The 71385-nt window shown below is 40.3% G+C and overlaps 3 protein-coding genes and 1 long non-coding RNA gene across 7 annotated transcripts; 2 read left to right on the top strand and 2 right to left on the bottom strand.

Annotated features, from left to right (window-relative positions):
* The first annotated feature begins 10241 nt into the window (after window positions 1-10241).
* LOC120721604 lies at window positions 10242-27953 on the top strand. Of its 2 annotated transcripts, XR_005693203.1 has the most exons (6): window positions 10242-10868; window positions 10984-11424; window positions 12182-12310; window positions 12560-12698; window positions 20940-21021; window positions 26414-27953. It is a non-coding gene; the product is annotated as an uncharacterized LOC120721604 (long non-coding RNA). The 2 variants fall into 2 exon arrangements; XR_005693202.1 differs by lacking the exon at window positions 10984-11424.
* A 3179-nt stretch (window positions 27954-31132) lies between these two features.
* dhx38 (DEAH (Asp-Glu-Ala-His) box polypeptide 38) lies at window positions 31133-48804 on the bottom strand. 2 transcript variants are annotated; one of them, XM_040011621.1, is made up of 27 exons: window positions 48525-48804; window positions 47409-47737; window positions 46969-47162; window positions 46553-46714; window positions 46298-46460; window positions 45812-45933; window positions 45658-45734; window positions 45420-45575; window positions 44743-44904; window positions 44516-44623; window positions 43664-43788; window positions 43421-43558; window positions 42987-43173; window positions 42446-42631; window positions 42225-42365; window positions 41926-42036; window positions 41579-41695; window positions 41383-41490; window positions 41173-41285; window positions 39051-39259; window positions 37917-38071; window positions 37144-37299; window positions 36761-36895; window positions 36243-36368; window positions 36059-36154; window positions 34394-34515; window positions 31133-32359 (listed from the first exon to the last, which is right to left on the bottom strand). In XM_040011621.1, the coding sequence occupies exons 2-27, from the start codon at window positions 47732-47734 to the stop codon at window positions 32278-32280; spliced, it is 3777 nt and encodes a 1258-aa protein (XP_039867555.1). In that variant the 5' UTR covers window positions 47735-47737; window positions 48525-48804; the 3' UTR covers window positions 31133-32277. The 2 variants fall into 2 exon arrangements, with proteins under 2 accessions (XP_039867555.1, XP_039867554.1); XM_040011620.1 differs by having other exon boundaries at window positions 46969-47165; window positions 48525-48803.
* A 1446-nt stretch (window positions 48805-50250) lies between these two features.
* Window positions 50251-54932, top strand: LOC120721428 (cytochrome b5). 2 transcript variants are annotated; one of them, XM_040011758.1, is made up of 5 exons: window positions 50251-50721; window positions 51724-51852; window positions 53120-53146; window positions 53247-53278; window positions 53412-54932. In XM_040011758.1, exons 1-5 carry the CDS (start codon window positions 50524-50526, stop codon window positions 53500-53502), a joined length of 477 nt encoding a protein of 158 aa, XP_039867692.1. In that variant the 5' UTR covers window positions 50251-50523; the 3' UTR covers window positions 53503-54932. The 2 variants fall into 2 exon arrangements, with proteins under 2 accessions (XP_039867692.1, XP_039867691.1); XM_040011757.1 differs by having other exon boundaries at window positions 50252-50721; window positions 53409-54932.
* A 5459-nt stretch (window positions 54933-60391) lies between these two features.
* On the bottom strand, window positions 60392-63721 carry zgc:162592 (uncharacterized protein LOC561993 homolog). The gene is made up of 2 exons (XM_040012041.1): window positions 62727-63721; window positions 60392-61703 (listed from the first exon to the last, which is right to left on the bottom strand). Exons 1-2 carry the CDS (start codon window positions 63526-63528, stop codon window positions 61408-61410), a joined length of 1098 nt encoding a protein of 365 aa, XP_039867975.1. The 5' UTR covers window positions 63529-63721; the 3' UTR covers window positions 60392-61407.
* Between the last annotated feature and the right edge of the window lie 7664 nt (window positions 63722-71385).

Consider the following 71385-nt stretch of genomic DNA (forward strand, 5'->3'; position numbering starts at 1 on the left):
AGCGTCAGAAACACAAGAGAAGGAGAACGTTTTTTTCCCAAACGGAGCTTGTTCAGACAGCTGAGGTAATGTAACATACACAGTGATAGGTGAAGAAATCACATTTCATGAACACCCTGACAAGACTCCACAGGTTGGATCCGAGTCTGAGGTTCAGATAGAGAAAGAACATAATAGGCCGTGTTTGCCTTTGGTTGTATTCGTGCCTTCACGCTCTCCTGGCCTCTCAGTATTATTGTGTGCTCACTGTGTTTTCTTTAATTATATGGAGTGGGATTTTGTTCAATTTCACAGTTGCACAAACATGCAGCAATTATTCCTGATAAGTGATAACGAATCACTGAACATTAAATAAGTGTGTTCTTGTGTGCGGGCAAGCAGGCACGCATGTTTGTGCCTTTGCACCACGGACTTGAGCTCCATGTCACAAACTGCTCATGGACATAGAATTCCAATTAGCGTTAAATATAACAAGAGCAACTGTTCTGCATGGGTGTGTCACTGTGCATCCATAATCCCATCCATAATCATATTCACTGATCACTTGTTTGTTTTGGCAGCACTGTGGCCTTGAGTCATTTGTTTGTGTGTTTGGATGGCAGTGCAAACAGTGTAGTAGGAGTTTTGAGTGAACATGTTAATCTTGCAAATGGGAACTGGACAGAAACTGGAGAAGCTCCACCAGGAAAGGTATTGTAGTCTCTTTCTGGTAAAACTTAATATGACCTTCTTGGTCTTTAGTGTAACAGGTGGTTTATATCTTGTTACATTCATTGTAGACTTGGACAGTGATACACCTACCTCCTCCAGACTTGACCTGATACCATATCATGGGTTAACAATGGTGGAAGCAGTGTTATGACATTAACATGTCTGTGTTTGTCATATATTCTTGAAAGCTTGAAAAAAAGAAGGCAACTTTGCTACTTCAGGCTTGTGAAAACATTTCACCTCTAATCCAAGAGGCTTCTTCAGTTCTAAAGAAAATTGTTGGAGAGTCCCAGGTATTTCACCTGTAGTGAAGGTTGTCCCGTTTGGAGTTGGTCCTGAGGGTTGTTGCCTCACTGTTGATCAGTGAGTCATCACATAAGCCCTGGTGTGAAAAAAGGTGTAGGGCTTTACCATCACCGGGGGTTGAGGGTGAAACCACTGTGAGACCTCGCCTCAACCTAGCACGGGACCTATTCAGTCACCTGAGGCAAGGTGTGAGCGGGAGCTGAAGTGCCTGCGAAGGGATCTCAAAGCTCTTCTGTGTTGCGCCGTGTGTTTGCGGAGTGGCTGTTAGGTTTCTCCCATATAGAAATCTGAACACTCCTCACTTCACTTCACTGCATACGCAGTTGTTTGATGGGAAGTGAAACATTTTCACAAACCTAAAGAAGTCGAGTTGCCTTCTTTTTTTCAAGCTCTCAATATTAGAATGTACGGTTGCCTATTGAAGCACATCACTGGTGTTTATTGATGATGTGAGGAATTCTGAAGTGTACAGGGCTATGCTGTCTCCTCTGATTCAGCCAAGTCCCGAAAAAACTGACTATACGGAGCTTTAGCGTGCAAATGGATAATGACACAAAAGCATTTCTCAGCAATAGTGTTTTTTGTTATTAAATATAAAGCGTAGGGCAGAGAAACCCCAAAACCAAGCACGAATTAAAGGCAGCTACAGTAAAGGCCTAGGAGAGCGAAAGAGGAAATGCGCAGTTTGGTGACTTTCATGGGCTCTAGACTTCAGGGAGTTGTTGATTGCCAAAAGATTTCACCCAAAAGCATATTTAAAAATCACGTTACTTTGTGTAATTATTTTTGAACCTCTGAAAATGGAGGACTGTCTAAAAACAGCTGCAAACAGTTAACACAATATTTTGTTAAAACTGAAACTTTTGTGTTAAATCACATCTTGATAGGTTGATTGGAAACTCTACAGCTTGGCAGAGAAGCACAGCATTTGTTGTGACGCAGCATAATTAGAAATACAAAATATTGCATTTTCAGTGTACAGCGTACAACTTTTCCGTTTTCATTTTATTATGGTCAAAGAAAGTCAATACAAGTATGTGGAAAAAAAACTATGGAACTATGGAATTACATTGTCTTTTTCATACTTATTCTCACCGTTTTTGATAGTTTCATACACATTTTTATAACACTTTATTTATTACACTTCAACCATCTGAAAGAAATGCTGATTGTAAAAAATTAAAAGTAAAAAATTGTCCTGTAGAGAAATACATTGAGTTAAAAGATGAGGTGAAATGATCTTAATTGTCTAAATAATTATGTGTGTGTGTATGGACGATTCACCATCTTTGGGTGCACATACACATATGATCCACTGTTAGTGTGAAAAGTATAGCCAGATACTAACAATTGTTTTCAAATGACCAAATGTAGAAAAAAATGTGCCATCTAGCCAAGGCAAGATTTACCATATGGCCTTAGTGTAATGATTAGTGTTAAGGATGCAGAAGGAGTGGACGGCACGAGGCTGGTCGGGTGTGTCACAGTCTTTTCTCCAAGGTGTCAGCAAACTAACTACAACCATGGATTGACAATTTGTATCATTTAATTAGAGCACGCTTCTTTTAGCACAGTTCATTTATTTTAATAATGTTTATACACCTTGATTGTTTCACAATATAGTTTTTTTTTTAATTAGCTCGGATTGATTAAATTGCATTGATTCAGTATCCTTATTAAAATAACCCCCTGCCGCTCTCCTTCCTTGTTTTTCATAATTAATGGTACGACGCGGGGCTTTGACAGCGCTGCATATTTTTATAATCAAGAATTATTTATTGTGGTGGCTGTCAAACACCAGCACTCTGACAGGCATTTTAAGAGTTTGCAGAGGTGTGGCGGTGCCGTGCGTGGTCACAGAAGTAAACAACAGTGACATAAACCGCCAGAGGATGAGGAATTAAGCTCATGACACGTGTTTTCTTTTGTCTGAGCTCAGATTAAACCTACACTCACCACCTCACCTATTCATCTGGCCCTCACCTTGGCTGATAGGCCAGCTGCATGCTAAATACAGGCCTGCACACATGCAGACACACAAGTGCATACGTGTGCCTGCTTGTATGAGATCTCATTCCAAACCCTGGGCTCTTTTTAATTTTGATTGATGACTCTGTTTATCTTTGAACCCCCCCCCCCCCTTCCCTTCACTACCTCGTCAGCAGCCTTACTCCTTCCACATTTTAGACCCTCTACTCATCACACCCCTAGTATGAAAATGATATTAGAAACAAAATGAGATTTGAAATTTTGTGTTAGACAAGCAGCTTGATGAAAGGGTTTCATAGCCGGGCTTAATCCATGGAAATTTTATGCTAATAATACTGCCGGCCAAGCAATCTAGTTGAAAATTAATCAGGGGGCTGGATAGAGGAGAGGAGAGGAGAAGAGGTTGCTCCACATAAACACCCCCTCCTCCTCACCCTCATTCCCTCTCTCCACCTCTGAATCTCATCAGAAATAGCCATGGGGTGTTGTCTTTGTGATGAGGTAGGGAGAGAAATAGGGAGTCAGAAAATTACACTGCAGCTTAGTACTGATTGATGCAGTAATGTTTGCAGTAATGTATGCAGCCATGCAGCGAGCCACCTTATTATGGATTAGACCTCTTCCCTTTTCCAGCAGTCGCGTCCTGCATTACAGAGGACACGCACACAGCTTTAGAAACACCTTCATACACACACACCTCTTTAGCCACATCTGTTCTGCTTTTATTATTCTGTTTATCCTGTTCAGCCCACGGTGGTGACTTTTTTTTTTTGCATGTATCATTTTCTTTGTGTCTAAACGGTGATTCAGCCTCAGTCCGTTTGTTCTTTCTCCTGTCTCGTCGCACTTTCATGAACAAACATACACACATCTTCACTCGTTGCCTCCCTGTATTTATTCCTCTTTCTCGCTAAACCCTAGGAGTCATCATTAGAGTCACTAATGAAGTCATTATCAAATTTCGCCTGTTTAAAACAACACAATTAGTACCAACGCCTTAATGATGTTTGCAAGTTAAATGCAAACTAATCGCTTTTTTCCCTCCATTTCTCTGTCTCATTTCCTCTCTCCTGGCTTGCTGCTCAGTTGGAATAAAGAGAGTAAATGAATCACTGAAGTGTTTCATGGATGTGGGTGTGTTTGTGGGCGCATTTTTTCTCGACCGTGTTACAAGTCTGTGTGATTTATTATTTTTACCCCGAGAGACATCTGTTACACCATTCCTTATTTTTGTAATGCATCATCAGCCAGAGGAAAAACAATATTATCCAGTCTGGGATATTGTACTCTGGAGTCTAATAATCTAATGTACACTAGAGCCGGTGTCATTAAAGTGGCAACGGAGCTGTAGGAAGATGGTAGGTACACATCTGTCTCTCTCTGAAACCCCACTGGTGCTTGCATTCTATCCCACCAGCTGCACCAGTGCAAAACACACACATACAGGAGTACGGCACACACTCACACATGCTGTCCCATAGGCTTTTCTGTTGGAGCTGTGATGATCCTACCAGCAGGAGGCAGAAAGGAGAAACACACAGTGAGCTACAAGCATCTTAGACACATTTCTGCAATAAGAAGCCCATGGTAGCACAGCTCTATTTATGTGTGGCAAGCACAGAGAAGCCCTTTTCCATGGTGTGTTCAAGGTGGGGCAGTTGCACCTACATCTGCTGGTCTGTGTGAAAGGTGAAGAGCTAGAATGGAGCAAAAATGTTGTTTCACTTTGATGCAAGCAGAGCCAACATAGAGATAGATGCTGTGTTACGTCTCGATTCTGGCATGTCAGCGCGCCACCTGAAAGCACACGCTGGAGTGACAATGTGAACAAGCAAAGTCGTCTTAATGGTGGGGTGCGTTATAGTAGCGATCTCTCTGAATGGGACTGCAAAGACTAACCGATAGCTAGGTGACTGTTACAGGCAGATAAACAGACTGCAAGCCTTAAAGTTTCTGTTTGGCACAGAGTAATATGTGGCCCTGACAAACCTAAGGATAGACTTGTCTTTTTTCAGCAGCCTGTAAGCCAGTTAAAGTTGACCTCTGTGCCCCTCTCTCTCTCAGATAGAAAAGCCATATGCGGGCTCTAGAGAAAGACATGAGACACGGATGCTAAACAGTTCCCTGGAGCTCCAAAAGCTCTACAAGTGCCAGTCTTGCATGTGTGAAAGTATCCTTTTGTTCTCAAGGACCCAGTGATACACCATAATACCCAGAGTGCATCTGCAATGTGCCTCCAGGTATGAGATTAGCTTTCCGCTTTCATAAATGGCACATTGAACAATAAAAATAAGGAGTTAAAAATACTACCATTCCCAGTAAGTTACCAGTTGAATTCCTGTCTAAAAACAAAAGGTGGAATTCCAGGTCTTAAAAATTAGTGTTTAGATGTGATCTGGTCATTTCATGAATGCTTGTAATTTTGATAAAAAGGTTACTGCTCATTAATTGGGCTGAAGGGAAGGAACAGTGTGTTTGTAAGCAACAGTATAATGAACAGAAACTGTGTGTAAAGGCAGATGTTTGAGGTGGCATTTGGCACCTTTCTGGAGATGATGCAGTTAGGTCTGTAACCACCTGAACAATTAGAAAATATTTGTAATTTTGCCTCTGCAGTGGATTTTAAATCAAATAATCAAGATGTGATTGAAGTACAGACTTTCAGCTTTATTTCAAAGGATACAACAAAAGCAACAAAAGCATTGCATGAACATTTTGGGAATTACAAACATTTGTAAATGTATTAATCCATTTTCAGGAGCGCAAAAGTAATTGGACAAAAGAATATCAGTTTAATTAAAAGATTCTTTCTTGGATACAAATCATTTGAAGTCAGTGACTTCTCAAAGTCTGTAAGCCATGGACATCACAAAGTGTCCCTTAAAATCCCCTGTCACGCAGCCAACTTTGTTGCAGCCAACTTCAGTTGCTTCTCATTTTTGTAGGTCTGTAGCATACTGACTTCAGAATTCACTTGCTACTTGTTTCAGCACATACATCATCAATAAACTCCATTGACCCAATCATAAATGGCCATGACATGACCTCCAGCAGGTTTGACAGATGTGGTAAGCTTTGGATCAGGGGCAGTTTTTCCCCTCATCCATTCTTTTCATATTGATATGACATCATCACAAAATGTAACTTACAGTACAGTGTTATTGTAATTTTAAGCATTTAGTTATATGCTGAGTATTGCAATAACATATTGAGATATATTCTGATGTCATCAGCTGCAAAGCATATCCCCAAAGGTGAGTTTTGTCTGTCTGTTTTATCCGAAAGGATGAAGTTCTCGGTCAGTTCCTCTCACTTCAGTCATTTTTATTGCTGCTAAAGGTTGCTAAGCAGTCAGTCTGAACAAAGCTGTCATTAAAAGCTGTCATGTATGTTTGTTATGCACCTGACAGACTGATCTGTTTATTTTACGAATGAGTCCATCCTAAATTAACACAAACATGTGGAACACTGTTATGGGTATTTTCAGCAACAGGCAGCAGTCACCAGTCCTCTGAGATAATGAGCTGTTTATAGTCATATGAATCCAAACAGTGTGATGTCCATGCTTTGTGTTACTTCCTTGGCTTAACTTTATCTAACACTGGTGCACAAGATGGGTGTTCATCTTCGTAATATTCCTAGTTTTACTTTGGTACAACACTCCTTGTAAATCCCATGTGTCATATCTGTCTCTGTTGTTCCTTTCTTGGTTAGAAATTCCAAACTAAGTCCACATGTTTGATTTAAACATGGACAGCTTCTTTTTTTTTTTCAAATTTTTTTTTTATCAATTGCCTCTGTCCTGCATGAATTTTATTATTCTACTACTAAAAGATTGGGTGGTTAACACTGTTGCCGCACAGCAAGAAGGTCCTGAGTTCAATTCCGCCATCAGGCATTTGCATGTTCTCCCCATGTTTGCGTGGGTTCCCTCCGGGTACTCCAGCTTCCTCCCACCGTCCAAAGACATGCAGCTTGTGGGGTTAGGTTACTTGATTAATCCAAATTGCCCATAGGTGTGAATGCGCGAGTGAATGTGAGCGTGAATGGTTGTCTGTCTCTGTGTGTTGGCCCTGCGACAGACTGGCGACCTGTCAAGGATGTACCCCGCCTCTCACCCTATGACAGCTGGGATAGGCTCCAGCACCCCCTGCAACCCTGAAAAGGATAAGCGGAAGCGGATGGGTGGATGGATGGATACTACTAAAAGATGTAATTTGCAATTTATGTAAGAAGTTATTTATAATTAGTGTCCCTGTATTGATATAATATTGCCATGCAAAAAGATTGTGATATTACATTGTATCAGCTTTTCTTTCTTCCTCCTGCCTTCCATCCCTATTAGTCAGGTTCTTTTCGATGTTTTCATTGTATCTCTGTAGACCTTGACAATGTGATGCCTACCTCTGCTAGTGTTCTTGACTTGGTTGTGTTGTGACGTTTTCTTAACCATGGAAATAATTCTATGATCAGCCGCTTTAGTTGTCTTCTGTGGTCTTTCATATCTTCATGTAACAGAGGGTATCTTCAGAGTATGGGAGATGCATGTATGGAGATGTATTACAGAAAGGCTTTGAGCTACAAAAAGTTTAAAACAATGTTTTTATAAGTGACAACTTAAACTGCATGCGCTGAAAATATATGAGAGATGGAGACTGAATTTGCAACTGCAGGTTTTCTGTGCATACATTTGTATACATCACTGGCTTTATCTACTGTAGGAGTATCTGCACATACACAAGCCTGTAGCGAGACAACGAGGAGGCATCATCTCAGAGCACGGATGGTCTAAAGTGGAACGTAATGTTGAGGGAGAAAGATGATTGATAAATAATGGGTGTTGGCACCCAGTAGAGACAAGTAGGAGAGAAGGTCGAGGTGGCTATAGGTCTAATCTGGAGCTCACCTCCATCTGTGATTGAAGTGTGGAACTGCAGCTTCTCACATACTTACATTCACAGTCATTTTCTTCTAACCTACAAGCCTAATAAACAGACTCTTCTTGTAAGAAGAGTATCCAGATATCTCCGTCAAATGCAAGACCTTATTAAGAATACTGAAACATTGTTCCTTTGTTTTCATATGAATTACATCCAACACAGTTAAACAGTTGTTAAAATCTTCTTTTATATTTTGTTATCATCACAAGGAGTGCTGGATATACCTAATGTACCTGTTTCAATTGCTTATTAACACAGATACTTATCATATGGCTGCAACTCTGTGCATTTAGGCATGTAGACATGGTCAACACTGAGCATCAGAATGGGAAAGAAAGATGATTTAAGTGATTTTAAACATTTGGTGTGGTTGTTGAAGCCAGACGGGCTGGGTATTACAGAAAGTACTCATCTGCTGGGATTTTCCCACACGACCATCTCTTGAGTTTAATGGTGTGAAAAGAGAAAATAGCGAGTGAGCAGCACTTCTCTGGGGGGAAAATGCCTTGTTGATGTCAGAGATAGGAGGAGAATGGCCAGGCTGCTTCGAGCTGTAGTAGTAACTCAAATAACCACTTGTCACAACTAAGGAATGCAGAAGAGCATCTATGAATGTCAAACCTTTAAATATTGAAGATGGGCTACAGCAGCGGAAGACCACACTGGGTGACACTCTTGTTAACTACAAACAAGAAACTGTGGCTACAATTTGAATGGGCTAACCAAAGTTGGGTAATAGAAGATTGGGTTGATAAGTTTCATTCTCTGCTGTGAGATTCAGGTGCTGGGTGAGACACTGGTGCAAACATGAAAGCATGGATCCATCCTGCCTTGTATCAACAGTTCAAGTTGTTTGTGATCATGTAATGTTGTGGGAGATATTTACTTGGCAAGACTTTAAGTCCTTTAGTACCAACTGAGTATAGTTCAAACCCCACAGCCTATCTGAGTATTGCTGCTGACCGTGTCTGTCCTTTTATTATCATCTACCCATCTTCTAATAGCTGCTTCCAGCAGGATAATGTGCCGTGTCATAAACCTCAAATCATCTCAAACTGATTTCATGAATATAACAATGCGTTCACTGTGCTACATTGCCCTTCATAGTCATCAGATCTCAGTGCAATATACCACCTTCGGTGTCCAATGGGAAATTTGCATCATGGATGCACTAAAGGCTGAGCAATATTTCCAGTACCTAGTTGAATCTGTGCCGTGAGGATTAGGGCATATCTGAAAGCAAAAGTGAGTCCAGCCTGCTACCAGCAAGGTGTAACTAATGAAGTGGCCAGTGACTGTGTTTACCAATCTGACAAAGTTTTTATTATTGCAGTTATTGTCACTGTACCTCCTTTAACATATCCTCTGTACTATAGATGTAATATCTATATTGTGTCTGGTTTCCTTTTGTAGTATTCATGTATTCAGAGTTCTTTTTAACAGTCCAGTTCTTTGTTTCTACTGAAAAGCATTTGAATAACTGGATAATTTTTATCATTTTATTAGTATTACGATAACAAGGACTTAATGCTCTTCTATGCCAAATAAGGGTGGTTTGTGCCCATCACTGGGAAAGGCCCTCAGCATTTTAAGACCATGCCCACAGCAGTGACTAATTGTTTGTTGTGTCAGTGCTCGTCGTGCCCGTTTGCCTTTAATGGAGTGTAGTGTGGTGATCCATCAGGCTGTCGAGCAAGCCCCATGTCAGTTGAAGTGGCTGTGTGTCAGTGGGGCGAGCGTACCGTGCAGATGTGATTTACTGCCCTGCTTGTTGCGCCGCCTTGCACCTCTGCTCATAGCCATGCAGTGCAGCCCATTCCTCTCCTCTTCTTCCCTTTCCTCTCCTCTCACCTCAGATTGATTACCAGCGCAACTGCCTCATGACACTCGCCATCCTCTGGCAACCTTTTAGTGCCATTTTATAGATGGTTAGCACACCTCATTTGGCTATTTATACATCTGTAAGTGGCCATGAAATATAGATTTGTCTTGATGGGTGTCAACATCGGAGCTGTGGAAGCAGAGCTCGGTGACACCTCGTTATTTTAATGGTGTGAGATGAAGGGGCCACACGACAGGAGTAATTTTAATACACGGGCTAAATGACACTGTTTTTATTTTCATTTAATGTTTGCACTCATATTTTACTCTGAGCAAAAAGGCTCTTTTCTTGCAGTATTTAGTTGGTGCTAAGAGGTGTAACGATGATGAGGCTGGGAAGCAACCAAGGATGGAAAGGAGTATATATACACACACACACACACACACACACACACACACACACACACACACACACACACACACACACACACACACACACACGTAAAAAAAAATATACATATATTCTATGTGAATCATGAGGTGGTTAACAGTAACATGATATGTGACCTGTCATACACACACACACGTATTTCAGCCCATTCACAGGCAAGGTCTCATAGGTAATTAGGTGCTGGCACCCACTCAGTGTGATGTGATGGTTAATTGAATAGTTAACACATCAGAAGCAGGCCTGTGCAGATTGGAGGTGACACCTGTCAGAAAGCTGTTCTCTCCCTGCCCAGGACATTTCCTGCTCTGCCTGATACATATGTCATCTTTGTGGAAATACCAAATTAGGGGCAGGTAACTGAGTGAGTGCAGTTCAGCAGGTGTGGAGATAGCTTGGGGGTGGAAGAAGGAAGGTGCTCCTCTGCTCTGTCCTTCAAGAGAATTTGTAAAGCTCAGGGCACCTGTCCTCACTTCACCTCAGGCCATTTCCATGGTTATGTGACAGGAAAGTGACAGCTCCTTGTGTTTGTGTGTGTGTGTGTGCGTGCATGTGTACGCAGGCTCTCCCCCAGAGGTGTGCTCAAGGCATCCAGCAGTGGAGTACGCATCGTGCAAACGCAGGGCCACCTGAGTGGAAGTGTCCAGATTCAGGTAAAGACAGCTGTCTGGCAGGTAGACTGACATTTGCCAAAAAAAGAAGAGCTTCTTATCGAACTACTTTCTATCCTCAAAAATTGTAAAATTGTAAGAGGTTACATTTGCTCAGGCACCTTAAAGAGAAAAGGGGATCGGCTGCAGGCAGAGGTCCTGTTAAGGGGCAGTGCAGTCAAATGGAGGTAACAGTTCTAGATGAGAGGGTTAGCACAAGGAGCAACAGCCTAACCAGTGAGGCAGGTACCAACTGGGCACCTTACCTCCAAATGAATTGAGCAATTAACTCACACACATACACTCTGACACACTATACTCATTATGTCCTCTCACTTCCTCCGCACGAGTGCAGTGGATGGAATGAGGGAGCAGACTCATGGATCTGTTGAAGACAGTAGCGTTTCTATAGAAAAGAGCTGTGCATGCACAGTAGCAAAAGCAAAGAGGCCTGATTGGGAGTACTCCATTGATGCAACACACAGTGGCACAACATATTCTACTGTCAACCCACTGAGGTTTGCACAGAAGCTCAGACAAGACCCCTGCAAAGACCCAGGTCAGGAAAGGCAGTGCAGCTCATTTCTGTTTGAGAAAATGTTGTTATATAGTTCCCAGTAGTTTGTGTCAAATCTGCAGTGGTCCAAGGCAGTATGCTTATGTGTTTAGGTCAGTTGTGACACATCACATTTCATGTTGTTCTAGAATCTTCTGTAACTTATTTATATCAATAACTTACTATCCTGTCTTAGTGGAGAGGTTTTTCTTTAAAAGAAGCTATTAAACTCCCAAATAAAGTAATGACAAAGACATTGATCATGTTAGAAGCTGGGGACTTGGGGATAAGGGAAGCAAATGACAGTGATAAGTTTTGTGTCCACTCAGCTTGTCTCCAACCCTGGTTTTAATATTTTGTGAGAAACATTCACCTGAGTGATGCCCCAGCTGATCACTGGCATGGAAATGTCCTATGAGTTTCAGTTGGGGCCTTTTTTTTTTAGGTAATGCATTCTTCGTATATACAAAATATGCCTATCCTCCCAATGCAATGGTGCACATGGAAAAAGAAATACATATGCAAATAAAGACACTGAAGCTGTGGTCAAACAGATATACTGAATTATTTCAAAAGGTAAATGCACCAGGGTTGGGGGTCTGTTTAAAACAGGTCAGTGAATTTTTTGTAAAGACTTTGGGAACCACCTTTTTAAGTGTTATCCACGAAAAGGTTTCCAGCAATGACAAATGTTTATCTAGGATATGTGTTTGAGTGAAAGGTTCTATACATTAATTTTTTTTATACATTTCTTTTGTAGATGTACATTTAAACAGGGATTTGCATGACAGGTGGAGAGGTCTTTGTTGTCAGCATCAGCAGCCACAGGAGGAGCTGGCAGAAGTTATGACAACTGAGTAGCTCCAGGGCATTAACTGCAAAGCTGCAGGTATGCTGTATTTCATGCAGTATTATCTTGAGATTACATTTCATTTATATCTTATTTTATTCCTACTTAGTAAGAAAAGCAGGAGGAAATGATCTTACTGTAAACTACTTGAGGTTTTGGCTGTGGATCTCACGGATCTGTGGCAGACTGTTGTGCTACCACTGTGACTCATAATATTCCCCATTCTCCCTTTTCCCCCCCCCCACCATTCATCCCATTCCAAACCATCCATGTACGTGTGTGGGCCAGTCACTCAATAGGCGGATCATTTAGGGTCGGAAGCCCCGTGTGAAATCAGATGTTTAACTGTCCAGCTGAAGGGGGACGCGAGCATCTTAACCAGCACCTTGCCAAAGGTCTCGTGTTCAATCAACCGACCGGGGCTCCTGTGAGTATGCTCGCCACCTGCCAATAGGCATTAAGAAGGATTTAGTAATTAAGTGATAGGCTGAGGACTAAATTGGGTGTTTGTGGGCTGGTGAGCCACCCCAAGGTCCCTACAGCCATGCAGATAGGGGATTCTAATTGCCAGTAATATTGATCAGCTCGGCGAGGGGGGTGCACAGGGAATTCACTAGCCATCGATTAGCTGTTACTTCACCTCGCTTGTCAATGGAAGACAGGGAGGTGAGCATTGGAAAAGCTCCAGGCTTTTCCCAGAGTATCCTTCACCACCAGTAGCTCCTGACACTTGCATACACGGTCAGTGACACAGCGTATTGTGATAGAAGTGCTTTCTAAACTCCTCCATAGCTAAATGATATCTCATAGGAAATCTAGAAGTAAAGCTGAAAACAGAAATAGGCTTTGCAGAAGGCTCACTAGCCTTTTTCCTCAAAATTAGTCTCTGTGGATTTTTAAGGGCTCTAAATTGTCTCTGTGGTCCTCGTGTTGGAGGGAAAGAGGCCACTGAGTTTGCATACTCTCTTATATTTAATCCGTTTCTTCACCTGGTGAAGAGATCCTGGTCAGAGCACTTGCACATACTTTTTTAATTCAGCCTCCGGTGACACATGATCATCAAAAAAATAGCACACATCTGGTACACAATATCGTAATGGGCAGAGTTATTTAAAAAAGACTCAATAAATGTTAAAACATTGTCTGTCTCACTCACACACACACACTGCTCTGTATTGATTTAGTTCCATGCACGACATACTTACAGCACTTAATTCCTGTGGTTGGGCTCAATAGAGAAGAAATCAATTAAGAGATGCGTGAACGAAGTTAATTTTAAGATCTTGATTTGTCAGTATTGAGTAAAGTTGGGCTTACTGTTAAAAAGAAATTATTGTCTTTAGGTTTTTTTGTGTACATGGCTGTTGCCCTAACCCTAAGAGTTATGGTCACATTCCTGCTTAAAATGTTTTTGCTCCATCATATTAATTTCCAGTAAGGCTCACAGAATGTGCAGGTTCCAGCTTGCATTTCCAGTTCTGGTGAAATGACATTTTATTTAATTCCGAGGGATCATTTGTACTTATCCAGTGAAAATATTGATCTCCTGTGTATAAAAATGGAGACGTCCTAATGTTTGTCTACCTTCCTTTTGGTATAACAAAATAAACTGTGCAGCTGCTTTCATATACTGTTTAGTGTTTACAGTCTGGGATCACTGCAATCAATGTTTATTAAGCTCACATTAGAAGCATCTTGTCGTATCCTTTTTAGGGACCAACCACAAAGAAACTTCAGTGAAAGACAATATACCTAAGCAACTAGAACACACTCAAGTTTGTCTTCAGGCAGGGAAATAGCACATGTTTAATGTTAACCTTTCATCCATCGATTTTCTTAATTGCTGGAGCCTGTACCCACTGTCATAGGGCAACAGGTGGGGTACAGGCTGGACATGTTGCTAGTCTATCATGGAGAACCTTTGTCAGACACACTTTGAATGATTGAGCAAATAATCTCATCCTATGTGCATGACAGTTAAGGATCAATGTATCATCAGTTTGACAGAGAACCAATCACAGTTCAGTATGGCACTCATGGGAATCAAATCAACTTGCAGTGTGTTATGGGACAGTCTTTGACACTTCCACTCTGCCACTGGCATTTTTGTAATTTGAGTCAACAAACTTCTTTTTTTTGTTTGTAATTTGTTGTTTGACAATGTTTAGTATTTCAAAGCAATTTCAGGTAGTCTTTTATGTCTGTGCCGAAATCAAGTGCAGAAACAGAAGCTGTGAGGTTTGCTGCCCAGCAGTCTTGAGCCTGAGTCATTTAGAGCCTATTACAAAGCATCAATATATTGATTGAAGCAAGTGTCTCAGTGTACTGCTCTGTAAACACACAGTTGGTTTGGCTGTGCATGTTTTATCTGCTTGAATCTTATCAGGATTGAAATCTTTTTCCTCTTCTGCTCCATTAATTGTGGCAATATTGGCTTTTGAACCGAGGATTTGAATCACTCCTCCTTTGCGGTGTTTAGCTTTGGGTTTCCTTTCAGTAATGTGTGCAATTTTTTCCCCCAGTTTTTTCCAGTTCCTTGTGATATTTCCACATACAGTACACAATTACTTTAAATCATTTTAATCCAAATGCTGTTTCTAAATTTAAAGGATGTACTTATGTACTGAAAACAAGCCAGGCAACAGGAATAACGGGTCAGAATAATCACTAAAATGGGACAGAGGGACAAATGAAGAGGACAGTGACTTTATGTGCTGTCTTACTGGAGTTATCAAGTTTTTGTTTGCTAAAGCTGCATCCAAACTGGAACCAAGTCACAACAACGAGGCGAGTAGCCACAGAAGAAAGTTTGGTGACTTTACGTGGCTGCAGGCGAAATAACTGTTAGCAACATAAAGTGAGCAGGAACCGAAATAAACTTTTCTCAACTTCCAGGCGAAAAAACAATGACTGTGCAGGATACCATCGATTAACGTATGACCTGGTAATAACACGTTAACTAGGCATTTGGAGCCCCTCCAAAGTTATCCAGCCGTCAGCTTTGGTGCGACATGTGGGAAGCAAATCGCTTCCAGTGAGCAGGGAGGCAGCATGGACACCCAAGTTTGTGATAACCTGAGAAGCAAGTCATCTAGGACAATAGGTCCATCTACTAAGTCTCAGAGGAGTGTGAATCTCAGTGACCTCAACCTTAACATCATAGGTCAAGTTTTCTGAAAGTCTTATGAATGTAATGACTTCAGAATGAAGCGACACAGGATTTTAAAATTCCTGCCATTGGTACATCTACTAGGACTTAAAAGTACCGTAGTATTTTTAAATCAAACAACCAAGACATAATTGAAATGCAGACATTATTTAAAGGGGTTTGCCAGAAATATTTCATTAGCTGTTTAAGAGTTAAACATTTTTATTTAAAAAAAAAAAAACTTGACATCTAATTAAAAAGCAGGTTCATGGCCTGTTCTTTTATTTTAAGTTAAAAACTAAATGATTTGGAATTGAGCTGTTTGATTTGCATGTAGTGTCTGTTTACTGGAACAATATGAGGCTTCAATGGTACAGGATAAGCACTATATGGACAAAAGAACTGGATCTACTTATTACACATAGAGGAGCTCCTCAGCCATGGAAAAGTCTGCCGTGAAGCTCCTGGCTTACAGTTTTTGCGCTGATGTTGATGGCAGAGAATGTTCAGAACTCAGAGCATTGTTGTCTTTTACACACTATACGCCTCAGCGCTTGTCGGCCTGCTCTGTAACTTTATGTGGACTGCTACTTCACTTCCACTTTGCAGTAACATGACTTAGCTGATCTTGTTGCAGTATTGGCAGCAAATCGCAGCTTCAGACAACGTCCCAACTCCAACGCCATCTGTGAATCTAATTGCTTGCAAACATAAAGAGACATTAGATTTGACAATTTACCACTTTTGTGACAAGAAAACAATGTTGTCTGTATTTATGTGTTTATCCATTTATGATGTTCACCATATGGCGAGCCATACGGTCGCATCCGAGCGTCTGCACTGTTTGATTTCCAAGGTCGTTTTGTGATCTCTGAAGGGGGATTGTTTCCCCGTGCTCGTCTTCTGATTGAAGCCTAGCTAGAACCATTTATACACCACTCACAGTCACCCTCCAGCCATGCTCCCAAATTGAATTAGTTTCAGTCTGAATTTGTGTTTCAAAACTAGTAATTATTTTTTAACCCCAGAGGAAGCCAAGAGAAATGAGTCAGATTTTCTGAAGTCATGAAATTTGACGATATATGATTTAACACCAACCAAAGGGACACAAGCCTGAAGCACAGCAATTTACCAACCATTCATCTGTTAGCAAATTAAATCACACCACATTTGACATCTTTTGGAAAGTTGGATAAATCTGATGAAAAAGTTTTTCTCTCAATTACCATCAGAAATTAATCTCCTTAATCCCAATTTGATCTCTTTCATGCATATAAGGGGTATCTTTCATCTGCCCACCTATGCGCTTAAAATGTTCGCCACAGAGTTAAGATGGAACGTGACTGTAAAACTTAGTCCTTTGTGAAACTCCGGGATTCTGGCTCCATGAGATGAGAGAGCTGATTAGGGGAGATGAGGACAGAGGTGCGTAACTGACAGCCATCCATTATCTCTTTCTGTAGCTGGTAGAGGAATGTAAGAAGTCTCCGGGAGTGTGTCATAGAGCTGCAGAGTGCCATCCAGAGGTTGGTATGGTTCAGCTGCAAGCAAAGGTACAAAGCAGAGCCACAAAAATGTACCTCTGAAAATGTAAATCTTTCCTTTTGTTCCAGGTTTTTTTTTGTTTGTTTGTTTGTTTTTATTTTATTTATTTTTTTTATCAAATGATCCAATTTAGGAAGAGACGAACCAAATTTTGAGTCTGCTTATCTTAGTCATTCTCTGCTTTGAGAATGGCTTTTATAATTTCAAGACAGGCTTAATTTTGAGAAATCTAGAACAACTTTTGGATACCCTGCCTTTCTCTAGTTTTGTATATATTCCTCTATTTCTATTTTTCCTGTTTGTTATCTATTCCTGCAGTTTTATTATTTATAATTTATTCCTGCACAGTTGGCATGGAGCACCCATATTTTTGTTGTACATGTGCAATGACAATATTCTATTCTATTCATACACTGGAGCTTAAAATGAATAAACCTTTCATGTGGTAACCATATTCGCCTTGGCTTAGTAAAATTAATGCGAAAGCTGTTGTCTGATTGCATTGGAGTTTAAGATGTACCTTATAAATTGGCCTGTGTGAGTGAGAGGCAGAGAAGAATCGTGGGGTGTCGAGTCTTCCCCGTGTTACGTCTCATCTGCAGCAAAGGATTTTCCAGCTGAGAGCGAAGGCCAGCAGGAGAGGGCTAGCTTAAAACTAAAGAGGTGATCAAAATACAGACCACCAGCTGACTCTAACATGACGATTCAGAGCAATCACACTCGCCCAGAACTGCTCTCAGCATCCAAGCAGCCAGGACCACAGCTGATACTGATCAGGTCTAGTTACACACCAGCTCTCCCTTCTTTAAGCAGCACCTTGAGCTGCCAGTGCCCTACGAGCCCCAAGCACAGCAATGATGTGAGTGCTTTATAATAGCAAAGAAAAGGAGTCTCGTCTCGTTTCTCTCAACAGCGGTATCTTTTTAAGATGGCCAGAGCTGATGGAGGGGCACGATGCCAGCCCCTTGCAGAGCATTTTGGTCATTAGCGCGGACCGCACAGCCTGTTTCAAGTAGGCCTCCACAGGTCACTCTGTTCACTAATTGTACACTGCAGGCAAGATCAGATTCTGTTGTCAAGAAAAGGGGAGAATCGTAGCTTTGCCCTTCTGTGTATTCCTAAAGCTGATAAGATAATGAGGTCTTTTTCTGGGCTCAAGGCGTAAATGAGCAGTATTATTAAATGGTTTTTTTTTTCCCCCCCACATTAACAGCTGAAGAGCGCATGGTTTCAGTCCACCGGAGACCTCAGTGCTGCATTTGTATTTGTTTTGTTAGTTTTATATTTGTTTTGGTCTGGACTTTTTGTTGTACACATTGTTACTTGCTCTTTGCTCTTCAGTGCCATTCTTTATATCAATGTTGGTGACTCCATGCATGATTTTAGACGCATGTATTTTATTTCCTCCACGTGTGTGTGTGTGTGTGTGTGTGTGTGTGTGTGTGTGTGTGTGTGTGTGTGTGTGTGTGTATGCGCCGAGTCCTGAGCCAGGAGCACATCTCCGGCTTATCTGGAAGGCCTGGCGTCAGCTTCCTTAAGTGCTGTCAATGTCACATGGTAAAAGCAGCTCTGCAGCCTCTTAATTAGTTTAGCAAAAGCATCCTTGTCATTTTGCGGTCAGTAAACTCCGTTAGAGAAAATTAAGTCCAAGCTTCTGCCACCTCGTCAACCCCACACAGCCAGCCCAACAACAACAAAAAAATAATGATTATGTGCTGTGTACATTTGTGTGTTAGCTGTTTTCACTTTTTGCTTTTAGAAATAATTGCTGTTGGTTGTGTGGCAGCATCAGAGGAAGGGCATTAATGATTCTCACTGGCCGTGAGGAAGCACTGTGCCGCAGAGGGCGGGAGAGAGAGCAACTCATTTTCTACAGTACAACTAAACGTGTGTGTGTGTGTGTGTGTGTGTGTGTTTGGGTAATATATTTTTAACAGCTTCCTTACTTTGTTTAGTGCATATTGTGTCAGACTGTAACAATTACGTCAATGGTATGTGCATACATGTTGTGACTTTAATATGTGTGTGCATGTGGCGTGTATGTGCACGGCTGTCCTTTTTCACGGATTAGCTGGTGAATGCTGCAAGAGGATGATCAGACTGGGAGCACACCAGGGTTGCTCTGCGATCACATAGGGATTACGGGGGATATAGAGCTGTAGTTGATTCCAGGCCCGCCTCCAGTTAGGCTCATCTCCGCCACACTCCCCTCACACATACCACTTTAATTGCCTTTGCTTCTTTCATTACTTTTATTGCCTCTCCTCTGCTTTGCGTGCTCCCTGGGCTTGTGGAAAGGTCATTGTGATGGCGCTGGTGTGCTCACAGCCACTGACTCTCTGAATAGCAGGAGATGATGATGCGGAGGCTGAAGCTCGGCAAATGAGTGACACATCAGGATGGCCACTGACAGGCTGTGGATAGATTTTTGCCTTAAAGTCTATTAAAGGCTATTATAACAAAAGAAGTCTTTAAAGGAAGTCAAAACTAGGATCATAGTTTAAAATGCCAACTAATGTGTGACATTCATTAATCAGATTCAATCAGAATACTCATTTAATCACAGAAGAAAGAAAATGTTTTCTTACAGATGCTTAAATAAAGAACTATTCAAACATTTCAAAGTCAAAACAGTACTATGTTGAGTATCGACTAATACAAGTGAAAAGGAGGAGGACTTACAAAGTTCAATGGCCGCAGATAGGAGTGATTTCTCGTGGCGTTCTGTGATGCATTGTGGTTAAATGAGTTCTTTTGTTTAAGGTGCTGTGCAACATGAGAGAGATAGTGGAGAGGGATTGTCCAGTATTGACGGTAACTTGGACAGGATCCTTCTTTCTGAAACCTTGGAAACCTCAGTCGAGCTCCACGCCCTGGGTTTGCAGATTTAAAAAAAAAATTAAAAATAGCTGTGTATATATCAGTTTAAAATAATAAAGAAGTATTAACATTACTTTAAAAATGGTTATTATCAGTGTGCTAAAGGAGGGCTGTGCAGGGGTGTCAATGGTAATGTCAGTGTGTTGGTGCAAAAGCATTAAAGAGTTGATGGCCCTTGAGACATGCTGTGCACAACACCAAATTACTACTAATGTTAGTTTATTTTGTATACCAGCATTCTCTTTTTAATCCTGCTATAAAAACATGACACTTGCACTCAGTTAAAGTCTGTTGCTGTACTAGTTTTTTGTTGATAATTTTTATTCATTATTCTCTCGCATTGATTTGGGTCTTGCAGTTTTCAACATGCAGTGCAGCTACCAGGCCAGGTCTGGTTGCTGCACTGCTGGCAGTGTGGGAGTTGTGTGTCATTTTAATAAAGGTAATGATAGCATCTCCCAGACTCAGCTATGCCCTTAATGTCACTCTTATCACTGTAGGTCTTCTCAGTCCACATCATAACCAGTTTTTCTAAATGCTCCTTTGTGCCCCTTTGTGCCTTATTTATAAGACTTCACAGGCTTGAGTCTGGGGGAAAAAAAACAAAAAAAAACAAACAAGGGTACTGCAGAGCAGCATCACTGCTATTCAAACAGCTCCTTGGGATTTTTATATTTTACTTGCCTCCTACTGCCTTTGTCCTTTACTCCCCATCTCTCGCTTCCTCTGTCTCAGTCCCAGTACAAGGTAGAGGTTTTGTGTTGCGTTAGACTGTTCTCGTGTCCACAAGAAGCTTTCCACTGTCACCCAGTCAGTCCTGAAATTTAACCAAGTCTTCTATATTAAACACTCCTACTCTTAAGATCTTTCTGAACTTTCGTAGTAATTGGTTTTTATCCCAACAATAGCTAATGCACATTTTATCGCATCCCAACGTTGCTGCAGGCAAACAAATGAAAAGCTGGCACTGAAACTAAAGGAGCAAAGAACTAGTCTACGCCAAGAGAGAGAAAGTAGAGATAGGAAAGTTATATTTATGTAGTTTATTCTCAGTTGAAACAGAAAATCAGTGCACCTTTTTCTTTGTGTTTACAGGTTCACCTGCAAGAGGGCGGGGAATCGGCAAATTGAGGTCAAAGCTACACTCAATGAGAGGACAGCAGAGGAGAAGACCTAGGTACATCTATCCATCTGTTTCCTTCTGCTTATCAAATTCAGGGTTGCAGGAGGCTGGAGCTCATCCTAGTTGCCACAAGGCAAGAGGTCGGCGACAACCTGAAGAGGTTTCCATTCTGTAGCAGGGCCAACAGATGACCATTCACACTCACACCTATGGCCAATTTAGAATCACCAATTAACCTAAGCTTCCTTTGAAATGTAGGAGAAAGCCTGGGTCCCTAGAGAGAATCCATGCAAACTTCACAGAAGAAAGGCCCCAGTTTGAAATCTCATTGGGGTTTTTTTCTTTTTGTTCTTTTTTTTTTTAATTCCAATACTTCTGAGTAATTGTACTTATTTTGTCTTGGAAAATTCTGACATTATATAAAATGTGAACTTTTTCTAGAAATGAAGGCCAGCTCCACTTTTCACTCCCTCCCCCATAAAGCATTAAACAGTTGGGTCAATATGGTATCTACATAACAGTATATTCTTACTGGGTTTAAATTTGATATAAATGTAAAGAAGAAGAGGTGATTTTGATTTAGCTTAAGCTGTGAAGGATCGGTAACTACGAGCATATAAAGTAAACACTTAATCGAACTACCTTAAATAGCCTTTTTACGCCAGACGAAAAAATATTGCAGCTTCAGTATGTGAAACAGAAATAAATCAGAAGAGGTCATACGGTGAGCCTGGTGTTGAGCTACACTTTAGCTGATACTCTATATAACAGGTATTGCAGTAAATAGAGTTCAGCAGCATGATATGAGCTGACACCTGATTTGCTTCACCGACAAACAAGACCTTTTAGTGTTTTCCATTAAAAACTTGAGCAAAAGTTGTTGGTATGGTTGTCCGAGCACCACCCCTGCCAGAATATCCCTCCGCAAGTTAGTGTGCTTCCTTTCCTCTACATCCTCTCTCTGAGCTGACAACCAAGACATTGCAAACTCAAATGTGAGACGGCCCACGACCGGCTGAAAATGATACTCCTTGCAAAGACCCCATTTCTCTTCAAAATGAGGGGCAGCAAATCTATACAAGCCCCTCTCTGCTTTTGCTCCGGTTGACTCCAGAGACGGTGTCAGTGACAAAGAAGCAAGCTTTCAGATGGAGCACGAGTGTTCCTGGAGTGGCTCATCTGAAACGTGGGTCAATAGAAACACTCACCAGCACATCACACAAACTGAAAAACAAAGATGCTGTATAACTCCCCAGATTTTATTGGCTGTCATGTTGATTTTTTCTTGTTCTGGGATTAGCATAGGCCTCAGTGTGTTGGTGTGACTAATGGTCTGTGTTTTTCCCGGCTGTGAAATCAGCAGCCCGAGAGCCCAGAACAGCCTGCACAACAGTGTTTGAAGTCTGCCTCCCCCATGGGTGGTGCCTCTGGGTCCTGCTGCTAATGCAGCCGCAGCATATTTCTGTCTCCGTCTCAGAGCGGGGGCTCTCCTTTACATACAGCCATGTTTAGCACTCCCCCCACTCCACTAATCTACCCCTCTACCCACTTTGTGTGCACCTCACTTGTGTGGCCCAGCCTTGACTGATGGCTAAAGCTTGTTAACACTGAAGACACATTTGTAGCTGGGAAATGTTAAGAGTGGCAAAGGGACAGGTGGTGATCAGAGGACATGGAAAGGCGGCGGAAGAGGTCTCACATTCCTGATGCAGTTTGAGCCTCCAGAGTTGGCAAACTTTTCCCCCACAACTAACCCAAGGACATTCTCTCCTCTTGCCAGACAGACAGATGAGTGTTGGTCGCTCTTAGTGTTCCCCAGGACCCCATAGGAGGCTTTAAGTAAACATGTCACTCAGCTATCACCATGGAAACTTGGGTTATTCCCTAAATATAATATGAATTTTATGTGTTGCTTGGGAAATGGTTATTTGGTGCTGGAATGGTATCTCCCAGATGAAGCCTCATTTCATTTTTCTCAACCAATATCACCTTGCTTCAAAGTAAGCCAGGTCTGTGTTGCCCGGTATTTGCCTGCAACACATTCTTATCTGACATCCTCTCAAATTGAAAGCAGGGAAATTGGGGCTGATTCAGGGGATACGTTTTTGGTGATGGAAGGACAGAGGGAGGGGAGAAAGATGTGAACCCAATCTGCTATGTGTTGACTGTACTGATTACGGGCTTGTGCTAAGAAGAGCCTCTCTATCCCTTCATTCCTTGTGTTTACTTTGAACCCCACCGCCCTCCTCTACACGGGCATCACTGCAGAGTGCCCTCTCTATCCATCTCTTCTCCACTCCTCCATATCAAATGTATCACATGAGCCACAAGCACTACTTTGAATGCCATCTAGTACAATTAAAAAGATGACAGCTTAACTAGGGCTAGAAGGGTTTTTTTTGCCAATCCATTAGGGAAGGTAGAGTAAGTAGAGTGATTAGTAATGTGAGGAGATGTATGACACATCAGAACCTTGACTGAGTTTAGGTCGGACAGCTGTGCATTTGTGCGTATTTGTGGAGAGCAGGAGAGTACAGATGCAAAACTGAGCCCATTAGGGGCTGCGGGGTTACTGGAGCAACGTCCAGCTAATGTTTCGGGCCATTCAGAATGCCTGCGGGGAGCCGGGATTACAGAGCTGGTCTTAAAAGCGAAGCAGAAATACAGGGAATAATAATACATAGATAAATAAGGGATGGAATGGCATGGGAGAAGCTGGGAAAATAGCACATCTATTCTCACGCAGCATGTTTGTTTATTTATGGCGTCTGAAGGCCTGGTCTGGATGCAGGGTGGGGGGCTGGTGAAAGGCTTTCCCTCTCATACTCCAGCTCCCTAGCTTTCATTAAGTGTCATTACCAGTACTTTCAGAAAGCTGGCCAGGCTGAGACCTAACATCCCCTCTACAGATAGTTTGCCATGCATATGGATGCATTTCTGATCCCTCTTATCCACCACTGAGGAGGGGGAATTAGGCCAGCGAGGAGGAGAGGAAGGGGGGGGGTAAAGGGTGCATCCATATCTGACTTTAATGGCAGAGACGGAGCTATTACTTCAATTGAGGGACAGTATCCACGCTTGGCTTGTTTTTTGTATATGGTTATCAACACTGCAAGAATTTCACTTAAGATTTTCCGTTTTTATGACCAGAAAGGTCACGTACCCCCATTTCTGTACAATCAAATGTGTTTTACACTCTTTAGAAGAGTTGCATTTTCATTTCAGCACAGTACAATGTACTCGCAGTGCTATTTTAAAATGTGCATTTCTAGCAGCGCGGTATTCATTAACAATTTGCTATTCCAGTTCACTTACTTTGAGAGCGTCCCCTGATTGATGGGGGGCTTGTTCTGTTTATTTGTATATCAGGGAATGAAAAATTCATATTGTGCGCTTTTCGAGCAGAAGTTATCTAGATTCAGTGTAAATGGTACTTGGGATTAGATTTTCACAGCAGATTGCTGTTATTAAGGAGAAAAATCCAGCTCCTTTGAGCAGTCATCTTCCTGGGAGGCAATCTATTTCTCTTTCACGCAGCCCGAGTGCTGGACCAGGCTCTTAATGCACTGAAGCAAAAGTGCTTCGGTCCGCAACCTTTCACGCCTTCAGCTCTCCTTTATGTGATTGAATAGTTAATAACTATGAGTCGCCTTTGAAAGGCGCGCCGTGGTCCTTCTGAGGCACTTCTCTTCTTTTTGTCTGTTTGGCTGCTGTACCTGCCCATTGCTCTGTCTACCTGCACATCTACTTTGCCCAGATGCCAAGTCAAGTGAGAGCCCACCCGTTTCTCCACCAGCTCCTTTTACTTTTATCTTTGTCTCTCCCCTGACTTGCCGCTTGTGTCTGGCTGTCTTGGTGTGCACATCAGAATTTTGAGCGCTGTGCATCAACATTTTTATTTATTTATTTTTAGTATTTCATCTCCTGCTTCTTCTTTCTCTTCACATTCACACAAACAGACAGACACACACTCCCTCACACAGCTCATTAGCCCATCCCACGCTCACAGCTCTAGCAGAATGTGACCCTGCCTAATTGTGTACCATGCTCATTTGTTCTCCCTGCGTGATGTGACGATTGCTTATTTATTCTCCTCAGGGCTCCCATCTCACATTAAAATGATTGACTCATTTCATTCACTGCACATTTTCAAGCTTTATTTGATAAGCTCATTTCCCTTGGCATTCAAATTCCTCCTTTTCCCATGCTTAAAAGTTATAATGTTACCGAGGCACGTTATTATTCATAGTCGGGATTGTTTCTTCAGCTAATTATCTGTGTTGGAAAATAATTTTGCACGTGCGACTCTGTTTATTCTGGTGGAATTGAGCAGTACAAAAGGGCAGACATTAACAATGCAGTTGGAATAGCTGAGGAGCCAATTGTGTACACAAAGTTGGCAGACGCGGTCAACAAGAAGCTTAAGAGGGATTGGGACGCTGTCGAAACTTGGCCAGAATAAGCAGAGCAAATTTGCATTTGGTTAGAATTTCCATCTGGTTAGAGACCTGTTTTACAAATGAGAAAGCCATCAGCCTTTTTGTCCAGTCGTGTAATGAGGGAGTGTTTTGACACAAAAAGAACCATAACAAGTGATTGCTGATTGGGGATTTGGACAGCATTGTTACAGACGGATGTTAGCTCTTGTAATTTAGTCAGCTGACAGTCGATGTTTTCTCCCTTCAGCTACTGTATATCGACCAGGCCTCGGTGACACAGCACCTGCTGGAGGCTTACGTGCTGTGCTGCTGGGTCACTTGAGAATAAGATTTGTGCAAGTGACAGGCTTAAAAAGACGTGACTGGCAGAGCTTAGTAATGCATATGAAGTATCATTTGGCGTGAAACAAACAGAAGGGTTGATTCTGTTCATCTAGATGTAGCGTTTTCTGAAAACGTTACGTCTGGATGAACAACTCTTTGGATTTCCTTGCCTGGATGGTTGAGCATGAATCAACACAAATAGAAGGGTACACGGATTGTTTGCGTATCTACTACAGGATGATTCATTGTCATGTAATAATAATTTAAAAAATAAAGCCCTTGTTATGTTCCTGAGTAACTCTCCACAGAGTAGTGGTTCACACATTCAAAAGATCTCTGGTTTGAGACCCGAAGGAGACAAAAATCCATGGAAGAGCTGTGTCAGGGAGGTTACCTGGCACAAACATCCGTACAAAATCAAACATGTGAGTTACTGTGACAAGGAAATAGCTGAAAGAAGTTTTATGTAGCTGAGCATTTAACACTTGAGAATTTTTGCTTCTTTTAATGACGAGGTACTCTGACAGTTGGGTCATTTATTTTGGTGAGACTGAAAAAAATGTGAAGCAGCAGAAGCCAGGACTTCTTTTTTGAGGGAGAAATACAGTTCAGGCTCTGAAAACACTGGATCCTTAATGAGAAGTCTGATTGTATATGTATGTCTCTTTCTTGTGCTTTTGCAGTTTTCGGTTAGCAGAGCAGAGAGCCGAGGGAGGAGGAGCATCACTGCGAAAACCTTTGCCAGCATTTGTCCATCCAGCAGCCAGCAGTCATGGCAGCTGGATGGAGGTTCAGCTGAAGAGCTTGTCCTTGAAGTTACTGTACTTCACCATTAAGAAGGCAATTCTTGAAATGGACAGACTGCATCACTCCAATGTGAGGGGCCTTTAACATCTTAATGATTTTTTTTTCAATCGTATACACTACCTATTTAAAGTAAATAGTTCAACAATTCTGTAATACCAGACTATAAAGGTGGAATATAAATGTTTATAATGTTTGATGTGTTTCTTTCCTTTCCTAGTCAGAATGTCCTGAATGACATTTTTCGTGTTAAGTTGAACAAATTATTGGCTTAAAGTAATAATAATCTATATTTCATGGTTAAGTTTGTTTACACTGTTTTCTATAAAAGTGTAGCACTTTTGTTTGGAGTCACAAAAAGCATCTTCTCCTAGAGCAATAGACCCACAAGCCAAACTCCAAAATCTTAATGAGTGTACCCAGATAGACAAGAAATTGCATCCAAATAAAAGAATAATAAAGGCATCTAAACCGTAACAAGTCTGCCTTTGTTCTTCCACTCCACCCACCACAAGCAGGCATTGTTGCAGCTTTGAGGGCAGCTCTGAGAGTTCCATGCCCATCGGCCTTCAATCACATGGGATGTCTGAGTTTGACAGTATAAAGTCTTTCTTCTAGAATAAAATATAACCCCTAAGCAATAGTGGATGAGCTGTTAGTAGCCATGCAGTCCACAGGGATCTAGACCAAGCATGGTAGTACAGTATACACAAAGTGCTGGTTAGGGATAAGACAATGGACCAGTAAAAACATCACTCGATGCCGCAACACTTAAATTTCTCACCATTTGCTTCTGTTAGCAAATATTTTTGTTTCAATGGTAATATTTAAGTTGGCTTCACCAAAATTAAAAAATAAATAACGCTCTTTAAAAAAGTTAGTCTGTTTAAAGGTAATTTCATTACTATAAAAGTATTAAAACACCCTCTTTAAAAAAAAAAAAAAAAAAAACCTTCATCCACCGAAACTGAATCTTCCACCGTATTCCTGCACCGCTCAGTCATTCCAAACCGATTGTGTCCATCTTTCCTTTGATTTGTCAGAGAGCATCATTGAGGATGCAGCGTGAGCTCGAATAGATTTTCCTTGGTAAGATTTTCACTCACTGGCAATATGGAAGGTTTCACTCCTGCTTTACACCAAGAGGACATCATCAGTTCTTGTCTTGGTCAAATCAATGGACAACATTCTTTCCAGCATAGCGGTCAATATGCAACGCTTAAGGTGTCTGAGGAAACTAAAGAACACCAATAATTGTTATTAATAACATGGATCTCCCAAAGGGTTGTATTTACAGGCTTTCAAATGTAACTATAACATGCACATAACCTACAAAGGTCCTGTCGCCCTGTCTGTGAATATCTGTGTGCAGGAATGTCAACACCGCAAATGGACCAATTATATAGTAATTGTGTTTTTACACAAAGAGGAACTCCAACATCTAGCCAGTGCATTCATGGCCACTTGAAGATGGTCACATGTATGAGTTCATTTGTCCATTGATTTGGTTAGAGAGGACCTTTTGTGCTTTTGATTCATTTTTCAAATACGTGCTGTTGTATCTCTCTCCTGACTGTCTTTATGGGCTGACAGTGATCTGAACCAAAAATTTCAAATTTTGATTCAAAATTGGCACCGATTTTCATCATGTGTTTAGTTACTGCTAATATCAAAGTGCCTAAACATGCTATTTAAAATAGTTTTTTGTGTGTGCACAGTTTCACGTAATGACAACACTGGTTCATCCCTCGAGTTGGATCCCTTTTTATGCTTGAATGATTCACAGGTCCGTGTTAAGTGGCTTAAAAAGGTCTAAAATGGTCAGGTACAAGAGTGGACTGAAAATGAATAAACAAGCATCCAATGTTCAAAGAAAAACTTTGGACCCTTTGGAGCAAAATATAAAGAAATGAAGGTGACTCGAGAGTTTTGCACAGTTCTGCCTGTATAACTATTACAGTGGTGGTGCTCATATTGAACATAGTGTTTCAAATAGTGAGGGAGATCAGTCTTGGCCCCCCATTTTTTTTAGGATCTCTATGATGAACTCTAACTGGGAGCAAAGAAGCCCCACCTACTTGGCTGGCTGAAAGCGAGGTGGAAACGAGCTAAAAGACAAAGGATAAAGTGAAGGGTTCCATCCATCCTCTTCCACTTATCCAACTGGGGGTCATGGGGGGACTGGAGACGATCCAAACTGCCTTTGAGCGACTATAAATAATATATAATAACAATATATAGTTAAAGTATGAAATTATTTTTGAATTGTCCAACATAAACTAATTACTCACATTATCATTAGGAGAGTTAAAACCCAAACATAACATGGTGAACTTGGTAAACATCCTCCCAGCATCACGCTGGCACTTAGCATTTAGCACCATTGCACTAGGGCTGAGTTCAGCCATTACTGAGCTTGTTTACCATTTTCATGTTGTAAATGACACCTGTTATTTTGGAGCAGGCCATGTCACGTATGACATTCTTGACATTAAACATCATTTAAACTGAATTTTATAGCAAAAGTAAGTAGTTTTGCTATAATCATAGCAATTAGTGGAAAAAAAATGATTTGCAACTGATTAAAAACCCTTTTTTGTGCTGAAAAAACCCCCAATTACAACTAACTTGACATGATCTTTGGCGCTAACGTGAATAGCTGTAAAAATAAACGAATAAAAATCACAGCAAATCGATGGTTGCGTAGTTTAAAGACACCACAGGTCATTTATTTTAAATCTCTTCTCTCTTTTTTTTTTTTTTTTTCCCCCAGTTTCTTACAGGGACACTAGACACAAACAGGCTTTTGTGCATCAATTGCCGCTGCCCATTTGCATTGCATACAAAGGCACTCTGCGAAAGCCATTTTAAAGTGAAGGACGGTTAACAACAAGCATACATTGCCTCCTGTTTCCATCACAAACCACATGTGGGTTCAGAGCTGTTGAAGGTAAGGGACTACAGAAAACGGGGGTGAGGTGTGGGGTGTGTAACATTCAAAATTCAATCAAGTGAAGGCCATCTCCAGCAGGGTAACAGTGTGTGGAGGCAGGGTGGGGGGAGGGAAAACTCAGCTGAAGTTTCCACTGGGCCTGCTGTGTTCCTAATGCAGCCTTGGATGTAATTGGGTCCCAGAAGGCTGTTCATTATTGTGGGTGAGCGAGGCAACAAAACAGAAAGAGGTAGAAGGAGAAAGAAAATGTCTCATTCTTTGCTCAGTGTCTTTGTCCTGGCACCATTATGGGACAAGAGTTAATTAAAAGAGCAGTTGATGCCTCTGTTTTTCTCATCAATCTCACTTCTGCTCTTATTAAGTTTGTAATGACAGCGGAGCTTGTCCCTGTCAGCCACCAGACGCTCGACTGAGGGGAAGGCGAGGGCGGGGCAGTTAATGTGAGAGACAGCTCATCTCAACAAATCTCACAGTGGTCAACAGCTAACATAATCCCTCCATCACATCTCGGGGTGACGATGTATAGTCCGTGGAGGATGAGCTACTTCCATGAAAAGGCGTCTGCTTTATTCGGGGTGTGGCAGGAGAGCCCGTTTAAGAGGCGTGGCTTTACGCCCTAATCCTGTGGCTCCTACGTGCAGCGCCTTGGAGGCCATTTTAATTCCTCCATCATTACAGGCACCGTCCCTGGAAAGCTTTAGTAAAGGTGACTGCTGACACTGTCATTCACAAGGACAATTTCAAAATGTCAGCCCATAGCTGAGATTTGTCTCATTAAAGTTGGTGGAGTCCATTATATCCATCCCCTCCTCCACCTGCCACACTCAATCAAGATGACTTGGAGAAATGAGGGGATTGAGGGGACTCATAATATGCTTATTTGCATTAGAGTTACAGTGAGACAGACGATCACTGACCAACAAGAAAGGCCTGTGGAAAAGGAAGTCAGCTGAGAGGGAAAACACTGCTGGCATTTGTAGAATTCACAAGCAGACCGAGCTTTGTTTCGTCTTTCCTTGCACATTGATGCCAGCTGGCAGGAGAGGTTTCCTCTAAGAAACATAAAAAAACAAGGAAAAAAAAAAATCTAAGTGTGACTGTGATAAAGACGCTGGCTCTCCATCCAAGGCGCTGTTCAACAGTCTTGTAACCTGAAGATTTACATACAGCTTTAATTGCCCAGCTCTTCATCCAAAACATATCAGCACACATGTAGATGCGAGGCTTTCACTTTGTTTCCCTTTGATCAGTTTCACTCACCTCAGTTCTTAAACGTGAAGCTGACGGGGGAAATTTCACATCATCAGCAATGTGGCTGCGTTTGGGTAGTTGGACAACGTGCAGACAAACCTCTGAGCCTCCAGTTTGTTTTAATCAGCTGTTACCTAAGCTTTTTTGGATGCTTCCTTATTAACACTTGGCAAACTTTTCCAGTCGTGGTCGTCTCCTCCTGGTCATCTTCTTCTCAAACTTCTTCTTTGTGACTTTTGGAGTATTTTTTGATAAAATATGATGAAAAATATTAATAAAGACTCAACTGGTTGGTTAACAGAGAACATTGTTACCTTTTCAGTGCCCAACCTCTGGGTGTGGAACCTGATTTAATGGCGGACATGCTTTATGATCATAGTTAATGACTTCTAAATTAATTGTTTGCCACTTAGTTTTAATAGATACATAAGCAAAAACTGAGTTGCATCATTTTCACTTATCAAATCATTATTCACAGCACTGCAAAACCAACCAATGTTTTGCATGAATGTGCAGAAAATGCATCAGAACTACACTGGATTTAAAAAAAAAAAAAAAAAAAAAAAAAATTGCTAATGTTTATTTTCATTTGTAAAATATGTAGAAAGAAAAAGAAACATAAGCTGAGTTTCATGTAAAAGGACGAAAAAACGACACACCAGTCTATGTGAAGCTGCATGGCATTCTGATCAGCTGAGGGTAAAGAGGAAGGTGCACACCAACAAAGGCATATGAGCATTTCTGAACATCTGTTTCAAGGAAAACCAAAAAGGTAATGTTTGCCATAACAGTGACACCGTTTATATATTTAATCCAGCGTGGTGAAATAATGAAGCGATGATCAGCCACAGTACGTTGTTGGAACAAGGTCAACAGGAGTTAAAAAAAAGGTCAATTGCCTAAGCCTGCATGTGAGTATTAGGGCGTATGACAATACGACTGTAGAGTCAGTAGACACTCGTGCCACAAGTACATTTTCAATAGTGCTTCTGTCTGTAGAGGAGCACTTCAAGGTGGCACGTGTCGTTCAAGTCACAACACTGCAAGAACTAGTAAATACAAGGACATGAAGACACGTAACACTTACATCAGCTTACCATTTATCAGCTGCACTCTGACAATACCGTCAGGAATATAGAAAATTACGTTTGAGTTTTTAGTGGAGGTACAATTATTGTCAACACCTCTCTAAAAGCCTTTCAATAATAAGCACATATAAATACTGTTTATGGGGGAACAGAAAGAAAGAAAAAACAGCACAGTCCTTTTTCCTTAAAATGCATCATGGAAACAGCTAGTGAAGGTGATGGAGGTGGAGGGAGGCTTTCTGATCAACCCAGCTAGTCTCCGAGTCTTGTGCCTTATACAAGTTCTCACTCTAGTGGTCTGAACATGAACTGCAGCTGATGGCCACACTGGGAGGAAGAAATGGCTGAAAGCTGCTCTGTTTTTGCTTTTGCTGGTGTGGTCCGAGCCTCGATGACAGTGACTGCTTAGAAGCGGAAATGGATCGGGAGCTTCTTACTTCCAGAAGCCGTTTTACAGTCCGAAGCGGGCGGGGGTGCGTCTGGGTGTCATGGGGACCTCTTCTTTCCTTCCTGGCGTGCAGATTTTCACCGCCCTGAATCAGGAGAGAGAAGCAGGTGCAGACAAGTTACTTCCTGTGGCAACATACACAACAAGAGCTTTATTCCTTATTGCGGTGTTTGGTCAACACTGAATGTTTCCTACTCTGGGTTAAAAGAGCTGGGTTTTTTAAAGCTGCATGAAGAGGAGAATGAATGAAAAGACAGAGCGGTGTGTCTCTGTGAAGAGTGTTGGGACGTAGAGCCTGACGCCTCTGACAGTGCAATCTATCATCTTTAATTACAGCAGTGTGACACTGACACTTCTCTCGTGCCTTCCTCCTGCTAACACACACACACACCTGCAGCAATTACAACAATCAGGCCATAACCTCCTTCTGTCAATCTGTCCCCGCTCTCTGGCTTACCGGTCACTTTGGGAGAAAATGTTGTGCTTCCCTTAACACACACGCTTCCAGTAGCTCCATTAAGCTCAATGAACATGAATGTCTGACTGGTGGTGCATGTTTTATAACAGTGATATGCTTTTTTTTTTAGTGTAGTGTCAGCTGGCCCACTGACCATTCCTAAAGGACTAAATATATCTGAATACTTGATCTAACATGTTCCAGCTAATCTTTAATGTTATGTAAAGTTTTAAAATGTAATCACTGCTGACTGGTGTGCAACTGCACTATATGACAGATAACTACATCTATTGGTGCACTCAATTAGATTTTTACCACATGTTCAGTTTGTCTGATAAATATTGTTTGTTTATTAAATGCTCCCCGCTCTCAAACAGCAGAAGTGGTAACTCGAACCTGCTGGAAAGTGCAATTTACACTTTACTATTACTAAATGCTTTTCAACCTAATGTGTCAACAGGAATCTGAGACTTTTCTTTTGAAATGTATTTAATATTTAGGATTTTTAGGGGGGGGGGGAATAGAATTCATAAGAAGACCAAGCACATTACAGAATAAAACTGTCAAAATCTCTATTTCTGAAAACATAAGACCATCCAACCACTTTCTTCTTCTGTCTTCGTGTGAGGTGCAGGATACACCCTGCAGAGGTTGCCAGTCTGTTGCAGGGCTAACACAGACAGAACCGACCAGTCACACTCCATTCACACCTCAAGTTAATTGAGAATCGCTGATTCACCTGACTGTGAATCACCGTGTATACTGTGGGAGGAAGCCACACAAGGACAACATGCAAACTCCACACAGAGAGATGGTGCTAACCATTGGAGTTAAAACTTGTTGCGTTGTCTCTTAAGCATTTCATATAGAACAAACACACAGGCTCCAAAAACACTCAATGCTCCCCATTTATACACAACACAAGCAACAGGGCTGTTTACAATTCACAGCAGTGATCTGCGCTGCTGAGCAGGGAGACGGGTGATAAGCAGCTGCCACTCGAAAGCACGCCCGACAACATATTTCATCCCAGTCACACTGAACTCAGAGAGGAGACGCTCGTGAGGCCCGCCAGAGGACAAAGACAGCCACGAGCCCAGGAGAGCCTTCAACTTCATTATCACACGCCCAGCTTCCTCTTCTTAAATCTGATTCTTAATCCTATACCTCGAGTGTGATTATTTTCAACATATCTGTCACAGATGTGGCCACACTAAGCTCGAGACAGAAAAACCAGCTGATTAATTAACAATAAAGGGACTTTTTTAAATTTGTCTTTATAACCCTATTTCTCTATGTAAAGCTCGGAGATGGGTGTGAAATTAATTTTTTTGGTCTAATTTGAAAATGAACATTCCCCTCCTTTCTCTGTTCTGCTATGGCACAATTTAAATTGCTGCAGTAATGGGGGTCAGCCAGGAGTCAATATTATTTCTTTTTGTCTCGTCTGGAGGGACCAGAGGTGAGAAAAGCTCATCATGAAGAGTGAGAAAGGTGGAGTAGAGGGAGGGAGGGAGGGGTGGAGATAGGGGATTGGCAGCAGGGTAGCTAAATTAAACGTTTCTAATCTTGACTGTGTATGGAAAATGAGGGCCACAGGGAACTATTGTTGGACGAGGCCCGTGTAGAGAACCAAAAAGAGGAGATTTGTTGCCGCCTTACCTCACGCTGCCGACGTTGTTCTTCTTCTCTTGCTCTTCTCGACGAGCTCGCAGCTGCTCCTCGGCCATGGCCATCTCCTCCTCCATGTTGGTGATCTCCTCCTTGGCCCTGCGACGGTTCTCCTACAAGTCGAACACGGACAAATGGTTTAAAAAGAAGAATACAGAAATGTTTACATGCACAAGTCAATGTTAACATGTTATTCTAAAATCAGTGCTATTAACAGTCTTTATGGTGCAGGTAAGTCTAGTTCGTTTCACTTATAGATCTGTCTTTCTGCCTGAGGATATTTCCAGGTTGGAACAAGTGACTCCACCTGTCTACCACTGCCGCTTATCCAGAGGGAGGTGCTGGACCTCATTCTCCCAGGCCAACTTCTCCAGCTCATCCAGAGGCACTCCAAGGCATTCCTAAGCCAGCTGAGATGTTAACTTTTCCAGCATATGCTGCTCTGCCTCGGGGGGCCTTCTTCCACTACGGCCAGAAACACCTCACCTGGAAGGCGTCCAGGAGGCAGCCTCGTCAAATGCCCAACACACCTCAACTGGCTGGTTTCGATGTTGAGATGTAGCAACTCTGAGTCCCTCACCCCGTCTCTATTCCCCAGCCACCTTCAGAGGAAGCTCATTTTTGCCGATTGTATCCATAATCTAATTTTTTTTGAGCTTGTGTTCATAAGGTGTCAATCTCACGCCTCCCTATCCCCTCACTTGTGAGGCCCGCCACAGAAACTCCTCCATTTGGGGCAACAGCTCATCCCCTAATCAGAGTGAGCAATCTACCCTGAGGAACAAGGACTCAGACTTGTAGGTGCTGGATGCTGATTTAGCTCACTGGTTGAGCAGGTGCCCGAATGCCCTACAGCTGAAATGCAGCGGGCCTGGATTCCAGTCTGACCTGCAGCCCTTGGCTGCATGTCTTCCCCTGCTTTCTCTGCCCGTCTTTCTCTTCTCCTCTTTGCTGCTAAAAATATAAAATAAAGGTAAACCCTAAAAATAAATCTTTGGAGGTGCCAATTCTTATCCCAGCCACTTTACACTGTAGTGGAAGCTGATTAGACCAAGACAACCACATCATCTGCGAAGAGCAGAGACATGATCCTAAGTCTGTCAAAGTTGACACCACTTGGCTGCGACTAGGATTTCTATCCATAAAAGTTATGAACAAGGGCAGGCCTGATGGGAAAGGATCCGATTTACTGCTGGCGATGCAAACCAAGCTCTCACTACGACTGAACAGGGAATAAATGGTTCATAGCAACGGGGCAGTCAGCCTGTACTCACAGGATGCTCACAGGGACACGGTCCACAAAACACATGTAGGCTGGTTGGGCAAACTCCCACGCTCTCTCACGCAACTTTGAGGTGAATAAAGAGCCAGTCCAGTGCTCCACAACTAGGATGGAAACTACGTTACTCCTGAGTCTAAAAAATCTTTTTTTAAGAAAAGTTGCCACCACACCGAAAAGCTGATAAGGACCACAGCTACGGGTTACAAAGTAAATCTGAGGGGTCAAAACAAAAACAACACAAAAATGTATTTTTTATATTTACACAGAATTTCCCACCTCTCCTTCTGACCTTCCTGTCAGAGCCGCCTGCTCTTTCACCCCTTCCACAACCCCAGCATCCACCTGTATGCTGCTCCACCCATTTCTTGACTTACCTGTCTGCTTTTTCCAGCATGTTTGATGCTATAAAACATGGGTCCCAGTTCTGCTAGCCACTCTCCATCCACTGCAGTCACACACTGCATGTACTCCTGCAACACAAAGCACAAGTTGACATCAGCAACATTAAAAACCATCAACTGTTTTTTGCCAAAAATCTGCAGCAGTCAGTCTTCTTACCTTTGTGGTCATTACGAGCTCGTGGTAGATGATGTAGTCGGGAGTGTAGCCCATACCAAACAGGGAGCTGGTAGGATGGAGGTGACATGGCATACCTGTCCTCACATTCACATATTCCCCAATGCCCTGGGAGCAAACACATGCATAAATAAATTAAATGTTCAGGATCCTGGTTCCTGCAGTGTGCCTGTGTCTATGTTTGCACTATAAGGTCAGAGCAAAGCAGGTCATCTGGGCTAATTTGCTTCTCCACCTGGGTTGGACAGCAGGAAAATAAATTTAAAGTATATCCAGCATTACTATGATTGCTTGGGTTAGCTGCCTACACATAAGTCAAACTGAGAACCTTGATTATATAGTCATGATTTCAAATTTCCTTTCAGATTTTACCGCTGTATTAATGGGAGGCCAGGGGGGATATTTCACCACTCTGTAATTATGCTGCTATAAATCTGCCACAACCAGTCGCCACCAGGTGTAACATATTAACTGAAGGAAACCGTAAGTGAAGAAAGTACCTTGAGCTTGGCAGCCTGGTGGAAGTAAGCAGCACAGATGCATTTTCTGATGATGTCCCAGTCTGAACCACAGGAAACCAGGTTCATCCTCTGCTGCACCATGATGTCCTTCAACTGGGAGCGTACCTCACGCACCTGCACAAACACCGGATTTATTGGAGGTAGACCCCAACAGACAAAACAAGTCCAACCTGGCTGCTTACGATTGTTTTAAAAATACATATCATTGCAATAATGTAACACCCTGAAAATCTCACAGGATTTAAACTTTGCCCAAACAGCAAACTTGACACTATTAACCATTAAAACTGCACAATATTCATATAACAGAGTTTACAAGTGCAAAGTGAACGAGAGAATAGGTGAAGCAGTGCAAGTCTGACCTTGCGCATGGCCTTGGTGTGGATGAAGTGCTCGTTGCACCAGATGCTAGAGTAATTGTTGTTCTTCCACTGCATGTACACATTAAGGTAGGTGAGGTGGTCACTCTCGGGGACTGAGAACTTCTCCCTCACCTGGTCACTCTCCTCCTCACGACCCTGTAAAAATCGCACAGACAGAGTTTAATATTTAAAAGTGTTTATTAGTGTTTAAAAATGCAACAGCTAACCAGCGTGTAGCAGAAACGTAATATTATACGTCAAATTTGTTTGGATGGAGTTATGTTCCCCGCCACGTAGCACAGTCCAACATTCATTTTCTTCACTTTTTCCTTTACTTTTTTTTTTTTTTTTTTTTTTTTAAGTCTCCACTAATTCCTGAGGGAATTATCAGACTTTTAAGCTGCTAGTCACCAACTGTGTCTGTCTTCTGTCTGGTACAGTGAATTAGCTTTTCCACTGAAAAGGCAACAACTAAAAATAATGCCATGAGGGTGCTAAGAGTGAGCCAGAACAGTGCGCGTCTGAGGCGGAAACGATACGAAAGGGGAAAAAAAGGAAAGCTTTTAAACTCCGAAGAGCTCCCTGGGCTTTACATGGACCAAAATATACTAAAACAGTGCAGATGTCAGGCTTTTGATGCGATTCTCATGTCATCATTTGCTTCTTAGAGCAAACCTTTTCACATTCAAGAAGTCATGTGACGGGAGCTCATATTTATTTTCGAGAAAAAACAACAAATCACATTCTTAAAATTTTAAAAAAAGGAGTTGTACCTTAGGTCTGTAAAAGATAGCTGGCACAGACAACATGGAGACGATGATGAGAATGTCAGCACTGCAGCCCATGTCACAGGACACTATCAGCATCTTAGAGAGGGCGGGGTCAAGCGGAAACTCCACCATCAGACGTCCCGTTGGTGTCAAAGCTCCTGAAAGGACGACAGAGGACACCGTGACAAACTCAGCGTGTGTGCAATATAAACGTACATGACATGTAAAGAATGTAGGAGGGACAAGTATTAAGATGAGTGGATAAGCTGCTTTTCCATCAAAAGCCTGCTGGCGTAAGGCAGAAGGCAGCATTGTGTGACACTTATTTATCTTTCACTGTGAGAGAGTAGAATGAACTGCTGACAGCTGAGAATACTTGTAGGGGAAAAAATAGAGTGTGAGATCAAAAAACTTTGCAGTTTCTGATTTAAATGATTAGACGAAAGAGTCTAAGAAGCTTACGAGGAGGAAAAGCAGAGTAGCAGAGAAGCCAGTTTGGGGCAGGTAAGCCTTAATCAGAGATAATCTGCTGTTAACACACCATACAGGGAATCATCAAAAGTCCCCCCTTATCCCCAAATCCCTAAATCCCCTGGAATCTGGCTAAGGATGAGACCAAAATGAGACCCGACCAGTCAAATCAAACACAGGATCAGTTACTAGGCAATTACTCCACTGGCTAAACCTCACAACTGTCTCCTCCAGGCCTGTTTGCAGCGTCTGCACTATCAATGCAGCATCCTTTACAGAAGCCGGTCTCGTGCCTGTTTGGGGTGTCACAATCACTATGTATCAGCTCAAAGCAGCGCTCAGAGGGGAAATGCAATTCCTAAATACCCAATATCCTCTGTCATCACTTCAGGAAAATGATTTATATTGTTTGGCCCTACTGGAAAAAACGACTGACCTGGGCTAAGTCCAGCCTGCTACAACAAATTTGGTATATAATTTTACATGTCCATTTAACACAGATGGAGGATATAGAAATACATTTAGACTTAAGTTTTATTTTATGTCATCACTAATCGGAAAATATAATGCTTATAATATAATAATTGTACACTTTTTTTAAAAGTCGACATACTACAAATCAATTTAAATGGGGGGAGGATTTCCGGTTGGACACTAGACACAAACCTGTGTTGTCCAAAGCTCCCAAGATCCAGAGCTGGTACATGGAGTTGAGCATGTTATCCTCAGGTGGTGGATCCATGAAGTGGAAAAGGAGCAAATCCTGAACACCCAGAGACTTTAACAGCAGGACTACGTTGGCCAAGTTGGTTCTCTGGATCTCCGGTATGGTGGTGGTCAGCATCTCGTTCTTAAAGGCGCTCTGAGTGTACAGCCTGTTCGGGCGGAGGAGACACAGAGTAACGGTCAAACTGGTTTGCTTTTTTTTGAAGCAAACTGAGAGCTTGAACGGAGAAGATGGAAATATGCTCATCTTATTATGTGGACACGCGTCATTAGGAAAGTACCGAGCATACAGTCAGGTCCGTAAGCTTTTGGACTGCAAAACAAGCCACTGCTGTGGATTTTAAAATCACACAGTCAAATAACTGAAACGCAGACTTCCAGCTTTAATTTGGAAGATTTTCATTATTTATTTTTTTACATGAACTGCAATTACAATTCAGTCATTTTCACACAGTTTGAAAATGTTTCCTTTTCCCTTCTCTTCCCATGATTTGTGAACAAGTTAATTTTGCTTTTATCTGTTACATTTTTTTCCTAGAACTGTGCGGGCTCTTTTAAATGTTTTATGGCAAACTCTAATCTGGATTTCCCATTCTTGACTTTAAACAGTGGTCTGCACCTCATCAAGGAAACTCCTGATACCCCCACCTACTTGATGGTGTTTTTGACTTTGTTAGATGTTGTGAAGCTGCTGACCTGGTCAGTATAATCATTATTTTTAAGAACATAGCAAATTGTTGATTCGACCCCTCCTAAAGTTTCTGCTGTCTCTTAAAGGTTTATTTAGTTTTTTGTTTTCAGCCTAACATCCTTCAGCCGTTAAACCACGAGGGAACAGGCCTCAACCGGTCATGATACTCCTTTCAGTGAACTTATTCTCTAACTTGGTCTCGAATTCCTAAACAGTTATTGCAATAATTTTTTATCAAACCCTTTGAATTAAAGCAAAAGTCTACATTTTATCTTATTGAAAGTCCACTGTGGTGATGTACAGAGGCAAAGAAAGTGTCACTATCCAAATATTTATGGACCCGACTGTAGAACGACTGCAAAGGGAAACTCCATAAGTTAGAATTCAGGGAAACTTCCTGAGCATGGGTTAAAGTATCTCTTTCAGCAATTACAGCAGTCTGGTGTAGGTGCTTATAATTACAGGATGATTTGAACATTGAGGGATTTGAGCGTGTGTGGGTGCCTACTGCAGGCACCCACACACGCTCAAAGGATCTTTGAACAGGGAATTCTCCACACGAGCTGAGTAAATCACCGTGAATCTCTCTGTGCGCTCTCACATCCGCAGCTGCTCAAACGCCTCGACTGCGCCGTGTAAAGCTGTTCCAAAACCGATTCTTTGTATATTTTTGTGAGCTTGTGTGTTAAGAGCAGGTGGGTAGGATTTATCTCAGCATACGTGGGCCTCACAGCTCATTTCAAATACAAAATGCTTCACTATGTGTAGGCACGTCAGCAAGTCTCTATAATATGTTATAATAAGTTATAATATATCCAAAGAGCGAGAGGTCAAGTAAAACCTCTAAAAGGATCTCCTTTCCTGCCGTACAAACAGTCAAACTGCATGAAATCCTCCAGAGATTAGGCTTCTGGCACTCTCCCTCCTTTGCTGCCTCTGTCTGTCTTGAAGGCATGGCCACAACACACATGAACACAATTTGTGAACACATTAACAAACAGTTCAACCAGAATGATGCAAGCTTTTTAGACAAGCAGGAGCAGAATAAAAGCCTGACTCTAACCCCGGGTGGTTTGTTTCTGAATATGTGCCATTCAGCCAAAAATACATTTACAATTGTAATGTGGAACCGGATTGCACGTAGTTACTGTGAGAGGGTTTTAAAACAGGCTGAATGAGAATATCTTCCCTCTTAAAGGATCAAGAGACTTTCAGTATTGAAAACAAGAAAAATCCTGAGTTAAAAAAACAAAAACTGCTAAAACTGTAAACTATGCACTAATTCCAGCTCAGAAATCCTGGAATGTGCCATGTGAATGTGTCTGCACAAATACCGAGTGTGCATAAAGCAGACAAGGGCCTGAATATTACCTGTAACATTGTCCTGGTCCTGTACGTCCTGCTCGACCAGCACGCTGGTTGGCATTAGCTTGGCTAATAGGATAAACCTGGAGCGCGTCCATTCCAATGCGAGGATTAAAAACCTTTTGAATAGGGAAAAAAAGGGAAGTAAATATCAATGGTGTCACTTTCCTTAAATACTGTACAGTAATAAAAATATCTTCAGCGGGATTGAGCTACCTTAAGTTTGCAATAGCCTGAATCCACAACAAACATGATGCCATCCACAGTGAGGGACGTCTCTGCGATGTTTGTAGCGACTATGCATTTTCTCACACCATCTGGAGCCTAGCAAGCGGCGAAAGAAAATTAATCAGCTGAAGGTTATTAGTTTGCGTAAAATTTTTATTTAAATTAATTCACAAGTGATAAAAACCTTCTGGAAGATCTTGGCCTGGAGGTCAGATGGAAGCTGAGAGTAAATGGGAAGCACAGCTAGAGCAGGAGCATTTTCCAAGTCTTCCAAACGCTCCACAATCTGATCCGATGTCACCTGCAATAACAAGGAAATACTGAAAACTTTACCAGACTCTAAAACTAAGATATTTCCTCTATGTTTTTATTTTATTTTAGTTAGTTTAGTTTTCCAAGTTCACAAAATTGATTCAGTTAGTTTTCTCAAAAATTTTGCTTTTCTCTTTTTTACTAAAACTAGAATAAGTTTGGTGAGAGCACACAAACCAAACAAGAAATATATATATATATCACGGTCATGTTGCTTACTTCAATGTCCTCTTGCCCAGGCATAAAAATGAGGATGTCTCCCAACAGCCCACTGAGGTGAATCTGCAATGCTTGCTTCACAGCTGCCTCCACGTAGTCCTCCTGAGGTGTCTACAAAGCACCAGACACAACAAATCATCCAGACTTTGCATAATATATGAACTAGTTGTATTTCATAAACTGAAAGCTTCATGTTGAGGTAAAAATATGGCAACCTAATTTACATTTATTACACGTATGATACAAGGTTCACAGATAGGCTCTTATACCCGAAATAAGGAATAAAAACATAAACATACCTTGCTAAACAAAATGTCAACTGGAAATGTTCTCCCTGGAATATGGAATATAGGTACGTTGCCAAAAAATGATGCAAACTTGTCAGAATCCATGGTTGCAGACGTAACTATGAGTTTCAAATCGGTGCGCCGAGATACAACCTGATAGGAAAAGCAAACAGAAGTGAAGAGCTTGCTTGACATCATCGAGTATTCTTCTCATAAAAGTATGTTGTACCGACCTCACGCAGCAGACCGAACAGCACGTCAGTATTCAGTGAGCGCTCGTGAGCTTCGTCCATTATAACAGCACTGTAGTGGTCCAGGTCCGACTCCCTCAGTGACTCCCTGAGCAGGATTCCATCTGTCATGTACTTTATCAGAGTTTTCTCAGATGTACAGTCCTCAAATCGGATTGCGTAACCGACCTAGAGGAAACATTGTCAAAATAATCAAGTGAAACTGGAAAAAAAAATGTGAGAGAATGACCACTAACCCAATACTCCTGTGTGACATGCACAGATATTCATTTTAATAAAAATGAAGGGGGGGAAGCAATTAAAGCAAAGATAGTACCTACTGACAGAAGTAAAACAGAATTATTTTAAACCCTCTAAAAACATAGGTTCTCCCTTTACCTACTACTATTTTTCAGCACTTGAAGTTGATTATTTCATTCACTGCCACATTCCAGGTCGCTAACAAACCTGATATTTTCCTCCTGCCCACTAGATGGCAGTGTTACACAGAATATGCAAGATGGCTCCAGTGTGTTGGCTTTACCTCCTCTCCGAGGTTGGTGCCGATCTCCTCGCTGACTCTCTTGGCCACGCTCATGGCAGCCACTCTTCTGGGCTGAGTGCAACCCACCATGCCGTATCTGGTGTAGCCATCCTCGTGCAGGTACTGGGTCAGCTGGGTGGTCTTCCCACTGCCGGTTTCCCCAACAACAATCACTATGCTGTTGTCCCTGCAGTTTGCAGTAAACACAATTAAAAATTGAAGGTTATATTCAAAGAACTCATCTCAGTTTTAATACGGGTTTCTTGTAACTAATTCTGCCATCCATTAAATAGTAAGCAAATCAAATGAACTGCTTAGTTGATGAGTATAAACAAATATTTGTCCAAACAGCCAATCACCCACATCCCTCTGTCTTTTAATGTCAAACACATTTTAAAGGTGGAAAACAACCAACATAGTCTTGGTATCAATACCTTATGATATTCAGAAGCTGCTGTCTGACTGCAAAGATAGGCAGGTACTGTCTCTGCTCCAGAATGCTCTTCTTCTTAGCAAATTCACTGCTGGCCTCGCTCTTCTCTTTCATGTGGTCTGCAAATTTTTGCTCTGCTCTGTAAAGCAAACAACAACAAAAAATGAATACAGTAGATCAGACAAACACTAGACTTCAATGCTACAAGCCAGATTATTAATAGAGAAAATGTCTGTCAGCTCACCTGTAATCTACTTTGCCGTCCTCTCCTACAGCTTTGCCCCCTGGCATGTCTTCATCCTCCGTCTTCTTAATACCCATGATATCCCCCAACTTGGTGCCCGCCAATTCCCAGTGTTTGTGCTGTGCCTGAAAACATAATTAAGGGCAGGTACACATATTCAGATCAGAAAAAGAGTGAACACAGCATCTGGTGTCAGAGTCATCCAATAGTTTTGCCTCATTAATGATTTATTCCTCACACCGACACGGATTAAAATATTGTGATTATTCATTTAACGAAGGAATGTTGGACAACAGTAGCATAAGACATGCGTTCGTAAGCCTATCACAATTTATTTACATATTAATTTCATTTGTTAGAGATTTGGATCGTATGTGGCTTCCTACACAACTGTGCAATACCAAACTACACAATGTATATGACACCTTGCACAATAATAGGGCATTTAATAGATTACATTATTACAATCAGGAATCTGTATTATGATCATAGATCTGTTATTATCATATTATTATTATATAATATATCTACTGTGCAACACTTTCAGGCATTTTAGATGTCTAGAGTCTTTATTTTGTAATTCCATGAGGCAGGTGTCCCATCAGTCCCACGTTCATTCTGCAGCTTGACACAACAATCCCAAAACCAAAGCCAGTTATAAAGAAATGTCTTCAGTGTTCAGAAGGGCAAGGAATCCTGCAGCAGCTTTACATACTTTTGCACACTAAGTTATATTGTGCATTGCACTAAATGCCATTACCATTCTCAGACTGAACCAGCATGAAGTCTGAGGCAGGGTCACTAAGTCCTTTTCTGTGAACCTGTCTGAGTGGAATTGCATGCCCAGCATACCTTCTTTCGCTCTTTCTGCTCACGATGTTTACGGACCAGCTGGCTGCCCTTTCTAGAGATGATGGCCATATCAGAAGTAGGATCTTTCACAGGGATGACAGGTTCTGGCTGCGGGAGGACAAACACGCACATATTGACACTAAAATTGCTAAGAAATTCCTCAAGCGTAATCATGAGACAAATATAACATCTCAGAGATTGAAAATGTTAATGATGAGAGGCTTTACCTGTTTAGTGAAGACTATTCTTCCATCCAGGAAGGGAGGGACCAGGTTATGAACCAGCAGGTGAACCTTGGCGGCATTGTCCTCCTCAAAATCTTCATCCACTTCCAACCTTTGCACCACACCACTGGTCAGCATTCGATTGGTCTCCCACCGTTCGTTATCCTTTAACAAGAATCACAGCCTCTTACAAAGGTATGCCCACACAAGATCACCGCCCCATCTCGGTGTCTTAGACCTTCTTCTTCCCTTTCTCTCTCTGTCCCTTCCCCCAGTCTTGCCACCATGGGGAGCAGGGCTTTCAGCTGCTCTGCTCCTCGACTCTGGAAATATATCTCTTCCGTCTCTCTCTTTAAGACCCAACTCAAAACTCATTTGTTCAAAATAGCTTATTCCACATAACCTCTCCACTCTGCTATTTGAAATTTGTTTTATGACTTATTCTTTTATGATTGTGTAAACTGCTTGCTTTTATGTTGCTTTTATTATTCTGCGTCCTTGAGTGTTCTGAAAGGCGCTTTCAAATAAAATGTATTATTATTATTATTAAAAGACATGCACACACACAAAGGTCACCTGCATGCAGTGGCAAGTCATGTATGCAGATACACAGAAGATTTGCCACTGCATGCAGGTGTACAGTTCTGATTTTGGTAAATATTGAAGCAGAATGGTTGTACCTCATTGATCTGTCGTTTCTGGGCAGATATTCTTTTTTGAGTCTGCTTCTGAAGTATCTGCTCTCTCTTCTTTATGTAGTCGTCAGAGGTGGAAGTGAAAGGGTTGTGGAACTCATCATAGCCTTCATCCATCATGTACCAGTCTCTGTCAGCTTGCTGTAATTTCAGTTAAATAATCAGATAACAGAAAAAAAATGCTTATGTATGAGGCATGAAGGAGTGATAATTTTGTACTCACCTTCTGGTCTTCCTCCCACTGTTCTTTCTCGTCCTCATTATCAAACATAATTCCTGCACCACCTTCTTCTTTCCTCCCTGAAGAAAAGACAAAGAAATTAAATTTCTCCGGCATACTGTAAATGTTGAATGAAGGTTCAATTTTTTAACAGTACCTTTTCCTTGTGATAAACGAGGTGTGGACCCCAAATGCTTTCGGTCATTGGCCCATTCATTATACTTATAGGATGGGGTAGGCAGGGGCGTGTCGTCAGGATAACGACCTGATCTAACTGATCTAAAAGCAGATAAATGATGTTAGCATCGAGTGGCAGTTAAGCATTTCACACAAAGTGCAATCATATTTACAAAAGCCTCTGATGAATCTAAGAAACTGATGATAACAGTATGATCATAACACTTGGTGATACAAAAAGGTGATACGCAGCAAAGAGCTGCGAATTATATTTTTTATAAAATACATATAGCCATGCTGCCAAATAACATTTAGAACTGAAGATAATTCTAAATGCAATTCAATATATTGTATTCTGTGTGGGGTCACATATATAATATCAGTTTTGATCAGTACAAAGAAAGAAATAAAAATTACAGGTCCTGAGTCACAAAAATGTAAGCTACAATACACGACAGTTGCTCACCTGTCCCTTCTCTCACTCTCTCGGCCAGAGCGTTGGCTTCTTTCCGAGCGGTCGGACTCTCTGTGAGACGGGGCAGGGGAAGGAGATTCCCACTGGGAATGCCTTGAGCTGCCAAAACCACTGTCATCCTCATCCCAGTTGGAGCGGGAGGGAGTGAAAGAATCTATGTAAAAACAAAAGAAGGTAAGTGATCAAGTTGAATACACAACATTTTGTACATGGCAATAAAACAAATTCAAATAAAAGCAAAACAACCTCTGGGACGACTCTGTGGAGTTTGGGGTTCATCTCTCTTACTGCCCCGGCTGATGCGATCGGACCACCCATCCCTCTGTGAGCGTTCACTCCTCTCACTGCGCTCCCAACGCTCCGACCGACTGCTGCTGCTGCCACGGCTATAGCCGCTCTCGCGGTCATCTAACAGACAAAAGCAAAGGAATCTCAGCATCCTCAACTGATCTAATATTTGCTTTCATTATCACCTGATCTACAACGTTGAAACAAAAAACAAACCAAAAAAAACAAAGGAATATCCAGAGTTTTGAGTGGTTCTTTCTTACAAATACTAAAAAAAAGGAAAAAAAAATATCACACTAAAATCATGATGGATGGACTAAAACCAAAAGTCAATTTTAATGACTATTAGAAAACCAAATGATTTATGGAGTCACCTCTTTCACTGCGTCGGTCTCTGCCCTTATCTCTACTCCTTTCTCGGTCTCTCTCTCTGTTTCTGTCCTCTTTAGAGGAGGCATAGACTCCATGCTCACGCCTCTCCTTCTCCCTCTGCTGGTGTCTGCGTCTGAACTCTTCGCTGACCCCTCCAGGGTTTGAGGGCGTCTCTGAACCAGTCACACGATACTTTCTGCTAGCGAGACAAAAATAAAAGATTCTCAATTACATTATAGGATTTCTGATGAGAATTCCTCAGTCAAGTACACCATGACTTTTTGCTCTCTGCAACATTTCCAAGTCACGATCCCATATACGAATAAACTATAAAACAGCGCATTGTAAAAACTTTTTCCACAAGCCACAATGAAAGCTTTTTAAGCTCATAAAATGAATGGAATACCTTTCTATCTATTCTTTGTAGAGTGTTCACACTTACCTCTCTTTTTTAGCAGTGCTATTGTCATCACTGTCTTCTTCATCAGATCCAGAGTCACTTTTACCTTCCTCCCAGTCTTTGTAGGAGGAAACCTTTGACTTCTTGCTACTCCTGTCATCACTGCTAGAATCTGCTTGTTCCTTAGTCTCACGCTCCTTCCTTTTCTGTGCTGCCAGAAGATCCAAGCCCAGTAAAGATGTGCGTGGAGTGGGTGCCCGAAATACATGGGGCTCTGCAGCAGCGCTCTTCTTCTTTACAATCAGACCTCCAACTTGAACGGTCGGATCGGATCCTTCCAGCCTATGCATTGACACGTCATCATCCATTATCTGTGAAGAAGTTATGATATGAGAAGGAGTGCTAGTAATCTTTGCTGGTGATATCACCATTGATAACATAATTACAATCTCAGGGTTTTTTTTGCATATTTATTACACTTTTATGTTGTAGATCATCAAACTAAATTTTAAATGATGATTTTACTTATTAAGGAAAAAAATTAACTCGGTCCTATGTAAAAAAGTAATTGCCTCAAGTGCTTGTGATAACTACTAATGAGTCTTTCACATCATCCCAGAGGAATCACCGTGCCCACACCTCTGTCCAGAACTGTTTTAATTCAGCCACCTGGCAAAGCATCTCGATTGGATTCAACTCCAGTCGTGTGTATTTACTCGGGTTATATTTACCAGGAAGGAGACAAATACTTTTTCACAGCACTGTATCGATAGGCCGTCATTTCACAGTCATACTCAGAGTCCAAGCTAGGCTCCAATCAATAATCCAAACCACAGAATAATAACATTTAAATTATTTACTTATTGACCAACTACTGATGTTTGGAAAAAAAAAAACCTCCAGGACATGAAGTAGCAATAATAACTTTTTACCCCGATCCAAAATGAAATAAATAAATCTTTGGTGGGAAATAAGTCACATATGTATTAGTACCTATCACATTAATAGTATCAAAACCTAACTTGAGGCTCTATACGCTTCCGCTGTAGTTGGTAACATGCTTACGTAAGCTCTACGCATTATATTTACGCAGCTAACATTGCTCCATAAAAGAGCTCGTGGGTAAGAGTTTCATTTAAAAAACTAACTATCACATACCTCAGACTGAGCGGCTAGCCTCGGCTAGCCTTCGAGCTGCTAGTGTCCAGACGAGAAGGCGCAAAAATGCCGCGTGTTTCTGTCAGCGTAAAATACAAACACTCTCACATGAACGTAAACATCTGGGGCCAACTTATGGACCGCAAAATGAATCACAAAACCACCACTAATGGCGTCAGAGAAAACGATTAACGATCGGTTTTCGTAAACTCAACGCGTATGTTTACAGATGAGGGAGCAGCCATTGCAATCCCACAATCCTTCTTCTTCTTCTTCTTCTTCTTTGTACGGCGATACCAAACCGTACATATGAAAAAGCGCCGCTTCTGGTTTGAAGTGATTACTACATCTCTTATATTTTTTTCTATATTTTATGTTCAGAATCAGAAAAGGGTTTATTGCCAGATGTTGAGCAGATTTACAACGTTAGGAAATTGCTGCGGTACTCAATGCGAAACATACTATAACACAAACACTTAAATAAAAAACAAAAAATAAATAAAAATAAGAAAAGTGCTAAGCCCCCATTAAGTAAAGGTTACATAACATCCCTTTAGCTTCTTTGGCCTGCATTTGTTTTGTTTTTCTCTTTCTAACCCCCCTTTAAGCTTGTATCCGTATTAATCTAGAAGTTCCTTTTCATTCATTTTCTACATGAGCTGTATCTAAACATATCATCCCACAGTTCTAAAATGTAATTGCGAAAAAATATTTATTTACTTTTATTTACTTTACCCATATTTATATATTTATTATAATAATAATAAGAGTTACAGGCGAGGAAAGAGTGTAAATTTCAAGAAAAATGAAGTAGAAAAATAACTTTGGAAACGAAAATAGAAAAGAGTACCTTGATACAATAAAATAAACAGCAGAGTTTTGGTAAAAGCACAAAAAATTCCCAAAAAGTAAACTATGGTGTTGACGAGCATTGTCCAATGACTATACAAATGATTATGATAAAGTTTGAACCTACAACAAATGTGTTTTTGATGCAAAGGCATAAGTGGAAATACTGAAACTTTGGGATTGGTTTAGCTAAAGATTTTCTTCAGTTTAGTAAAAACCCATGTCTAAGATTTGACCTAAGACAAGTGTCCCAAAAAAGGGTTAACAAGCACACTGTGGGTGATCTATCAGTATGTGCTTCACAGGGTTTATCAACAGGCTACGGAAGAGGATTAGGGCCACTGGAAAAAAAAAAGAATTCTGACTTTAATCTCAGAATTCTGAGATTAAAGTCAGAATTCTTTTTTTCCCCCAGTGGCCCTAATCCTCTTCCGTACTGGACACATCACTGTCACTGAAGCTGGAAGCCTGCAGGTGCCCACCTCAAAATTCTGAGATTAAAATCAGAATTCTGAGAAAAAATTCAGAATTCTGAGAAAAAAGTCAGAATTCTGACTTTAATCTCAGAATTCTGAGAAAAAAGTCAGAATTCTTTTCTTTTTTTTTCCCCAGTGGCCCTAATCCTCTTCCGTAATAAACCTGCTAAGGAACTTTGGAAATGAAATAAAATCTTTTTGAAAAAAAAATGTCTGCAGTATTTACCGGGACAAAGAAAGTGTTATCTAAGCGCAGATAAAATGGGTAAAACACATGTTATGTCACCGGAGTCCCTTACATGCACAATGACAGCGCACACTTGACAACCTTGGCTTGCGCCATGGTCTCGTGATCATCAGTTGGGCGACCTGATTGGTCACTGCTGAGAAAGTGACAGTTTCTTTGGTTACTGCCCCGACGGTCAAACAACACACGGTGGCATTGGTTCGTTTCACATGTCTGCTGATACCGGTTTAGGGTGTCTAATGCTTTCGTAACATATAATTGCTCAGCACTGGAATTGTGTTTCTTTTAACTTTTTTTTCCTGCGGTGTTATCAGGGGCTTTTCGAGCCTAATCAAACAGCACACATAGCTATAGCCATCTTTACGTCCATAGCTAAGGTTTAAGAGAAGCTAAGGTTAGCTAGTCGCTCAGTCGCACTGACGTTACAATGGGAGAGGAAAATAAAGAAAATCTCACTAACGCGAATAGTGAAGCTGGTAACTCCAGTGTTGAGCAAAATTGCGAAACAGTAGACGATGGCGTAAAATGTTACACGTTAGAAGACGTAAGAGTACATAATATGAGCAACGACACATGGCTTATCATCCACGATAAAGTATATGACATTTCAAGTTTCCTTGAAGAGGTAAGAAAGACTTTCTGTTGACTAGTAGCTCATGCTTTGTCATTAACGTAGTCGTTATTAATTCTTCTTCGTGAACCCCTTGGTTTTGCCATTTGTCTGGGCTTCCTGGAAGTGCAGGATGAGCGTGATCCTTATCGTTACGTGTTGACGTGTAAGCTCTGCAAATTGTCTTCGGCTAATTTTCTGCTAACGACCCAATCCTAAACTCAAAACCGCCAGTATAAATAATCTACAATTACGACTGGCCTACTTTAAAGAACCTTCTTGTTGTTTTATCATTTCTTCTGCAAGGGTGTCCAAATGTTGTAGGATAGATTAGCTAAGTTTGGTTAACAAGTAGTAGCTAGCCCTGTCCGATGATAGTTCTTCAGACGATTTGGGCTGAATGTTTATAGCTTTATAAACACAGCTGATAAAAATGTGATTTATAAATCAGTGGGCTGGTTGTGATAAAATCCTTTATCTGGCTAAAATGTGTAAAAACTCTGGAAGTTAAAAGTTGCATGTTGTGTAAAAAACAAACAAACAAACAAAAAAACCTTTTTGCTTAAGCAACAAAATTAGCTCCTAGAGTGGTACGTCTTTGAACAGTACTGTGCAAACGTCTATAGCCACCCCTCAATCTTTGTATTTTGATAGTAAAATGGGGAGTAGGTGCAGGTTTGTAAATTACGGAAAATAGAGTTTAAATAGTTGTAACAATCTTGAAAACCAAAATTTGGTATGACCAAATTTTGTTCTAATATGTTCTTGTAATTTCTGTAAGTAATGTTGAGTTGAGGTCTGGGAATGCCAGCTAATGGCTGAGAATGTCCCAGGGTGCGTCTTTTCCAACCATGTATGCATTCCAACACTGGAAGACTATAATATTAGTGCATTTCACTGTTTTGTCTGTGGTTTCAGCTGTAATACTGTCATTATTCATAACTTAAACAAGTATACTAAAACAGTTGTGCATGTCAGGTGCTTCAGAGTAACCAGGTCAACCACTTTTGATTTTAGCATCCAGGAGGTGAGGAGGTTTTACTGGAGCAGGCGGGTGCAGATGCCACAGAGAGCTTCGAGGATGTGGGTCACTCCTCGGATGCCAGGGAGATGCTCCAGCAGTATTACATTGGGGAGCTTCACGAGGTAAGGAGGAAAGACTGCCTGTCTGCCTGTAGTGTTTCTTTCACACGTCTAAACCAATCTTTCAATTACTGAAGTTAAATGTCTTTATTATTATGTCTTCATTATTATTGTTGCTTAAACCCTTCCAAATCAAACAGAGTAACTAAATAATGTCACAAGATTGAGTCATTTGCACCTAAGTTGTTTGGAGTCACCTCCAGATGGTGTCGTGTATAAGATGACGTAAAAGTGGGTGGAAACTGATTTGTTACCAAGTCTATCACATGAGCAGTAGCTCTCTATTTAAGTTCCTATATCACATTCAGTCTGATGTTCACATTTTCTGTTTCCTGTGAGGCAGTAATTTGGTTTTGAGCAATTTGAGCATAAAGAAATACTGAAATTAGAGAGATCACAGCATAAATATAAAAAGCATCAGAAAAATACAATAAAAATACTATCCAATTAAACATTAGTGACAATATTTTATGTTATGCTTGTTGGAAATTTAGTGTAGCTTATCAGCCACTCTATTATACACCCAACAGTTTCACAATATTTATAATATACTTTAAAACATGGTTAAATTTACTAATTTACCATAATTATACCATTAGATGATAGATTTTCTGTTCATACTGTTGTTTATCCATTGTGCTTCCACTGAGTGCTAATGAATCTCCAGCAGTTTCAGTTAGACAAATCCAGTGTTTTCACATATAAAGTCTCTTTAGACTTCAAATGTGAAAGCTATTTGTAAAATCAATCTTTATGGGTCTTTTACAAAACAGTTTGTGTGAGCTGCTCATTTTAACGCCACAAGAAAATGGCTGTAGAAAAAAAAAGACTGGTCTGCCTTGCAAAAATAAAAATAGGAAGATGTCCAGTTCATGTGATTAATTGTTTAATTTGGACTGCTGCAAATTAATCAAGCTTATCTCCAGATGAACATTCCAGTGCAACAGGAAGTTGCAGAGTTTGAAGAAAGTTTCCTGCTGTCTTCCTGTTCAGATGACTTTTGCTTAGGTTCCCACATAATTAAAATCGCTGAGCTGGTTTCTTTGTCTTTTAATAGAAAATGGCAGCACACCACACAAACCGTATTCAAATTATCACGTTTAATTGGTGGATTCCACTTGCAACAAATCAATGAATGTTTGAGGGATAATTAGCCTTCTGGTTCTTTCACCAGTCCCACTTGATGGTTACATAAATTTCAGTATTTATTTATTTAATTCTACTCAGCATCACAAAACGATCATATGATTTCTTTTGTTTTCCTTCATAGGATGACAGAAAAAAGGACACTGCAAAGGTAAATTGGCTGTTCCATGCACCATGAAACGATACTGTATTTGGACTTTTCCACATTGTTCCACAACTTGTGTTTCTCTTTTTTCAATTTTGTGCTGTAGAAAGCAGAAGTCGCAAAGTCTGAGGAGAGCAGGTTAGTCATTCTGATGAATGTGTCTCAGGCTCTCTTTGTACTGTTTCAGAGGGGCGAGTGCAATGACACCTTATATCTGTATAAATGTAAATGTTTTCAAATTAACGTTTGTGTAATATTTTTTTTTCAGCAGCTCCTGGGCCATTTGGTTGTTACCTGCTGTTGCTGTTGTTGTTATTGGCATCGTGTATCGCTACTTCATTTTTGAGCAGAGATCCTCTTGAGTGGCGATGTCATGTTTTCATCCTCGTCTTTTCATCTCGGAGGCCTTGAAATGTTTGACCAAAACCTCCTCACCCTGGACACGCGCGGTAGTGTCAACGTCCTCAGCAGCAAGAAGAGTGGAGGGGGTAGTTTGATTAAGTGTTTTTGTCCTTGTCCGTCTACTTGGTGCACCAAATAGATAGTTGGGCAGAGACTTTATGAAATTGTCAGCCTTTGCTTTCTTCACTGTGCCAGTTGTTATAAATGTCACGTGTTGTCTTTACCCTAAACTGTCATATGCACGTACTGCAGTTTGAATCTTCATTACGCCAGCTATAGGTAGGCTGAAGGAGAGGTTATGCAGGGCGATGATGAAGCGAGGTCCACAGTTAACAGCCTCCAGCCTTTTTTTTTTTTTTTCTTTCTTTCTTTTTTTTCTTCTTTTTTTATTGGATAATAACTTGCATAACCTCCAGTGCATTTTCTTGGGTTTAATAAAGTCAGAATAGCCAGTTAGCTCTCAATAAAAGTGTTTATTTTATTCACTCTTTTATGCACAGTTCAGCTGTTAGGCAATGCTTGATTGCTTTTATCACTCGGTTGCAAACTCATAATCTTTCCACTTTTATGAATGCATTTTCAAGTCTCTGTGTTGGATCCTTCTTGAAAATCGCAGTTAATTATATTGCATCATTGATTTGTTTTTGGAGTTGTCCCTTTCTGCCAATGTTCTCTTTTCAGGAATTTATACATGTTCAAATGACCTATTCATTTAAATGTAGAGAGAAATACAATGCAACTTATTACCCAGGTATAATAGATGACAGAATACCCTTGAAAGAAAGTTCATTTCTATTTCAAGTTGTTAATGTTCCCTCTGCTATGCCGTTTGTTATTTAACCAGTGCTTTTTCACAGCTTTTGTTCATTGTAACGCATCTGAACTTTAAGTTTTGGGTGAATGGCACAAGCAGCTGATTCAGCAGAGTTTAAAATCTGGTCTGTGTTTCTTGTGTAGCAGCTTTGGCTATAATCAGTGGGTTTGGCATTTGACCTATAGATGGGTATCTTTCAGTCTACATTTAGTTGTCTTTCCCTGTTTAATGATTATTTGTGGCCTATATTTGTTATTGATTTGATTTATTAAACCTTTGTCTAGGTTGCTAATTTGGTCTTGTTAAATATGTTTTGGTAAGCTTTCAAATTCTTTATTTAAATTTATTTCATGGTAATTAAAAAGTTTTTTCCAAATAGAGACAAATTGATGTCAGCTGTCATTTCAAAGGTTCTGAATGAACTTGCTGCTATTTTTACATGCGAGTACAAAACTGCAGATGTCAAAAATAAGTTTGTTGATTATAAAAGATAAGATGAATACATGTCATTGTTATACATTTTACCTGCCATTTCCTTTCTTTGAAACTATCAATAAAATGGGCCTTGACGTGCAATTCGCCAGTCACTACTTCCTGAAAATAATTAAATGTATATCAGGGTTTATGTATATAGGTTTTCTGTTTCCTTTTTTTCTTTTAATTTGTGTGATTTGTGACTTTCCCTCCTGCCTGCCGTCTCTATATTCAACATCCTTTGTCCAGTGTATCCACCCGCTCTTCTTTGCACGTGCCCAAACCATCTCGACTATAACTGTCTCCCTACCACTCTGATGTACTCATCTTGTCCATCCTGGTCACTCCCAGTGAACATCTTGACATCTTCAGCTCAGCCTCCTGTCATTTTGTCAGTGCCACCATCTCCAAACTATGCATCGTAGCAGGTCACGCCTCTTTAGGTAGTCAAACTCGTCGACCTTCACTACCACTACTTCTTGCTTCACTGCATGTATTCTGTCTCGTTTCAACCGTCTTTCATTCCTCATCTCTCGAGTGCACACTGCCACCTTTCCAGGCTCTCTTCCACCTGCTCCCTACTCTTTGTAAAGATTACAGTGTTGTTTATGAACATCAAAGGCCACAGAGACTCCTGCCTGACCTCAACTGTCAGTCTGCAAACAAGAAGGGGCTGAGAACAGATCCCTGATGCACTCACACTCTCATCTTACTCCTACTGCAAAAATCACCATGGTTAAAGCACATATATATAAAACTGACTTAACTAAATCTAAAATAAAAACTAAAACTAGTTGGAAAATAACATTTAAACTATATATATACATGCGCACACACACACACACACAGCCTTAGTTTTAGGTTTTGCTACTTTGGTAAATAAGAAATTTTATTTAACTGCCCTTATGTAACCTTGGATGTCTACAAGACGTAGTCAATTGCTTTCAAAAAGTTCTGTTTTTATTGTAATACTTGTACTGATTTTCCTAAATTCTGCTAGAAAAATTTTCCCTCCATATAATATTTATTAATGAAGACTGAAATGAAGAATGAAACAAAACAAAAACAAAACATTTTCAAAAACTAGAGCAAACACACTCTGGAAACTGGTTGAAACTAAGCTGAATTAAAAGCAAAAAGTCTAAACGAAATTTAAAAAAAGGCCAAATAGAGAAAAATGAAAGAAAGAACCCCAAAACAAGCTAGTAAAACATGTTATCATCACAGTAAAGGCTCTAAAACGTCACAACTTTTAGGTCCTGATTTAATATACAAAATACTAGAAAATTAATTCCTTTGCTGATTGCTATTTCCTCGACATATGTTTCAGTGTCACATTAGGGCCACTAGTAAATCCTGCTCGATAATAAATTAGCTTTTGCTCTTGATACATTGGAGTGTGGTGAAAGAAAAGCCATTTCAGTCAATGGGCACTGTGTGGATGAGGCATGCTTTCTGATGAAGGGTTTGAAGCAATTTGATTCTTGGAAAGTTCCACTCTTCACATGGCCAAAATGGGTTCTTTCAAGCCAAAAGCTGGACCTCAGTTATTGTTGAGTGCTAGGAGGATGCTCGGAACATGGAAACAGCCCAAAAACAAGAAGTCAGGCAACATGCAGTACAGACACATACTTCTGTTTCAACTGGCACCTTAAATGGTAGCCTCTGAGAAGGCGTTATCATTAAATAAGGCAGCTTTACTGAATGCAGCTTTGTATGCTATGTGTTTACCACAGTTATATTAGCAAATCGTTCCTCATACCTCCGACTAGTGCTGTTTAAATAATGATAATTGGTAAACATTTACAATTATAACTGCTATTAAACGACAGCAGCAGCTCTTTCATAGGTTCAAATTAAGACCAAACATCACAACTACCTTGGAAAGATGCCATTAAAACCCTTATAATCTAACACTGTAGCCCAGTGTGGTGATAAGCAACAGATTTATAACATGAAGTCATTTAATTTTTTTATATAGAGGTGAGAGAAAATGTTATAGTATCTCTTAGAAATGTAATCATGGCCCCATTGTGATTTAATTTAAAATTCCAGGCGGGTACTTTTATTTGATTTTCTCATGCCTAGCAGTTTATAGTGTAACTACTATATATAGTGTAGCTACTTTTTGCCGGAAGCGTGAAAGGTGGAAAAGAGCAGGAAGGGTGATTGAAATGAAAGATGTTTTTTCTCTGTCTACAATCTCCACAAGAGCCCTCACAGTTTAGAGTACACGCCACATGAAGCATAAATCCGTGCCTGTTGATTTATCCTTTTTAATCAGGTTTTCACTCAGGTGGGACTTTAAAGAACCAGATTCCTTAATTAAATAAATGTATGGCTTGTTTCAAGAAACCAAAATGCTGTTGTAGTTTATTTAAAAAGGACTCCAATACTACGTGAATAGTGCATGTAACACTGGTATTGGGCTTCATGAAACTTAAAATTAGTAGGACAGAAACATTAAATCCTGAAACAGAAAAGAAATCCAACGGTAAAAAATTATACCAATTCCTTTTGTGCAACATTATAGACATATTGATCTCTCTCTATATAAATATAGATACATTTTTTTGCCATGTTATACTTAGTAGAAACACAAGATGGCAGTACCATGTCAAGATGATAATATGCCAAGTCTTGGATTAAGCATTTGCCATAAACAGTGAAACTATACACCATTCAGCTCCAACTTTACAACCAGTTACATTAAAAATGAAGACCAGCAATTATTCTGTGCCTGTGAAATGTTCTGCCAAGAAATATGTGGACATTTCTTTGACATGTATCACACACCTAAAAATGATGTGTGTGGTACTGGTCCAGACCAGCAAACCCATCATGCCAACCATACTCTCTTCCAGCAGTGGCCTCCATCCAGATGTGGTGCCCCATGCACCTGTCCCAAGGGGGATCCAAGGTGTTCTAAACCTCACCATCTTCCATTTGAGCATACATGGGATGCAGTGGAGCAAACCCAGTCCATGTCGGCATCCTCCAGCAACTTATAATACCCGATAGATTAGCTGTCAATGTCTCAATACCAGATGAGGGTATCCCCAGAGGTCACAAGTCTATTTCTCCGCTACTCAGAGCCATTTTGACAGCACACTAGAGACCTACATAATATTAAACATGCAGTTTAATATTGTGGGTACAGCATTACAAAGTATATATTAAAATCATTAATCTCTCTAGTTCTCTCATTTTCATAAACACAGTTCTGTAGCATACATCTCCAAATGTTTATGGGCAAAGAAACACAATAACGGTGTGATAGAGGGTGTTTGAACATGTAATACCCTTAAAGACTTTAAAATGTTAATAGTTTAAAGTAAAATGTAAAAATATTCTGCTTACAAAACTGCAGTGAGGCTAATGTAGATGAACAACAGATTAAAATATTTTTATAATAGGGAGCTTTTGACAGTATTGTCTCAAGCACTGTACTTCCAAAGCCATAGAAGCAATGCATTGGACTTTATTGGGATCCGTGTTCTGTCTAGCTAGATATTAGATATTTTATTACCTTTTCAGCAAAGACCAGTGAAGCCACTTCTTGTTGTGGCAGGAATTATGACCAGAGAGAATGATAAGCTCTTATAAGATGACATATGGTGTCTGTATGAATATACTGCGTGTGAATCCCTAAGACAATCATCATTCCCCAAACCAAATCACCTGTCATTTCTGGCAGCAGTAAGGCTTAAGAAGAACTGAGGCTTCTAATGCACAACACTTCAGTGTCTTAAGAGACCAGCTTGGCAAACACCTCAGATGCTACGAAAATCACTTCTGGGTAATGCGGGAATACACCTGATCTCTGACAGGGTTTGAGTTAGCTGAAAGGGTCACATATTCATAGAAAACGTTTTTAGTGTGACTTAACAAAGAAGGACATTAAAATATTGTTCTTGTGCACAGAGGGATGAGTGACAAAAACATGCAGAGAACCAATGTCAGAAAGAATTTAAAAATTTTAAAACTTGTCTAGGTTCATCAAAAACATTCAACTCTAGCTGAAGAAGAACTTAATTCGTTTGTAAAGGACACCTGCTGATGAAATCACTAAATTCACCCAGGCCTGAGTTTATGTATTATGCAGCAATATGAGATGGTAGTGAGACTCCATCATGTATGTTTTAGATTTAGTGGTGCTGTAAAAAAGACACCGAGCAGGATTCGGTGAAGTTGAAGACGTTAAGATTTCCCTTAGGAGAGACCAAAATCGACAACATTAAAAATGTGTATATCAGAAGGACAGCTCAGGTGGAGCCGTATGGAGACAAAGTCTGAGATGCTGAGATGGTTTCACATGACATGAGATTCATCAGGTCATGTTGGGTTTTTTTCTAACATCATTCTTTGCAAAACTACTTATGGGACCACTTGCAGCTGCCTCACAGTTTGCTCCCCTCATTATGCATGTATCGAGCTGTTGTTTCATTTTTGTGCCCTTTGTCATGAGCAATACTGGGCATAATATCAGTCGAACTTGTATCCATCTATTATGCATAAGCCAAAGGATCATTTTCTGCTTATTTTATTTTATTATTTTTTTAAAGCTCCGGATCTACAGCTCAACCTGTTATCTAACATGACACTGGTAGGTAGCAATTAACATAATCCATCTCATATTATTCAAAAATTTGCCCAGAAGTATAAAACAGAGTGAAAATATTACCAAAATAGAATGACGTATCATTTTTTTGTGCATAGACTAACTTGCTGAGTTCTTCTCTGGGTGAAAAGAATGTTTATCTAATGACCACAAACAAGAATTTTCATTTTGAGCTTGTTAATCATCCAGGTTTGCCATACTGCTTTAATATTACCACTTCAAACAAAGAATTCCCACTGAAATAATAGACTAGGCTATACATAATCATCATTAATTTGTTTTAACCCTCCAAACTAAAATAAATTTTAAAAAAAAATGCATAATTTATATCAAACAAACCAAACTTGTATCTTCATTAGTTAGTCCTCTTACTGAGGAAAGCTAGGTATCCATGCATCCATCCAGCCATCCTCTTCCGTTGATCCTTTTTTTTTTTGGGGGGGGGGGGGGGGGGGGGGGGGGGTGCGCTGGAGCCTATCCCAGCTGTCACAGGGCAGAGAGAGTGAGACAGCTAGCGAGTGCAAAATGCTACTCTACTTCAATAAGTTGAAACAAAAACATTAACAGGTAAAACATTGACAGCATATAGTACAGTTTAGCATTTATTATATACCACAGCATAGAGAAGCAGAGAGATGTTAACTGGAAGCTAACAATGCTGACTGTATGTAGAGCATCAGACCACACATAGCTAGAAAAAAAATATATGCTAAAGGATCAGCAAACATTTTTCACTATAACTTTATTTCAGTTCTGCAATGATACATCTGTAAATATCAAACTCAAACTGAAGACTTGAAAAGAAACAACTCACAGGCATCATGCTTTATTTCATAAATTATCCATATATCAATACATAAATTCTTTTATAATCAGGAATTTTTCAATCACAAACAATATACATACAAAAGGTTAATATTACGTTATTCTGATTTTTTCATTTTATTTTTTAACTTCAATTTTGTGACACTTTTGATCCTCCGTTTGTCCTTGCATAAACTTCAATGATGTAACTCAAGCAGAAAACCTAAAGGCTAAAATTAACTGCATAAAACGTTACGGAATTTCTGAATTCTAATCTCGATTCATTGTAAATGTACATAAACCGATAACATGACAAAAACTTTAGTGCAGATAGTGTGAGGAAGATCTTAGACTTAATATCTCAAAGTAAACAACCACAGCTTCAGAACTTATCCAAGTTATCTCTTCCCAGCACAAATGTGGTGACCTTTCTACAGTATAGATGCTTAATTACTTTCCTCCTTGCACCCACTGAAAAGCTGTGACTTAAAGGTTAGTTTCTCCAAGCTGTTATATGCCAAGGTATTTGATGCACAGTTTAAATTGAAGAAGAGGTAGATGGTTTCAGTCCTTCAGTGTGCTTATTATCAGATACTGATGTTCAGAAACGTTTCATATAGAAAGAATTTAAAACGAACTAATTCGCTAATCGTGACCTGTGCAACAGGTTTAAACAGGCTGACACTGAAAGACTGATTATATCACTGTATGTAATGTCAATTTTTGGGAGCACAGAGAACTTTGTTGGTTGGTTATAAAACAAATAAAAGGTGGTTTTAAAGACACTGTCTCTAATTGTAAATTAAATCTCTGCAGCAGTGTGAATAAGTAAAAGAAAAAATCCAAAGCCGTTCTAAATTCATGCTCCAATCAACTGAACACTGATTCTGAAGTTTGATAAAAAATAAAAATATATTACAATCAAGATATCGCAAATTTGGATTTAATCTGCAGAGAGGAAATTTTAAATGTTTGCTATCATAACCAAATCATTTGTACTGTGACCCTTTTAAAGCTTAGTTCTCACCCTCATTACCTTGTATGGAACTATGTCAGAACATGGCTTCAGTTGTCTAGCTCAGTCAGACAATGCAACACAGTACAGAGGTTCCTGGCCATGTTTGTTACCATGCCGGTGGTGCTCTTTAGGTCTTAAGCCACAGACAGCAAGGTGCAGGTAGATGACACACTGGAGGAACGCCCATGGACACTGTTGTTGTTATCCAGAATTCCTGATGCAAACTGCATCTTTGATGTGGTGCAACACCCAAAGGTGCTGGCCAATTCAGGGCAGAGGGCCAGAGCTAGTTTCTGAAGGACTAGACAGAATTTCTTGCGAAAGTTTCGGTTTATCCAGAAATAGAAGATGCAGTTGAGGAAACCATTGGAAGTTGGTAGCCAGACCACTACAAACTCAATCCACTCTGGTATACTGCTACCTGTGACTGCTGTAAGGCAGAAAACAATGAGTGTTAAGGCAAGTATCAACAAAGTGAAAACAACGTACCTAGCAAAAGACAGCAGCTACTTTGACCTGCTCCCTTTTTACAGTAAGTAGCTCTGTACGTTTTCTTTGTCTAATTTTCATGCCAGAGGCCCTTCATGGGGTGACACAAATTCCTAAAAGTGTTAGTATAATTAGTGTTAGTATAACTGCAAAAGGAACCTCCTGAGACGGAGCTGGGGATATTTCACTTGGCATTATGAGAGAAACTAAAAAAGTCTGCTTTGGAGGTGCTTGCCTTACCCCTGAAAGCAATGATATAACCCATCAAACTAACATTTGTAGTCTTGACCTGAAAATACAAAGTTCACAGATCAGGTGGAAACTGCAGTGAAACCAGCATTTAGACAGCAGCACACTTTAAAGATTAAGCTAAACCGTCGGCTTCGTTTCACAGGATATTCATCCAATATCAGATCATTTACAGCACTCTTTGGAAAAAGGTCTTCACTTCTAAAAATATTCAGCTGTGACTTTTCAGTCGTGACTACTCCAAGACACCACATGGCTGGGGTAAATGAGAAAAGTCAAAAAAGGTTTGAGTCACATAACTGACCCCAAATCAGCTTTTTATTTACAATAATAATAATAATAATAATAATAATAATAATAACAACAAAAAATATTTTTTAAAGGGAAATGGACCTATCAATAGCCATCTAATACAATTTTTAATAAACACATTCAAATACTTACACCAAGACAAACAAGTACCTGTGAAGTTTACCTCTTCCAGTTAAGCTTATATAATCAAAAACTATCTAAACCTAAAAAAGCAAAGCTTGCTACAAAATAAGCCAGTTATACGAGTAGTTCTCAGATATTTTGTCCCAGTAAATGCCACAATTATAGACATAAACCGACTATATTACATGGGATATATTCATATATGAAATGAGGATGGTAGAAGAAAATCATCCACCATCCTCACACACTCACTTTACGTATCTAGTGAGGTTTTGCTTACCATTGTAGATCATTGCTGCCATGCAGGGAGTCCAGCAGATGTAGTAGGCTCCCATCACAGGCACAAGCACTCTGGAAGGCACATTGAGCCTACTGCGCCGCGCGCTGTCATATTTGCGCAGTTTTAACCTCTGTCTCTTGGCTGCACACCAGACTTTTAGGTTTGCAAATGTCATGATGATGGAGCAAGGGAAAAATATTACACATGTCAAGCTTAGGGAGTATCCAATATTTGTAGAGTAAGATGGGTTGCAGACCAGTGATGCGGTGGAAAAATGAACTTGGATGATGCCATCTGGTAATGATATCGGCGAGAGTAAAATGGGAGGAAAGCACCAGGCGAAGGCAATCAGAAACAGCGTCCTTTTCCTTGTCAGCAGAGATGAGTACTGAAGCGGGTAAAACACCGCAATGTACCTCTCCAGGCTTATCATGGCCAGTGTGTACATGCAGGTGGAGTAGACGGTGGCATTGCAAAAGGCCACAACGTGACAAAAACCATCTGGACCTTCAGTGTAATCCTTTAGCAGACTCACCCAAAGATTCAAGGGCATGACCAGCAGTCCGAACGCAGAGTCTGCTGCAGTGAGCGAGAGGAGAAAGTACCGAGAGTTTCTCGACCAGCCGGACACTGAGGAAGTAATAGCCAGGAGAACTGCAATGTTTCCCAACGTGACCACGACGCCCAAAACGATTATTATGCTTATTTTGACGGAGCGGTGGGAGAGCTCCTGCTGTCTCTGAGAGTCAAACTCTGACATGTTGAAGTCGTCCGAAGTCGAGAGGTTAAGGGCTGTATACATTGCTCTACACGGTGATACAAGTGGAAACAAATCATAAGTAAACCACAGACACGCAAAAGAAAAGAAAGAAAGTTGACGAAATTTTCTAAAGAAATCAAAAATATGAGCAAAATATGTGGCCGTTCGCTGCTAGGCTAACACTACAATCAGCAGCACACCTGAGGCAATTAGCGCTGGGTGGTAAATGCATTTACTGCAGCCATGCTTCAGCTCAGAAGCAGGCTAATCACGGTTAACTTTTCAGTATTTTATGAACTAAGTGGATGTTTTTATTATTATTATCATCTAATTTTTATATTAATCATAGGTGGTTTAGCTGAAATGATTGTTTCTTCAACATGATCAGGTATTGCCCACATCATTGCTATACCCTGTAACTTAAAGGGATCTAAAATGGAATTCTTACTAGTGTTAGTATAAATCTAAATATTCAGGACCATAAAGGGAAAGATTCCTTTATCAGCCCAAAACCATCTAACCTTTCCATTTCTATTATATTCTATTTTAGTGAGCTAATTTTCCTAACATCTATTAATATGTGTGCACATATTGAGTGTTATGTGCAGAGATATTTCTCCTACACATTAGGGCAAACTACCAGGAAACCACTTAGCACAGCAGGTCAAAAAACACATTTCCTGTTCTATGTCCTAATCCTATAATCTAATATAATCTAATATAATATAATGTAATATAATATAAAGCAACTATTGTCCTGAATTGGCACTATATGTGAATCAAACTGAAAAGACCTGAATTAACATGACAGCAAAACTGTACTACAAAATAGCCTGTAAAACAGGTATGCATGTTTCCACCACCATTACTATTTAAATTGTCCCCGTTTGTTGTACACTAAGGTGGAAGAAAGTAAAAATATCACTTCTGACTCTATTCACAGCCTATTCCGTCAACTTGTTCCGTCTAGCTTCCAGGCCACCCCATCTTGACAGGTTTCATCACCTGAAATAACAATGAGTCAGACAACAATTCATCACTACCAGAAAGGTCCCACAGAAGACATACACACTGTCAGCCTGACGTCTCGCTACCAATCATGGTCCAATTTCCACCATCACACACCATTAGTGTCAACCATTCCTTCACCTCCTTTTCAAGCTCAAATCTGTGCCATCGTCTCTTCTTCAAATAAATAAATAAATAGACATACAGCAACTACATGACACAAGGGTAAGAAAAGGGCTGGAAAGTGTCACCGACCTTTCCCACTTAGGTAACCAGGAAACCATCTGTTTCAGCAACATTCTTCTGTGTGACTCTCTGCTATGTGAAACTGCAGTGGAACTAAGATGCGATATTTGTAATGTAGACTTCTAAAAATACACTACACAATGAATTTTCTTACACTGGCTTTACAGCCATCAATCCTCTTCCTCTCCTAAGAATCCATTACATGTTATTAATTTTGAAGAGAAGCTGCTGCACATGGGATAAATCTGTTCTGCAAAAGCTACACAGCACATCTACAAGACGAACTGCCTGTGACACACTTTTTCCCCCTACAGATCCTCCACAGTAGAAGTGACAGCTATATTTGATATATGTATTTCTCATTGTCCTAATGAGAATATTTCTCTCTATTTAGTGCAAAGCCTGGAGGAGGAGATGGACTGAGGGTCTGTGGTTAATATTCTACCTCCTTTTCCCTCCTTTTTCACTCCTTCAGATTCATTGCACCCTCGACTGCATGCTTTCTTACCTGATGCTTTCTTATTTTCAAAGGATGTAGAATTCCAATATCTATGGGTGCAAGCTCTCAGATCTTTAAAAAGAGCAATGTCACTTTATACAGGTGTTCTGTTATGGGTAAAAGTCTATCCATCCATTCATTCTCTTCCGCTGCAGCACAGTGGCACTGTGGTTAGCGCTGTTGTCTAATAGCAAAAGGTCATGCGGTTGACTCCACCATCCACCTGGGCCTTGGTGTGTGGAGTTTGCATGTTCTCCCCATGTTTCCCTGGACTCTCTCTCCAGGTACTCCAGCTTCCTTCAACAGTCCAAAGAGATGCATTTAGTTTGATTAGGTTAACTGGTGATTCTAAATTGATGTGAACGTGACTGTAGTCTGTCTCTCTGTATTAACATTTTATGTCAGTGGAATCAAAAGAATATAATATTCAGAATAAAGTACAACAAAAAAGCAACATTGCTTTAAAGTGGCATTTGATGTAGATAAAAAAATAAAGCTTAATCGTTTATTCGTTAATTTTAGTACAATACGAATTGTTAGCGATGAAGCATCTATTTACAAAGCAGAAACTGCAGCTGGTTTCCACCAGCTGCAGTTTCCAGCAATGCGAATTGGTATCATTTGCATGCGTGCATGTTATTCTGTCTGCCTGGAAACATGATAGCTTTTGAATGAATTCTAGAAAAAGTTGGGTCATGTTAACAATTCATTAAAATTTGACTTGCATCCACTGAGGTGTTCAAGGTCAACTAGGAGTGTGGTGTGGATTGTCAACATAAATATTTTAAACTTCATGCCATATTTGACCTCTGACCTCTCCTTCAAGGGCAATAGATTGATCTGAAGGTCAAAGTGATAATAATGCTATAGCCGTTTAAAAATATGTTTCTTACTGCTAACATTTGTACTGACAGTATATAGACATATGGGGATTCTAAACATCATGTTCCTTTGGACCTCCGACTGCTTCTTCAAAGGAAACTAAGGTCAAACTTTCATAAATTATCTTTTATCTTTAAAATTAAAATTCTACTGCCTTTGTTTCTATTGGCAACATTTACCAAATGATACTCTTGTATGGGGATTCTAAATATCACATTTTAGGCCATATCCAAATGTTATGTCACATTTGAAGTCTGATCTCATTTTTACATTTCACATCTGTCTTTCTTTCAAGCTGACCCCAAAATATATCATATCTTTAAAAATGTGTTGTCAAGAGGATGAGGATGAGCTGCCTAGTTAGTTAGAAATATGCTGCATTATATAATAAACTTAAGTTATTCATGTCCACTCATTTACAAATCAATACCTAATATCCATTACCAACTCCTACATGCAAAAGTGCACTTTGTACTTGTTTTTACCGCACTGCAAACCTCTTAAAGTACATTTAAAAAGAACAAAGAAAATAAAACGATATATACAAAACACAGTATTATTCCCTTAAAAATAAATACTGCAAAGAGAGTGAGCAACCTTGAGGTAGGTTTGGGCTCTCAGAGTACTTCTTGTTAATGCATGTAGTAATATGGGCCCTTGAAATGTTCAGCCGTCAAGAGGTAGTGCAAAGTAGCCTATAATAGATTTACTTGAGTGAATTCAGTACAGTACTCAATTAAATGCACTTTATTTATTTACCACGTCTGCAAATATCAGATCCATATATTTATCACATGAAATCTTTCGCTGAGCTAGAAGTAAAATATTCAGTGCACATTTCTGAGAAAAGACAGAAATGCACATATCCTCACAGTTCATTCATAAATCTATCTGTGTCTTTTGAGCATCTCTGCGTGGCTCAAATCCTAAAGTGTTTCCATGTGACAGAGAGGGAGGGTTTGTGTGCGTGTTTCGATGTCGAGTCTACATGTGTGGGCGTGCACACGCAAGCACTTCTTGCCCAAAGCTGTATCTGTAAATGTAGTTGATCTCAGGCGAACATGAGTGAGATACAGAGAGGATGAGTTTCTACATGTGTGCAATTGAATATCCTGTGAGTGGGCGGACTCCTCCATTGGCCACCTACTGTACAGTACTTCCTGATGTAGGGGAAAGTAGCCATTGATTTGATCTGTCTGTGCATGTGTGCGTATGTGTGTATGAGAGAGAGAGGGTGTTTGTGTGGGCTGCAAAGCTATCTAATTCTACCAGCAAGGATGATGTTTAGGGGAGATAGTATAGCACGAGGTTTGATGAGCGATTGTGTGAAAACTTCATGTCTGTCTTGACCGTGTCTAACTGATAACAAGGTTTCGCCAGCACTGACACAACCAACCTGGCAGGTTGGACGTTATTAAAGCGGTGTCAGACATACAGTATATTCTTGTTGGACCTACACATCAATGTATTCCCCCTTTAGACTCAAATAAGAAGGACAGTGCAGAGAAAGAAGTGCAAAAACCAAATCGAAAGAGAAAAAGTGCAGATGAATCATACTGCAAATTGAATACAAATATCATTGAAATAGCATTTATACAGCTCTGCTTGTTCATAATATTCCCATTCATGAACAAAATGCTTTAATATAACAAGTGATTTAAACACTATGAAATGAGGACCGTATTTATGAGGTTTCCTTTGTGTTTCATGGGCACTGAAAAACACATTGGAGAGAGTCTATTAATAAAGTCTGACTTATTAGTACAAATATAATGATTTGAGAAACATCTTTTATTGTGCATGAAGTGAAAGACAGAAATCGGGTGCTATAGATTCCTAAAGAAATAATAAAAATAAACAAAAACCCAAAACAATCCATCCAATTTAAGCAGCACATTTTGACCCGGTTACACAATGTTTGTATGTCACAGTGCCTCTGCTTCACTCCCATGTACAAAAATACCTACAGTGAGGCTAGAATTTCAGCCTCGCATAAGAGCCTTTCTCCTCCCATTTAAAAAGCCTGAGTATTGAATATCATTGAAGCTCTTTTTGCGTTCAGTTGTTTTCCCAGAATCAGAGCTGAATTCAACTATGTTGCATTTGTAGCCAGTCTTACACAACAGGGGTCTCATTCTCTTTTTGAAAAAGGTCTTTTAGACATTGAAAAAAAAAAAAGAATATCTAAGAGGGTATATTATGCTTTGGTGTTGACCTTTAATTTTCACCAGTGGTTGCAACTTACATAGAACCACACAAGCAGAAAACTACACAGTCCCTTGGTTACCCTTGCTGATTTTCTGTAAGGGAGCTTTATTTTGAATCCAGCTGCTTTCCACTGACCTGACCAGATTCTAAGGTATTAAAGGCTGCTTTCGTTATATACAGCAGCCTTTTAGGAATCATACATCATATTGTAACCATACTGAAGTCTCTATTTACTATTAAGTTCTGTATAGAATGATAAGTTAGCTTCAGAACTGGGTAGGAACAACAGATTAAATAATATTGAGCTATTTACATTTTTACATTTTTTTCCGTCATAGAGAAATCTTTGGTAAAAAGATCAAAGCTAAACAATGGAAATCAAATAAATATTTTAACCTTTGAATCATATTTATCGTGGACCAAAATGTGAACCTTTCTCTGTAGCTTATCTGGGCTGCCATTTCCATTCCTTGGGTCAAAGATAAGGCACCAAATTAGATATTAGTGTTGAATAAATACTGACATTTAGGCAGTCATCCGTGGAATCACAGTATATGAAGCAAAAACTGAGTTTGTACAATTCTAATGAATTTGAAAGTCACGATTTGTTTACTTTTCAACACAGCCTGAACGTCCCTAGGCAAGCTTTCTTGCAATATCTGTAAGTATACTTCAGTAATAGATTTCCAGGTTTCATGAAGGACATTCAAAGCTTTTCTCTAGATGTTGGCTTTTGCATTTGTTGTCTTTTGTTCTGTTCTCTATAAAGATGATCCCACACTGCTTCAGTAATGTTGAGGTCTGGGCTCTGGTGACGGCCAGTCCATGACTGATAGTGTGGCACTGTGTGTTTTTCTATCCAGGTATGCTTTTTCTGCATTGACAGTGTGTTTGGGATCATTGTCATGCTGAAAAATGAATCCGTTTGCGATCAGTTGGGTTGGAGATCTGCATTGTGGATCAAAATCTTATGCTTCACTGAGCCTCCACAAAGTTTTACAGATTACTGTAGATACTCCACATTATACTTCTTTCCTGACCCCGTCCTTACATACAGATGATGATTTGAACCAAAAATTTCAAATTTGGATCAATTTGGATTAACCTGTTGCCACTGATTTTCAACACAGGTCTTGTGTAATTTAGCATTCCACACCCCTTTCTCCCATTTCCCTTCTTTAAAAAGGTTTCTTGACAGCCACCCTTCCTCTGAGCCATTTCTGATGAGGCGTCAATGTCGTTTGATTGTTAGAGTCTTAAGCTTTCAATACAAAGGGCCTTGTGGCATTTGTTGTGATTTGGTGCTATATAAATAAATTACATTAATTAATTAAAATTGAGCAGTAAATTGATTAACACCATCCCGGGATATGCGCCAATAGCACGCCACTTTGTTGGTGCAAAAATATTATTTTATGCCTTTGAAACTGTGATACCTTTGACATTTTTAGTAGATTCAACTAAATAAACACTTAAAAACAGTGCTAAAAGATACAGTTTAAAATTGGGATTTATATGTTAAATGTAGACAGAATACTGGTTCATCCCTTGATTTAGGTGCCTTTTTTATGGAGTGATTCATACATCAGTGTTAGGTGGCTAAACATAGAAACACATTTCTCTTAAAATGGTCAGGCATGAGAACTGGACTGAAAATGAGTGAAAAAGCAGCCAATTTCCAAAGAGAAACTTTTAAATTCTCCAGAAATGGAAAACTATTCCTCGGGACTATTTTAAAAATAACAAATTAGCCTTTTTGGAAGCAAAATATTTTTAAAAAATGAGGTTTGGCTCAAGACTTTTGCACAGTATAATGTTATGTTTTTTACTCCACAGTTTTTGTGAAATCTGCCAGTGAACGGTATTGCTTGGAAACTGAAATTAAAACATTTATGTGCTCAATTCCAAGAATATCATAAATTGAAATAATTGATGTCTTTGTGTTAGATGAGGTCACCTGTGCTCGCTCTAAAGCTTAGTTCATTCTACTCCAGACTAAGTTCTGACAGAATTACAGCTATATAACTGCAGTAACTACCCTTGTGTGGTTGAGTAATTGTAAAAGCTGAAAGAGCTGTAGCAAGTAAGGTCTCAGAATTATTGTGCTTTCATCTTTACAGCACATCCTTGGCCACAAAGGCTCTAAACCATCATAAGATTATTCACAATGGTAAAGCTTGGCAGGATGACAAAATTATTTGTAAGGCCAATAAGCCAATCAAATGGAGTGTGTGCCAGTCTCGTTAAAAGCATACAAATGGGAAAATCCAGGATAAACTATTAATCTTTTATTGCTTTTACATTCCCAATATTTGTTGCTCTAGACATCAGCGGGCCTCCGGTATTTTATCCAGATGTGGCCGAGTGATCAGGCAGATAAGAGAGATGCAAGTGCAACAATTAAAAAACTAAGGCATCCCCCAAACAGTAAATAATATAAGACCTGAACATTATTTACATGTTGTGTGAAAAGTCCACAATTCAGGTCACATGTTTTGGTTAAAACTGGCCACTTTTGACAGCACTGGCCAGTTTTAATCAAAGTCTCCTTGGCTTGTGTGTCCTCAAGCATAGCTGACTTTCTCTTATCAGTTGGTTCCTGTTGATTGTGCAGAGAAATGTTTATTATGTGACGTCATCCATTTGTGCGTCAAACCTTTGATGCTGAGTAACATGGGTTGAATAACAATGAGCCAACTGGGGAAAACTGTGCCTGAAAATCCTGGCAATTACAGTTATGGCAGCATTTTTCTCCTCCTCCTGCAGTTGTACTTACCTCAGAAAATGCAGCTTATTAGCAGCCAGATATGCCGACATTCAGCATTCATAACACAAGTGGTTTTTAAAAAAAGGTCTCTGGGCATCCGGCAACCAGAGCCAAACACTCTTCATTTTAAAATGCTGGTTTTTGATGAAGTTACTTATGAATTCAGGTCTTTGGAAAAACAAAATAGTAGAGCAGATACTGATGTACGGTGGAGTTTTGTATGGCTCACGTCACATTCAAGGTCTTGGAAACATCAGTGGTTTTGATTTATTATAAAGAATGCCAGCAA

This window comes from Simochromis diagramma, unplaced genomic scaffold (genome assembly GCF_900408965.1).
Source record: "Simochromis diagramma unplaced genomic scaffold, fSimDia1.1 OVJJ01000603.1, whole genome shotgun sequence".
In the NCBI taxonomy this organism is placed as follows: Eukaryota; Metazoa; Chordata; class Actinopteri; order Cichliformes; family Cichlidae; genus Simochromis; species Simochromis diagramma.

Bases quoted from the DNA above. Each gene is read 5' to 3' on its own strand.
- dhx38 (XM_040011620.1), bottom strand. From the start codon at position 47,734: ATGGATGATGACGTGTCAATGCATAGGCTGGAAGGATCCGATCCGACC. The intron at 45,576-45,657 runs GTGAGTACAAAA...CTGAAATTACAG, and splicing joins AGTGGGAGGAAGACCAGAAG to CAAGCTGACAGAGACTGGTA. The intron at 43,559-43,663 runs GTGAGCTGACAG...TTTGCTTTACAG, and splicing joins GACGGCAAAGTAGATTACAG to AGCAGAGCAAAAATTTGCAG.
- LOC120721428 (XM_040011757.1), top strand. From the start codon at position 50,524: ATGGGAGAGGAAAATAAAGAAAATCTCACTAACGCGAATAGTGAAGCT. The intron at 50,722-51,723 runs GTAAGAAAGACT...TTTTGATTTTAG, and splicing joins TTTCAAGTTTCCTTGAAGAG to CATCCAGGAGGTGAGGAGGT. The intron at 53,147-53,246 runs GTAAATTGGCTG...TTTGTGCTGTAG, and splicing joins GAAAAAAGGACACTGCAAAG to AAAGCAGAAGTCGCAAAGTC.
- zgc:162592 (XM_040012041.1), bottom strand. From the start codon at position 63,528: ATGTATACAGCCCTTAACCTCTCGACTTCGGACGACTTCAACATGTCA. The intron at 61,704-62,726 runs GTAAGCAAAACC...TCTGCCTTACAG, and splicing joins GGCAGCAATGATCTACAATG to CAGTCACAGGTAGCAGTATA.